At 64.2% G+C, this 61,285-nt stretch overlaps 2 protein-coding genes across 2 annotated transcripts; both read left to right on the top strand.

Annotated features, from left to right (window-relative positions):
* Positions 1 to 2,479: 2,479 nt before the first annotated feature.
* On the top strand, positions 2,480 to 32,020 carry QSOX2 (quiescin sulfhydryl oxidase 2; the record flags this gene model as incomplete). The annotated part of the gene is made up of 12 exons (XM_046023018.1): positions 2,480 to 2,867; positions 15,606 to 15,706; positions 17,463 to 17,511; positions 18,112 to 18,217; positions 18,362 to 18,452; positions 19,699 to 19,844; positions 21,079 to 21,213; positions 21,429 to 21,558; positions 23,413 to 23,535; positions 24,807 to 24,957; positions 27,807 to 27,995; positions 30,114 to 32,020. Coding segments are annotated over 12 exons (2,157 nt in total), but the record flags the coding sequence as incomplete, so codon positions are not given.
* A 4,623-nt stretch (positions 32,021 to 36,643) lies between these two features.
* Positions 36,644 to 41,928, top strand: LHX3 (LIM homeobox 3). Its single transcript, XM_046022186.1, has 6 exons — positions 36,644 to 36,737; positions 38,896 to 39,067; positions 39,629 to 39,831; positions 40,306 to 40,457; positions 40,541 to 40,709; positions 41,510 to 41,928. Exons 1-6 carry the CDS (start codon positions 36,644 to 36,646, stop codon positions 41,926 to 41,928), a joined length of 1,209 nt encoding a protein of 402 aa, XP_045878142.1.
* The last annotated feature ends 19,357 nt before the right edge of the window (positions 41,929 to 61,285 follow it).

The following is a 61,285-nucleotide window of genomic DNA, read 5'->3' on the forward strand; positions in this document are numbered from 1 at the left end:
GAAACCGACGCCGTTCTGCACTCAGAATGTTCTGTAAAAACAAACAAACAAGGCAAATGGTCTGGAGGTTCCTATTTATGTGGGGCTCTCTTCGCCCTCCGGGGCAGCCCTGGCTTGTACAGGACATGTGCGAAGGACCCAGCCTTTCAGGCCGTGGTGCAACGGATCAGAACAAGGTGGGGACAGAGAAAGCAGTCAGGTCTTGACCAAAGCAGACGGGGAGCTGCTCCACCAAAGTACCCTCCTCCCATACAGACAGGAGCCTGAGCGCCCCGTCATTCCTCTCTCCTCCCACTGCAGGAACAAGCGCCGGATGAGGGAGGGGCCCCTCGGCCGGTCTCCCACCCGTTCTCACTCCAGGACTGGAAGCAAACAAAAAAGGCCACAAGAAAAGGTTCGGCTGATCTTGACGACGCTCGAGGTCCCTGTAGAAGCCAGCCGGGCCTTCCATCTTCCCGGGAGAGACAGTATGTTCCTCCTGAACTGGACCCTCTCTGCCTCTGAAAAGGATCACCCGTGTGGGCAGCCAGGACTTATGGAGACAAGCCGTGGACAATGGGAACCCCCGGCCCTCCTTGAAACTTCCGGCCTCCATCTGAGCCCTCCTCAGATGGGGGGGCCCGAGAGCAGAGGCGGCAGGCTCCGCACAAGGAGGAGGAGGAGGAGAGCCTCTAGAGGAGGCTGAAACCCTTCCACGTCCCACTGGGAACCAGGCTGTCCCGATCGGGGCAGGAGACGGAGGACCAGACGTGTCCCCCGATGCGTCGCTGAGCGTCTCGAACACACGTGCGATAGGCCTCTTTTTAGAAAAGTTCTGAGAGGCCCCGAGTAAACTATTAAACTTAACAATCCGGATCCTGATAATTACTAGGGACAGCTTATTCTTAAGGACACACTGTCACCCGTCTACATATATGTATTTTTTATTTACTTGAGAGAGATCGAGAGAGACAGAGAGCACAGAGGGAGAGAAGCAGGCTCTCCGCTGAGCGGAGGAGCCCGACGCGGGGCTCGATACCAGGACCCCAGGATGGTGACCTGAGCCAAAGGCAGACACTTAACCACTGAGCCCCCAGGCTCCCCTTGGTCGGGCTACCTGTGACATTGGGAAAAAGTTACAAAGATCTCCTCACAGGCCCGAGGACAGGCTCCTGAGGACGGCCACCGCCCTCTTCCACACTAGGTGAGGCCCCTGGGGGAGCTCAGCCCGGAGACACAACTTGCACGGCCCGCTCGGCTGCCCACGTCCTGTCACGGGTCAGGAATACTCCCCCCTCCACAGGAGACGAACCTCTAACAGACCTGAAGTTCCTCTTCGGGAAAAATGCAGCCCTTTCCTCGATGCCAGAAAAGTCATGCCTATTAGTCTTTCTCGGTCATTCACAGCATTAGGTGCTCTTGCTTCTCTGCCGCGGGTCACACGCCGCGCCTCCCTGGAGCTCCAGGTCCCTGGAGCGGGGACCTGTCAGAGGCTCCTGCATTTCCTACACAGACTGATTAATTTATCTGGAGCGCGGGCACCAGCGGGGGGAAGCGCCGGGGGAGAGAGAATCTCAAGCAGACTCCGGAACTGCGGAGCCCAGCGTGGGGCTCCATCCCACCACCCTGAGACCGCGACCTGAGCCAGACGGAGTCAGACGCCGGACTGACGGAGCCCCCGCGCCCCCGCTCCTTTCTTCTCATAGCATCAGCCCTGTGGGCCACCTTGGCCTTGGGCCCACGGAACTCATGGGTCGGGCACCCCCAGCACCTGTATTTGGGAGCAGAAGGGCAGCCTTCAGCCCGGCGAGTGTGTGCTGGTGCGCAGCCCGCAGCCGTGGGCACTCAGCTCCGCTGGCCGCGTGTGCGCCGTCCCCACCAGGCCCCTGAAGGCTGACCGGCCCCTCAACCGAGTGGGCCAGGGCGCAGGCCGACCTGTCATTCCACCGGAGGGGCCATGCGCGCCGCTGCGGACTTGAGCGACGCCTCCGGGGAACCCCCGTCCTTGGGTCAACGTGTGGCTCCTGACAGCGCGGGCCCCGGCTGCCTCCAAGCACGCGGCTCCCCGGGACCAAGGCGGAGCCCTCCGGTCACCACGGAAGCACATCGGGGCTCATCGGGGCAGACACTCGGGCCGCGCTTCTCGGGCCGCGGGGACACAGAGCGCCGAGCCGCGGGTCCCGGGAAGCCAGGACCGGGCGCCTCGGCCCTACGCAGGGAGGTCCCCAGGCCCGCGCGGGAATCGGCGGCCGCGGCGTCCCGGGAGCCCCGGCGCGGCCCCCAGCGCGGCCCAGACCGAGATGCCCGGAAGCCGAGCTCAGGGCAGCGGACGCCCAAGTGCAGGCGGGGCCCGTCGGGGGTGAGTGTCCGGCCAGAAGACGGTGCGGTGACGCCCGCACGACGGACGCGGGTCCTCCTCCGTCGCTAAACCCGGCGACCCTGCAGGGGGCGGGGCCGGGCGCACGCTCGGGGGCGGGGCCGGGCGCACGTTCGGGGGCGGGGCCGGGCGCGCGCGGCGCACGTGACGCCGGTTGCCAGGGTGAAAGGTCAGGCGCGCCGCGGCACTCCCAACATGGCGGCGGCGGCGGCCCGCAGCCAGGGAGCCCCGGCCCCGGCGGGGACGGCGGCGGCGGCGGCGACGGCCCGAGCCCGGCGGCTGCCCCCGCTGCTCGTGCTGCTGGCGGCGGCGGCGGCGGGCCCCGGGGCGGGCGGCGCGGCGCGGCTGTACCGCGCGGGCGAGGACGCCGTGTGGGTGCTGGACAGCGGCAGCGTGCGCGGGGCCACGGCCAACAGCTCGGCCGCGTGGCTCGTGCAGTTCTACTCCTCGTGGTGCGGCCACTGCATCGGCTACGCGCCCACCTGGCGGGCCCTGGCCGGGGACGTGCGAGGTGAGGCGCGCCCGCGCGCGACCCCGGCGGCCCGGGCCGCAGCCGCAGCCCCCGGGGGAGCCCGGCGGGGCGGGAGGCGGCGCCCGCAGGGGTAGATGTCCCCGCTGCGTCCCCGAGCCCCTGCCCGTGAACCCTTTCCCGCCGGCGGCGCGTACGGCGGGCGCTCGGAGCGGGCGGGCGGCTTGGCCCTCCGGGTGCGCCGGACGCCTGCGGGGGCCGCCCGCGCCGCCCGCCGGGGACCGGGCCCGGGGCTCCTCGCCGGCCCCGCACGGCTCAGCTGGGGCGCGGTGGGGGGCGTCGGCGGCACCCGCCCCTCCAGCTGAGCTTGGAGTCGGAGCTGCCCCCGCTCGGGGAGGCCGGCCGCGGTCCAGCTGGCGCTCGCTAACCTCTAATTACGCGTTTCCGCGGGCAGGAGCGGAGCAAATTGCTGCACTTTCTTCTGCGCTTTTGTTTCTGGGTCTGACATCTTCCTCTGCTGTGATTTTCTCTCCGTCACGGGACAGACTCATACGCTACTTTACTGACTAAGTAAGATTTTTGTGCAAAATCGTAAATGATTATCTTTATTTTATTTTTAAGATTTTATTTATTTGACAGATGGAGATCACAAGCAGGCAGAGAGGCAGGTAGAGAGAGGAGGAAGCAGGCTCCCCGCGGAGCAGAGAGCCCGATGCGGGGCTCGATCCCGGGACCCTGAGATCATGACCTGAGCCGAAGGCAGAGGCTTAACCCACTGAGCCACCCAGGCGCCCCAACAAATGATTATCTTTAAGATGTGTTCTCCTCTTACTTTAGAGTGTTGGGAGCCTTTTTATTTTTATTTTTTTAACAGATTTTATTCACTCATTTGACAGACAGATCACAAGCACGCAGAGAGGCAGGTGGACGGGTAGGGAGAAGCAGGCTCCCCGCTGAGCAGAGAGCCCGACGCAGGGCTCGATCCCAGGACCCTGAGATCATGACCCAAACCAAAGGCAGGCACCCAACCTCCTGGCTCGGGGCGTCCCTGCCATGTTGGGATTCTTGACTCTGAAGGCTTTGTTCTCCGATCTCGTTTTCTTAAGTTTGGACCCAAGGTCAGAGCCTAGGAGGTGGACAGACTGCCCCTTAAAGGTTCTTTTAAAGCCTTTTCTCTGAGAACAAGCAGGCGTTTTAATAATAGAACTTTTCAGTTGTCATCTGCTTCTCAGCGGCGGACGTGACACGTAAATTCAGACGCAGACGGGGGTGTCTGTGCAAAACATTTGTCATCTGTTTCGTGCGCGTTTTGATTCTCTCGTTGGGCGTCTGAAACAGAAGTGCCGTGAGCCAGATTCGAACATCGCAGACTGTTCTGTGTTGAACCAGCATGTAAGGGGCCTCGAAAATTGTCCCTGGAGCTTGGAAGGAAGGTTCCTTCTAGAAACGAGGGCGGTAAAATCCGTACCTAACGGTGTGATTAACTCAGCTGTTAGCTGAATACGGTTCTCGGAACGGGATTGGACGCTGTCCAAGTCAGGCCTGTGGTGGAAGGGAGATGTGGCTGGAAGTGAAAAGCAGCTGTGGTCTGAGGGAGGACAGCTGCGGGGACACCTGGGCAGAGCCCTCAGCACTGGGGAGTGGCCCACTTGGGATCCCCAAAGAGAGGTCACCTGGGGACTTGCTAGCCCCATCAGTCACTTGTGAATTCGGTGGTCCAGTCCCTGGGGCACACAGACCTTGCCCTGGGCCACCACAGACACCTCTCAGCACCCCTCTTCAAATGGAGAGCACCCAGCCGACTTTTCCCGTCCACCACTCCAACCCCATCTCGAGGCTTCTGGAAAGTGGGATGGGCTTGGCTCCCCGGTGAGATTGCCTGGGGTCAGGGGAGCTCTGTCTCCTGCCGTCCCTTCACCCCTTCACCGTAACTGCCTCAGGGGCCTCTGCCGTTTGCCCCAAGGCGAAGGGACAAAGGGACCGGAAGCAGGAGGGGTAGTCTGCAGGGGTGGGGCTCCTCCCAGCTCTGCAGAACAGCTGAGGGGGCCTTTGTTTTTCTAAAAGACAGGTTGGAGTTTCACACTTCACTGACATTTTCAAGGTTTTGAAGTAAGTGTTCTTCCTGGTAAGAAGGCTTAACTAACAAAAGGTCCGCTGTTGGGTGTCGCCAAATGCTGCTCGGGTGTTTCTGTAGATCTGGCTTAGGCCTGTCAGTTCTAAATCCTTCGCAAAACAGAGCCCTGCTGTGTTCCTGGAAATCATTTAGCCCCGAGCTGTGGCCTTAGCACCGCTTGTGATGCCTTGTGATGCCGCCACCGCATTCGGCCCCTGAGCTGTCTCTGAAGTAGCTCTACGGAAACTTGGTCACCCCAAGACTGTCCCTGTCGGGGTCAGGGTCACCGAGGCCTCAGCCTCTGTTCTTGTGGGTCTCGCATGTGCTCCCGTCTTGCTGGAGCAGGCAGATTCTCTGCAGCAGCCCCGGAGTTCTAGGTGAGGCTCCAAGGGGAGCCGGGACTTGGCGGGCAGTCACTCACGGCGCACGCCTCCTCTCCCTGCTCTGTGCGGCGCTCTTGGTGTCGCCCGTGTCCTGGATGGTGACGCCAAGTCGTTCTCTTAGGGTCACACAGCTGAGTGACAGGCCCTGTGGCCCCCTCTGCGTGGTGGCCATGAGGCAGGGGTGCGTTCCTGCCCCCATGAGGCAGGGGTGCGTTCCTGCCCCCAGTCCACTCTGGCTTGCCCCTTGGGCTCCTCACCACGCAGTCTGGTCTTCCCAGCCACGCCGGCCTCTTGGAGATGAGCTGGGACTGCTTGGTGTCCCAAGCAGTGGTGGTCCCATGGACCCACATTCAAGCAGAGAGGGTGGAGAGCAGGGGTGGCGGCTGATGGGGGAGGGGTGACGACACCAGCAAGAGCGACTGGTCAGTGCACCTGCAGGGGTGTGCAAGGTGGGGAGCCGCAGGAGGCTTCCGGGAGTCTGCCTGCCGGGAGAGCGTGGACAGAAGGTGGCAGGCAGGCAGGGGTGACGTATGCCTGTTATGGCCCCAGGAAAGCCTGTTGTGCCCCCAGCCCTGGCCCAGGTAGCTGTGGTTAGCCCTGAGTGAGTCACGCCCGTGAGACCCAGACTCTGTGACGACTGTGGCCAGAGGAGCACCACTGCGGCACTGCCAAGCTCAGTGATGCCAGGTGTGAGAACCAGGTCATCGGGGCACCGGGAAGACGAGTGGGGGGACTGGGGGCTTTTCCTCTCTCTGGCCGGCATTGTGAGGCTTCAGCTGTTTGCCAGGGGAGAGGCTCGCGGCCGGGATGGCAGTGTCCCATCGGGCTCTGGAACAGCCGCCCAGGACTGTGTGTGGAGCTCGCTTAACCCCTGCGCTGGGGTGGGAGCGCCGCAGAGACCCCCCTCCACTCCCGGAGGACGCCGAGCAGAGTGTGCCCGGACTCCGTCCACCTCCGGTAACTTCTGGATGGCTCAGCTGGACTCTGCTGCTCACTGCGTGGGCTCCATTTCTACCCAGGCTTACACGTGTTTGTTTCTTTTTGTTTAATGTAAGCTCCTTGCCCAGCGTGCAGCCCAGCACAGGGTCTGAACCCGAGACCGTGACCTGAGCTGAGATCACGAGTCAGACACTCAACTAAGCCAGCCGGGCGCCCCTACCCAGGCCTGTGTACCTTAAACTTGCTCTTGACCTTGGAGCCTGTCCAAGAAGACCTTGTTGAAGCAGGAAATGGCCTGCACAGGGGAAAAAGCGTTGTCCGGTGGCTGGAACGGGCAGACCCCACCACCCTGGCTTCCCCTGGAGGGAGAACCCCCCAGTGCAGCTCTGCCTTCCAGACAGCCCTCCTCTTGCTCCCTCTTCCACCCCAGAGGGGAATGACTCGGTGCTGTGATCGTTTTCTGGGACAGATTGATGCTTGCCTGAAGTCAGACTCACAGAGACCTTTGATTAGAACTTGGCAAGTAGCGGTACGAGGTTCAATCCTGTAGGTTAAGAACAGAGTTACTGGAAGGGTAAACTTGAAATAAATTCCAGTTTGCTGTCACACAGAAGCTGCGTCTTTGACAGGTGTGTTTTCAGGCTGTGGTATGGAAAGTGGGCAGGCCTGGGAGCGGAGCGGAGCGTGGCTTACAGACTCCTGTGGGTGCCCCTGGAGGCCGCAGGGCCTCCCAGCTGGTGCCCTCCCCCCGTCTGGTTGGGGTGGCCTGACATTTTGTCAACCAAGCGGTTTGCATTCAGTGTAGAGTGTTTCTGTCCTTTGTGTGGTGGGGTCTAGACAGGTGCGAGAGGCAGGAGGTAGGGAGGGTACGAGTTGAATGAGGCGAGTACCCCGAAGCTAGACCTTTGAAATAGTTTGCATTTTACTTGGTAAAATAGACTGTCTCTTTTGTGTTTGTATGAATGCCTCCATCTGCCAGCGCGTAAACCGAAATTCTCCCTCTGCTGCTTTCCTCGGGAGCCTTCCCGCCCAACACGGACGGGCTTCTTTTCCCGGACAGACAAAGGCCTGGTGAGGTGTCAGCCCACCCCTCCGCTCAGCGGCCCAGTTCGGGCGGGCGGGCGGGCCGGCTGAGCTCTGCAGAGTGCTTGAGGCCTGGTATCCAGACGGCCTCTGTGTGCTGGCCCGTGGCACTGTCCTCTTCCCGTCCGTGCTCCCGCGTGCCCCCTACGGAAGTAGAACCTGATGTCAGTCCTGTGTGTTGGAATTTGTCCTGAGTATGTTCTGTGTGGCCCTGGTAGGTGCGAGAAACCGTGAACAGGACAGGGAAGATCCGAGTGGAGCCTTGTGTCTCAGAGGAAAGGACAGTGAACGGAAACACAAAATGAGGCGAATGGAAGGTCACGAGTCCCAGGAGAGTAAACCGAGCGATTGCATGGGCACCAGGTGGCGGGGAAGGCGTCGGGTGGCATGTGACACTCAGAACATGAGGGACACTCCACAGCCAGTGTGCCACGGCCCCGAGACGGGCAGGACCACGGGCATCCGAGGACTGCCAGGGGCCACCATGGCTGTCCGGTGGGAGGGGCAGCCGGCGGGAGGACTGCAGGAAGGAGGAGCAGCTTTAAGGAGGCGGTTAGATGGTTTGGTTTCTCGGTTTAAAATGCGGCTGGCCCTGGAGAACCGAGGGCCAGGAGTGACTGGGGCGGGGTGAGCCTGCCCTCCCAGCACCCGCCGCCTCCAGGGGGCACTGACGGACCAGGGGCGGCAGATTGGGGGTGGGGGGAAGGAACCGCGGGGTGGGGACACTTGTCTTGCTGCTGCAGGCAGGGTCTTGGAGTTGACCCTTCGTAGTTTGTGGACAGGAGGAAGGACTGCGTTCTAGGCAGTGTTGTGTTTTCGGATCCATGAGTTTTGGTCAAAGCTCACCCAGTGGGACGTCATCCCTCTGGGGAGCCCAGCGGGCGCGGCCATTTCCGGCGTGTATTTCAAGGGCACAGCCCATGTCCCTGCCCTGAGCCACTTTCCACGCTGGGCTAGTTTTTTTCTACATCCTGCCATTACGAAACATTATTTGAAACCTGAAACTATGAAAAAAGAGGGCTGGCGTGTCCTTTCCATGTCATCGGGCCTCGTGTCACGGGCTCCCCCTGGGGCTAGTTTTCCGAGGGACGTCCCGGTGTTGGACCCGGCGTGCTCACTCTTGGCTAAAGGCTCTGACTCACCCACCTCATCTGATGGAGGAACAGAGTCCTGTCCGGAGGAAAAGGGAACCCAGCAGTTGGGGGCTTCCTGCCCTGCTGGGCATTCGTCTGCTGTGTCTCGCAGCCGGCAGTTCCTGGGGGGCCGGGTGCTCCATCCACGTGCCCCTGACCCACTCCTTCAGCGCTCAGTCTGGGAGCACCTTGGGTGCCCATTTGTCCTGCGTGTGTACGAGTCATGCCTTTTTTTTTTTTTGGAAATTGGTCCCTGACACTCGCCGCGAGTGGATGCAGGGTCTGGAGCCCTCCCGTTGGCGAAGTTACCAAGTGTCTGGTTTCCCAGAGGCAGCAAAGGGGGGCCTCCTGGGCGCGGAGTTTCCTCGGAGCCCCCGTGGGCGGTTCGGCAGCAGTCGGCATCCCCAGCGCCCACACTCTGGGGGTAACGCTGCCCCTCTGGCCCTTTCACCGCGCCATAAGGACAAGCAGTGGTTAAAATCCAGGGAAACCAAGGTTTTCTTTTATCTTCTGCACCTCTAAGCCGTCGGCAGTTATGTCCTGTTTCAGAAGGCAGGTCCACCACCGCCTGGCTGCCTGGGAAGGTTGGAGGACTTTGGCGGCTAGAAAGCAAGAGTTGGTGACTGCGGTCGGGGCCGCCTCGGTTTCCCCGTGGCCGCGTCTGCAGCCCAGACCCCGTGCGTCCCCGAGCCCGGCGGCCCCGACTCCTCACCTGGGAAGGCAGCCGGCGCCCCTGAGAGGAGCTGGCTCCCCTCTTCCAGGGGGCAGGGCAGGGCAGGACCAAGGGACCTCCTTTCTTTGTCATCCGGGAGGTTGTGGCTGGGACAGCCTAGTGGGGACAGCAAGTAGGGAGGGGATGTGCACGTCTGGGCCGGGTAGGGCGTGCGGGGAGGGCTCGGGCCCCACATCCAATGGGTCAGCTGCCTTGTGCCTAGTTCCCCCAGAGTCCGTGGGGCCCGACGGGTGGCCACATGTGAACGTTGGACCTGCCCAGGGGTACAGGGTGGGTCAGGACACTGTCTACCCAGAATCCCGGTGCTGGGCTGGGCGCTGACCTGAAGAGAGACTGTCTCGTCCTCGCTCACCATAGCTGCTGGAGCCCGCGGACGGCCGCCTTGTCCCGTATTTCTGGGCACCAGGATGGGAGGTGTTAACCGGTCTGCAGTCTCTGTGCCGCCAGGACCCCGCGCCGCTGGTCAGAGTGATGTCACTCCTCCCCCTGCAGTGTGTGAGTCCCTCCCGGAACCCGCACCCTCACAGGACTGGCCCAGCCCCTAACTGGAGCCGCCCGTGTTGGCCACTCCCCGACCCAAGCTGCCTGCTGGCCTCTCCCCTTCCGTCCCTGCCTCTGGGACCCTGGTCAGTCACCAGCGTCTGCGAGGACGGCAGTTCCCAGGGTCACTGGGAGTTTGCCATTGGCCTGCGCGAGTGCGTGTCTCCTGCTGCCCCGCTGGCTGTGGGGAGTGTTCAGGACACGTTCCGGCAGCAGACACCACGCAGCCGTGCCGTGCGCCGGGCTGTCACCCACCTGTCCTCACACCCCCTTGGAGGGAGGTGTTATCTGGCCTCTGTGTTGTGCCCGCGAGGCAGCGCAGGCACAAAGACCGCGAAGTTGCGCAGCTTCTCCAGACCCGGTAAGAGACAGAGCAGGATGTGGGCTGCGCGGTCCGCCTGATGGGTGTCCTCGTGCCATCTGGCACCGCCTGCCCTCTGTCTGCTCCAGACGGGCCTGCTGGTATGGGGATAGGACAGGCCACTCCGGGGACACCTGGAAGCCTGGTGGGAGTGAACTTAGTAAAGGGGGCAGAGGCCAGGACATGTCAGGACGTGACCTCAGAAGAAGGACATGTCGTGTGGCTGTTGGCGGGGTGAGGTGAAACGCAGCCAGACGAGAGGGGGGCCTGTCCTGACTGTGTGGCTGGTTGAGAATGGCCTTGCTCCCAAGACCGTGGGGAGCCATCAGGGTCCTCTCGGGGCCGTACCCGGTCCCAGCTTGCTGCCACCTGCGTGCAGTGCAGCGGGTAGGGACAGCCTCCGCCCCGGGCGGCTCCCAGAGCCCTGCGGGTGCCCGTCGCCAGCACAGCCTTGGCGACGTCTCCTGCTTCTGCACGCAGGCCTCCCCTCTGTCAGGCAGAGAAGAAGCCCCCTCCCGTCCCCCACGTCCCTGGGGTGGCACGTCGTCAGCACGGCGCCGGCAGAGGAGGTGGGCCTGTCGTGTGCGGCTCGCCCTGCGTGGGGATGGGCAGGCACAGCCGTGCTCAGGCGAAAACGGAGTCAGAGTGTCACGGGGAGGAAGGGGCAGAGGAGGTGAGGACCGCCAGCCACCTGGCGCTTTTGTGACGCCAGGCGACAGTTTCCTGGTTACTGTCCTCAAAGTCAGGATGGCCCAGCTCGGGGGCAGAAGGCTCCTCGCGGCTGGGGCAGCCCCGAGGCCCGGGCAAGGGAGGCGGCACTGGGTGACCCTCATTTAGCCCGCGGGGCCAGGCACCGGCTCCCTCGCCTGTAAAGTCACGTCACAGTCGTGGGCACGGAGCTGGGCTGGGCTGCCGTGGGTCAGAGCGTTTTTAGATTGTGGAGTCCTGCACGAGATGGAGGCGGTTACGTGGCCGCCCTTGCAGAGCAACGTGGCTCTTGGGGGTTGGGCCGAGCCCTGGGGGCACCGGGAGTGGGAAGCAACCCCTCTGCCGTGTCGCTGCGTGGGGCCGCTCGGCTGCACCTGCGGCTCGGAGAGGGGCTCCCCGCGTCGTGGACGCAGCTCCTGCCAGTGCATGTAGACCGTGGTCGGGTGGAGGGATGGTGGAAAGTATGCTGGCAATACAAGGAGAAGTGCTTTTTCCCAAGAACTGGTTTTCTGGGTGTTTCACGAGGAGACACGGTGCAGAGACTTGTTGAGGAACTGGTTGACTCGTTCCACACCTGACCATGTGCGGGTCAGAGGAGCACGCGTGTCGCGTGGTGGGGGCGGGCTGGATTTGAAGGAGGGAGGGTCTTCGTCGGAGCTGGTAGGATGAAGGGAGAGCAGAGCCTTGCGCCTGTGCCGGTCAGCACACTCGTGTTGCCTGTGACGGCAGGTGACAGTTCCCACCAAGCGGACTGTGAACCCGGGGCAGATTCTTTTTTTTTTTTTTTTTAAGATTTTATTTATTTATTTGTCAGAGAGAGAGAGAGAGCGAGCGATCACAGGCAGACAGAGTGGCAGGCAGAGGCAGAGGAGAAGCAGGCTCCCCTCCGAGCAAGGAACCCAACATGGGACTCGATCCCAGGACGCTGGGATCATGACCTGAGCCAAAGGCAGCTGCTTAACCAACTGAGCCACCCAGGCGTCCCCGGGGCAGATTCTTTAATCCGTCTGACTCTCAGCTCCCGCATCTGTAACGTCCCGCCTGTTTCACCCGGCAACTTCCGTAGGTGGTGACTTGGTAAGAAAGCTTGAAAAGTACGGTGTAGTTGACTTCCTTTTTGGATGCAAGGCTGGTGGGGAGCTTTTCTTGCCATTTTAACTGTGCCTGGGCAGAAAGTCAGGGCAGGCCTTTCTGTGCAGGTGACATTTGTGTTGAAATCGATGAATAAGGCAGCAAGTATAAGCTGGAGGAAAGCGTGTTCCCCCAAGAAAGAGCAGCTGCGAAGGTCCTGGGGCAGGAGGGTGCTTGGACCTGTCTGTGGTTTGAGGGGAGCAGTGAATGAGGAAGAGACGAGGGTACAAGTCAGCTGATGAAATGGCAGAAATGCGCAGAATCTGGAAGGTTCTGAGGACACGTAGGAAGTGGTCTTGCCTGCAGACATGCATGCCTTGCTGCGGGCAACCCTCCGGGGTCCTTTCCAACCGAGGTTAGGATTTGAAGAATCATACAGTTCAGTCTCGATCAGAATGTTTCTTCTTATCACGGAAGCGCAGGAGCTGGGAGCAGCTGGCGGATGCTGGGGCCCGGGGGAAGTCCGCCGGGAAGAAGAGCAGCCCAGTCAGTGCGGCCGGTTTGCAGGAGGTGTGGGAGCCTGGCTGCTGGCCGCCGCCCGGGGACACAGACTTTATCCTGCATGTGCTCAGAGCTGGGCACCCGATGGCGCTGCTGAGTCACGGTCGGGGGCGGCTGCAGAGGGGCACAGGGACCAGCGGCTGCTTTCCAGCCCTTCCTCTCATCTGGGGCTGCGGGCTGAGCCTGAGGCCGGACAGCCTCTAGTTCTCGGGGGCACAGCAGCACGCCACCCTGCCTTCGGGGTTACCAGGCCGTTCACAGGGGCTGACAGCCGTTCTTACCTCCGCGTGGGAAGCCGGCACGTTCCCGCTGTCCCCTTGCCCTGTTAGACTCAGGAGGGTAATTGCAGTGCGGCTGGTGCCGCCGTGGCCTTGGGTCGGGTTCGATTCAGCATCCTCACATGCAGCGTCACGACCTGGGGCTGTCCCGTGGGGCGCTGTCGGAGCCTCTCGACCCCGGGGGCTCCGGCAGTGGGAACTGAGCACAGCACGAGTAGCCACGGGGCTCAGTGTCCGCCGGCCCCCGCACCCTGGGGCTGCGGTGTGATTCTTGTGTGTGACGTGCTTAGTAAGAAGACTCGAGAACAAGGAAGTCAGACCAAGTCCCACCGCGAAAACCAGGCCGTCGCGAGCATCGAGGAGTGCGCGCCTTCGGCTGCTTTCCCGCTCCGCTGGCTTGATGATTTGTCGCGATTCTCCCAACGCTCAGGGTTAGCCCGTGGGGCAGGTCTTCATTTTCTCACGCGCTCGTTCTGGGCAGTGGGTGCTTTTATTTTTTTAAGCATGAAATGACAGCGTGTCATGGAAATTCCCAGTAAACAGCGAAACCCTGCGCTTGTGAGGCAGGGACGAGGAGGCAAACAGGAGGCGTTTTGGCAAGATGAATGGGAAGAGAAGCGAGGACGACAGGCTGGGGGAGGCCCCCCCCAACAGGGCCGTGGGGGTGCGCGTGGCAGGGGGGCCGCTGCCGTGCGGGAGGAGCACGCAGGATGGAGGCTGCCGACGAGAGCGCCGTGTGGCAGGTGGAGGCCACCGCCCTGGAGGGCCCCGCGTGCAGGTGGGGGCCGCCGCGGCGGAGGGGGCGGCTGTGGGGGGGCTGCCGCTGCGGCGGAGGGCAATGCTGGCACGGCGCTGAGCTCCCGCTCTGGGCCATCTGCTGCCCTAATTGGATGCGAGTATTAACTGTCCTTCCTTGGTTCCGTGTAATCCGAGACTCCAGAGAGATGTGACCTGTGGTTCCCGAAGTTTCTGTGATTCTTGCTTGGAGCCCTCTGAAGTGGCCTCGGGGCGGGACTTGGTTTCGGGGAAGCAACATGAGCGGAACGGTGTTTGGTCCTCGGTGGTGAAAGCCAGCGGTGGGTCTTCCCACGGCGTTGACGCTGGTCGCTGGCTTCGTGAGGACGGAGGATGGAGGACGGAGCAGGGAGGAGGGAGGAAGGAGGACGGAGGATGGAGGGAGGAGGAGGACAGAGCAGGGAGGAGGGTGGAGGGAGGCGAGTAGTTCTAGCGCAAATGGTGCCTCAGTTGGGCAACCGGGAAGCTACGGACTTGGCCGCGTCCAGGAGTGCTCGTGTGGTACGGGATCCGGTCACGTCTGGTGGCTCTCTCCTCCCAGGCCCGTGTTCAGTGTGTAGCCTCTGAAGTTCAGGATCGCAGCCAGGACCCGGCAAACCTGTGTGACGTGACTTTTGACCGGATGACGGCATTAGCCCGGCGGTGCCCTGTCAGCACGCCCGGCAGCACGGGGCCTCCTCGGGGTCTGTGTGGGACCCTCGTGAGCCCCCACGCGGCACTCCCTTAGCTGCAGGGGACCAGGAGTGGACCCGCCCACCGCCCCTGGTGGCCCCGTGGCCAGTGTCTGTGGAGGGTCTGCGTCCTGCTGCGGTGTCTGCAGACCGCCGCGCCCCGTGTCCTGCTTCCTCGGGCTGCCCCTAAGGAGCCGGGAGGTGTCTGGCGGCGTTAACCGGGACGTCCTCGGGGGAGGGATCAAATCTTTTAAAGAGAGAACCTCACTTTTTGGAGGATCCCGGGGAAGCCGTGCCTTTGAGACTGGCAGCCACGGGGCCGAGCCATGCACATGTCTGCCTGTGCGCACCGCGCCTCGGGGCTGCATGAGCCAGGCCCCTCTGTGCACAGGCGTCCCGCCCGTCCGTGACGGGGTGAGAGGACATGCCGCCACGTTCGGGGAGGGGGGAGGGCGGTCTGTCAGTAGGAAGGGAGGAAGGGAGGGAGCCAGAGGTCACCCACCCACAGGGCCAGCTGGGAAGCCATCTCCCCAGAGGCTCAGACGTGAGTCTCGGCGCAGGTGCACGCAGGCCCGGGGAGGTAAGCAGAGACGTGCGGTCGGCCCAGCCCTGGTGTTGGGGGGACCCGGGGTCTTCGACAGGAAGTGCGTGGGGCAGAGGGCTGTAGATGGAAAGACACACGGTCAGTCACAGCCTCCTGACCAGTGAAACTTAAGGAGAGGTGAATCCTGAGGGGGGGGGGGAGAGAGAGAGAGAGTGAGAGAGACTCGGTGTGACCGCGGCCACTGCTGGCCGTGACCAGGCGGTGGGACTGTTGAGTGGAAGCGTGTTTGGAGGGAGGGGGCTGCCCGGCCGGAGACCTTGTGGTAGTCCCATGTGGCGACATTCCCATGAGAAAATCTTTAAAGATAAGCAAAATCTGTGTGTAAAACCGCACCTGTTCTACTCTTAGGACCGGCGCCAGCCAGCATTAGGGGCTCTGGGGGAGGCGTCCACGGAGAGTAGAAGCTGCTTCCCAGAAAGAATGCGGCTCAGACGCCGTGGCCACAGGTTCTCATTTGCACGAGAGCCCGGGAGTGCCGTCGCTAAGCACGCGCGGCCGGGCCTCTCCGTCTGCGGGCGCTCTCGGCGGCCCCTGGGGCGGGCCAGCGCCCGCCAGCTTCCTTCCGGCAGAGCCGTGCTTGGTGGGAGCGGGGCGGCTTGCACACTGGGCAGTCCGTTGGCCATGTTGTCCGCGATGGGCGCATCCTGAAGCCTGGGGAGGCTGTTCTCCCCTCCAGCCTGACACACGAGTGCTCTCGGCACGTGCGGGCTGGATCCAGGACCTGAGGGGCGGCGTGGGCCGGTGGGCCGGTGGCCCGTGTGGATGCGGGCCCACGCCCGCGCGGAAGGTCACACTCCTGTGTTTCAGACTGGTCTGCTGCCATCCGCGTCGCCGCTCTGGACTGCGGGGAGGAGGAGAACTACGAGGTGTGCCGAGCCTACGACATCCACTTCTACCCCACCTTCCGGGTGAGTGCCCTGCCCTGCCTCGCGCCGGCTCTTCCCCTCTTCCCGCCCCGCCGGAGGGGCACCTGCCCGCGGGATCTACCGCGTGTGTTGCTCCTGCACCCGGGCACGTGGGGGTGGCACTTGGGACTTGGCAGGAACTCGTTTGCACAGGGTCACCCCTGGTGTTCCGCCCTCTTGGGTTGTGTGTGTCGTGGGGGCTGTACGTGCGCATCGGGGCCCTCCGGCGCATCCTGTATCTGGTGGGTCAGGTTGTCAGAGCGACACCTGGCAGGTGGCCTTTGGATGGCCCTACAGGCAGGTTTTACTGTGTTTTGTTTTGTTTTTTAAGATTTTATTTATTTGACAGAGAGAGACAGCGAGAGAGGGAACCCAAACGGGGAGTAGGAGAGGGAGAAGCAGGCTTCCCGCAGAGCAGGGAGCCCGATGCAGGGCTCGATCCCAGGACCCTGGGATATGACCTGAGGCAGAGGCTTAACGACTGAGCCACCCAGGTGCCCCAATTTTACCCTTTTCTTCCACGGGGGCCGAGAGTGAGCGGATCTGTTGAGAAGGTTCCAAAGGTGCACGTGCAGGGACTGCGTGCACCCGTGTGTGTGCATGTGTGCACGTGTGCGCGCGCTGCGGTCCCGCAGGGGACATGTCCCAGAAAACATGTGGCCTCTGGGGAAGCTTGGGGGCCCCCAGTCTTCCAGCCCCAAAACCCTGGGCTCCGTGCGGCCCAGTCCCGGTGCTGTCCTGCTGCTCCCGTGGCCGGGCTCGGTGGCAGCCGCACCTCCACCCCCAGGGACGCTCCTCCAGAGCTTCACAGCCTCACCCTCGACTTCCCCGTCTGAGTTTTATCGTGTTTTAGCCGACTCGCAGGGTGCTGTGCCGGCTGTGAGCCCCAGGCCTTCGGTCTTGCACTAAGCAGGTTTGCCGAGAGCTCCCGCATCCTCCGCGGTGGCTCCGGAGCTCTGAGGACGGCTGCCTGTGTGACCGCGGCCACGTCTTCTGTTCAAGCGCGCTGTGTCCCGCAGCTGCTCCTTCCGCGTGCCGCAAGGCGCTCGGGGCCTTGCAGCTTTCGTGACTGATGGGCAGGAGTCCCGGGCCCGTTCTCGACGCTGACCTTTCTTTCCGCTGCGAGAACGGAGAGGCTCTTCCCCCGGTTCGCGCTTCTCACCCCCTTCAGCATCTCTCCTAGCGAAGAAGGTTTTTAACTTGAAGAGTTTCTTCTCCTGCCCCGAGATGTCCCATGGCATCTGTCACCCGCACCGTAGGTCGGAGCCGGCCACTAGGATGCACGTTGGTGTCGGGAGTCAGGGAAAGCGCCGGCTGCGTGGCCTGGCTTCTGGCCCTCCTGGGTCAGAGAGCGTAGATCACGGAACCCCGGGCGTCAGCCCGAAACGTGGATGGCTGCAGACGCGCGTGGAAATGTGCGGCTCCTTCTCAGTTAACGGGAACTTGCTGGAGCAGATTAACTCAAGCTCTCTTAAAACGACGGTCATTGTCTTGCTTCAAGATTAAACATTTGCGCACGGGGCGCCTCGGGCGCTCAGCAGGTTAAGCGTCTGCCTTCGGCTCAGGTCATGATCTCAGGGTCCTGGGATCAAGCCCCGCATCGGGCTCTGTGCTCCGCGGGGAGCCTGCTTCCTCCCTTTCTTCGCCTGCCTCTCTGCCTGCTTGTGATCTGTCTGTCAAATAGAAAAACAAGAGATTAAACATGTGCACAGACACCAGGTCTGGCTGTTTATTACTTGTTCTGTGTTTTTCCTCTTAGTATTTCAAGGCGTTTACAAAGGACTTTACAACTGGAGAAAATTTTAAAGGTAAGGACAAGTTTTATATTTTGTTGTCAGGGTCGCCTCAGAAACCCGTTTAGGCGAAGGTGATTTCAGGAGAGCAGGGAGCCGTGGGACGGGTCCGTGGGCTCCACGCCTGCGTCAGCGACTGCGTCGGCCCTTCTGACCGCCGGTCCTCGGCCGGCTCAGCATGTCGTTTCGGCGGCGATTTTTATTCCGGGTTTTGCCTTCCTTGTGAAATTTGACAGTGAAGTCTTTTTTTTTTTTTAAGTAAACTCCTCACTCAAAAATATTCGGAGAAGTTCATGCACCCCGTGCTTGCCTCGTGAATTGTGTGAGGGCCCCTCCCCCTGCCCCGGGGAGCCAGTGCCCAGGTCAGGCTCCCGGGGACGGCGGGTCTCCAGCAGGGTCGCCGGGCGTGTGCTGCGCCCTCCGTCTCCACGCCGTGTGTGTGAGACTGGCCCCTGGTGCCCATTCGTTCCCACACCAGTCGCCGCGTGCTCTGTCCTGTGCACCCACCGTGGTCTGTTGACGACCGTCGGTGCGTCCTGCCCGTGTCCGTGCGGTGCCGTCCGGGGCCCTGGGGCCGTGGCACTCCACGCGGTGACGGTGGCTGCCTCCCTGCAGGGCCTGACCGAGAGCTGCAGACGGTGAGGCGGACAATGATCGACTTCCTGCAGAACCACACAGACGCAGACAGGCCGCCCGCATGCCCACCGTTGGACCCCATTCCGTGCGTAGTTGCGTGAAGAGGGGAGCGTTGGGGCTGGAGCCGAATTTCCTAAACACGGATTTGTGTTAAGTGGCGTGGGTGCTGCATGGGAGGGCCAGCCCGCTCTCTTGGAAGCACTGAACGCCTCTTTGTTTCTCTCAAAAGGCCCAGCGACGTCCTTTCCCTTGTGGACACTCGCGGTGGCCGTTACGTGGCCGTCCTGTTTGAGAGCCACGGCTCCTATGTCGGCCGTGAGGTACCGTATCCGTGTCTGTCCCCCTCTCTCCATGAGTGTGCCGCGATTCGGTTTCCCCACGGTAGTGACCTCATCCTCCGGCCTGTGGCCTTCCCGCGTCTCGCTCCCGTTAATTCTTGGGACGTTGTGGTGTGGCTCAGCGGATCAGCTGGTTCACAGAAAACACCGTGAGAAGGGGCCTTGACGGCGAAGCGGGGACCCGAGTGGGGCCCCTAGACCCAGCTTTCAGGGCGCCCTGCCTCTTCCCTCGAGGCTCTTTATTTCTTACTCGTCGACGTCGCCATCAGGATTTTTTCTCGGCTGTGTTGGAAACACTCAACTTTTCCGCCAGGTCCAAGATTATATAAAACATCGTTTCTACGGTGGAACTTTCTTCTGTTCTCTTTTCGTACGTGGGGTCTGAAGCCTCTGCTCCTGGTGCCAGACTCCGGCGTGGAGGACAGGAGGTCCCTCAGGGCGCAGGGAGCGGCTGGCTGCTGGAGCTCTCCTGCTTGTGCCTGGCACCTTCCGCCGCCTCCCGCTCACCTGCTGCCTGCCTCCTGGCCGCGTCGCCGCCTCCGGGAGCTCTGGGCGGGAAGGCGGGACACCGTGTGCTCCTGGCAGGTGCTCTCGTCGGTGCACGCTCAGGCGGAGGCTACGAGTATCAGCAGTCAGAACGCCGCACCGGGCCTATGCCTCCGAGTTCCGGCGACATCGTGCCGCCGTCTCTGTGGCTGACCGGAACTCCCCGGGTGGCAGGGAGCATAGGAGGAGCCAGCAGCAGCCGGACCCAGCGTCCTCACCTGGCACCCCCGGCGCTGTCCCAAGGCCGCCTCTCCCTGCTGTGCACTTGCGTCCTCGGCGTCCCTCTCTTCCCGCACGCAGGCAGGACGGGCGGGTGGCTGCGGCCATTCCCCGGAGGGCAGTCCTCCGTGGGGCCGGGGTGGAGAGCCTGGCGCGCGCTTCTGGCAACGCCCCGCTTGGGACGCGCGTCCTCTGTGGCTGAACGAAGCTGACCGATGCGGGTTCCACACCCCGTCGCGTTGGTGGTGCGCCAGCCTCGGGGGTCGCTCTCACGCCACCCCAGCTCCTACGGTGCTGCTGCTGTGACCCTTCTGCTCCGTCCCTGTGCCTGTGCCTTCAGCCCAAGCAGGGAAGGCCGGGCTTCGTCCAGATGACACCGTTCGCGGTTTTCATGCTCACGCTGCTTTGTGCTCCTGAGACGCGGCCCCCACAGCGAAGGTGATGTTGCTTTCTCCGTCCACAGGTGATCTTAGACCTGCTTCCGTACGAGAACATCGTGGTGAAGAGAGTGCTGGACGCAGAGAAGGGCTTCCTGGAGAAACTCGGTGTCTCTTCCCTTCCCTCCTGTTACTTGGTTTACCCAAATGGGACGCGTGGATTAATTAACGTGTAAGTGCCGTTTGACTTCAGGAGTGTTGCGACCCCTGGCAGGATCTGGGGACCCCTCCAAGTGTGGGAGCCTCCTCTGGGCTAGATGCCACGCGCCTCGTCACAGTTAGGAGCACAGAACCCGCCTGGACGCCATCTGCGTGCCCCGAGTGCCACTAGAAAGTGAACAGCCCTCAGCAGGGTGGGGAAGGGCCCCAGGTGGGAAGGTGAGACGGGGTCCTGGTGCCTGTGGTGTCTGCCCTAGCCCCAGGAGGCCTGCCTGCCCTGGGGGTTGCCCGCCCAGACCCTGGCTGGGAGGTGCCCACATAGCCGGCAATGACTCGGCCACTCTTGGCGCGTCTCAGTGTGCTGGGACACGCCCAGCCAGGACGTGCTCCCTGGGCTCCTGGCTCGTCTGGGAAGCGGCCTCCCCAGAGCCTGGGAAGCGCCCCGGTCCTTGGGTAGGTTTCCCTTCTGAAGAAGCGGAAGTCAGGGTGGGCGTGGCCGCCTCCGTGGATTGGGTGGCTCATGCGGTCCTCTGCCAGCGGGCTCGTCCTGGCCCCGCCCCCTGGGGCTGGCCCCGCAGCAGAGGGTACCAGCGCCGCGTCTGCAGCAGACACTGCCCCAACGGAGCGTCCCTGAGCGGAATGCCATTTTGAAGAGAAATGCTTGTTCCACGCTCCAAGCCCCGTTGGTAGCACTTGTGCACGGGAAGTGACGCGGATGTCGGAGTCGGAGGAGCCGTGGATGTCGTTGATGAGCCTGAGCTCCTTTGGAGGGGCTCGGGAGTCGAGTGCGCGCTCCTCCCCAGCCGGGCCAGGGCCCTCCGGCCCTCGGATACCCCTGCAGCCCTGACTGCCCGACCCCCCGCTTGCAGCTGGCAGGGCACCGGCAGAGGCCCTGGGCATGCTGGAAGCCGCAGCCAAGGAAACCTGTTACTGGTCCTCACTGTGGCTACAGCTCGGTGATTTGTGGCTCCATCTTAACCTCCAGGTCGGGGGGGGGGGGGGCACGCCCCCCCGACGCCCATGCTACCAGCACCCTGCCCTGCTGCCCGCGCACCTGCAACCAAGGCCCAGAGCATGGGTGGGCTGGGGGGTCCGGACAGGCTCCGTCCCTTGCGGAGGGAGGGCTCTTCTCGCTCGGGGGACCCGGGGGCCTGGGGGACCGGCGCGTGTTCCGACACCTGCGGAGGGGGGACCAGGCCCCTGGAGGCGCCCTGGCCTGCGCCCACACCTGGCCCCCTTTCTCGCAGCGGGAAGCCCCTCCGATCGTTTTTTTCCTCTTATTTGAAGTCCTTACCGGATGTCAGGAAAAAATTGCTTTCGTTGCCTGAAAAACCCAACAAGGAAGAGAATCCCGAAGTCGTCGTTTGGAGAGAATTTGACAGGCAGGTACCCTCCGGCCTTAGCTGGCCCGGGCGAGGCTGCGTGCGCGGGCGTCGTGCAGCCCTGAGCGATGGGCTTTGCTCAGACACACCCCTGCCGGCTGTGGGGGAATTGCCGCTGTCGTCCTGTGGGGAGCGGGGGTCCCTCGGGGTGGGCGCAGGGACGGCGTATTCAGGCGACGAAGGTGCTCACCAGGCCTCGCGGTGTTTGCTCTCAGGTCGAAGCTCCACACGGCGGACCTGGAGTCGGGGCTGCACCATCTCCTGAGGGTGGAGCTGGCTGCCCACAAGTCCCTCGCGGGGGCTGAGCTGCGGACACTCAAGGACTTCGTCACCGTCCTCGCCAGGGTGCGCCGCATCTCACCCGGGCCGCAGGGGGGGCTCAGGAGGGCACCTGGGGGCGTGGCGGGCAGCGCAGCCGACCTCAGTCGGAGGACTGCTCTGTCTCCAGCAGCTCGGGCCTGCGCTGGCTCTGTCCCTGCTCAGCACGCGCCAGTTCTGAGCCCCGGCCATGTGGCGGAGGCCAGGTCGCTGCTTGCCGGGTGACCAGACGAGGTGTCGGGGCGGGGCTGGGGACGTGCGGGCAGGGAAGCTGCGGCAGGCAGAGGGCACGAGGAGGCCGCCCAGCAGCCCTCCCTGCGCAGGTGTGTCCAGTGGGCCGGGTGCAGGGGTGGCAGCACCTTCGCGGGCGGGCGGAGCGGTGAGGGTGCGCGGGCGGAGCGGTGAGGGTGCGCGGGCGGGCGGTGAGGGTGCGCGGGCGGAGCGATGAGGGTGCGCGGGCGGGTTGGCGTCAGTCGGGAGCTGTGGCTGTCGGGTCACCTTTCTACCAGGAGCCCTTAGCTGCCGGGCCAAGAACCCAAGGCCTGCTGTTTCCTTGGGCCAGAGCAGCAGGAAGCGGGAGGTCATCCCTCTTCCCCAGGGAGTACCTGGGGCCCCTCTGCGCTCTCACGGCGGGGAAGGCCTCGGTCACAGTGGCCTGAGGACAGAGCGCTTTGCCCGCGTCTGGCATCGCAGTCATGCCTGTTGTCTCGAAGAGAGGGAAGCTTTGCTCGGAAGGACTTCTCTCGGGGCACCCGGCTGGCTTTGTCGATGGCTCTGCGGCTCTTGATTTCGGGGTTGGGGGTTCAGGCCCCACACTGGGATAGCGATGACTTAAAAATAGGTAAGTGGCTTCTCTTGCGGCAGGTGAGGGGCTTGGTACAGTAATTCCTGTCCAACGCTTCTACGGTGTGTCGGACACTTGTGTCCCATGACTTTGGAAAGAGAAGGAAGGAGGCCAGACTCACAGCCCCAGGAGAGTGAGTCACGTGACGTGTTCCCGGGGAAGACAGGTTGTGTAGGCAGGTGTGTGGCCGGCGGTCCCGGCCCAGAGCCCCGCGGTCCTCCCTCCTCCGCCTCCTCGTCCTCTGCCTCAGGCGTGCAGCTCTGTGGTCAGGGAGACGGTCCGTTGTTCTTTCTGAAGCTTCGCTGGACCTGGAAGCTAGAGGCTGGCGTGTCGCTAGCGGCACGTTGTGACGCACGCGGCAAACGGGGTCCTGCAGCCGTGAGCTGTGCTGGCCCCGGGGCAGTGGGGCTCCACCGGCCCTGAGCTCTGGGCGGCGTCAAGTCTGGCATGTGGGGAAGGGCCGCGCCCTCGGTCGCCAAGCCGGTGCTGCTCTGAGCGCGAGGGGACGCAGCTGTGTGGCCGGCACAGACGCTTCGTTAACAGGCACAATGCACCCTCCGGGATGAAAGCCCCTGTGGGATGCGCCCCTTGCTTGGTTCCGCAGTCAGACAGCAGAGGGGGAGGCGGAGGGAGCACGGAGTGCGGCAGGTGGGCCTGCGTGCGTTAGCTCGAGCGGGATCAGTCAGTCGCGGCGCTTCCAGAAAGGGCCGCAGGGCCCTCCACCCCGGGATGCAAAAGGCAGGTGGTGGCCGTGTCGTCTGTCACCGTGAAGCAGTTGCCGGCAGGGGCTCCGAGCTGGTGGGCGAGGTGCAGGCGGCCGTGCGAGCGGGAGGCCCGCCTGCGGCTCCTCCGTCCCCCTGCTCTGTGCTCCGGACAGACCCCCACCCCAGCCCTAGGGGAGAGCCCTGGGACCTCACCCAGCAGACCGGGTGGGTCCGTGTCAGGCAGACCCCTCCTGGCCTAGGTCCCCAGGGACGGCTGTGCCGTGGGCGGCGTCTCCCCCGAACCGTCTCTGAGTGCGGTGCTTCCTCGCACAGCTGTTCCCCGGCCGGGCGCCGGTCAGGAAGCTGCTGGAGACGCTGCAGGAGTGGCTGGCCAGCCTTCCCCTGGACAGGATCCCCTACAACGCCGTGCTTGACCTGGTCAACAACAAGATGCGGGTGAGCCCCCCGCATCCTCCTGCTCTCCCTCCCTGCCCAGGAGCCCGGCCACGTCCCGCCCCACCGTGGCCCGCAGGTCCCACCGTCCCTGTTCCTGGGACGCACTCCGCATGTCGCCTCTGCCTGTGGCGAGGTCGGCTGAGGCCACGGGAGGCGTGCTGTGACACGGCGGACAGTGGGTGCTCGGCCTCTTGTGTTACTTGTGTTTGTGGTAAATGCCTCAGTCTTACAGTCAAAAGGCTGATAAAACCATGTGCTCAGGGGCGCCTGGGTGGCTCAGTGGTTTAAGCCACTGCCTTCGGCTCAGGTCATGATCTCAGGGTCCTGGGATCGAGTCCTGCACCAGGCTCTCTGCTCTGCAGGGAGCCTGCTTCCCTCTCACTCTCTCTGCCTGCCTCTCTGCCTACTTGTGATCTCTCTGTCAAATAAATAAATAAAATCTTTAAAAAAAAAAACAAAAAAAAAACCATGTGCTCGGTGAGACGCGGGGAGGCCCCGCCAGCGTCCCCGGGTGAGGTCTCCTCCCTCCTGCCCCAGCTCTCGGAAGCTCCAGTCAGGACGTGAGCCACACGTCGGGTGCTCACTGGCGCCTTGCTGTCCGGCAGCACAGAGACGTGCTGGGTGCTGGCCTTGACCTCCTCCTGGCCTCCCCCCAGCCTGGAGGCCCCCACAGGCTCCTTGGCTACAGGGTCTGTCCGCATGCACGTCCCTGTGGGAACCACGTGCTTCAGGCCCCGTGGACAAGCCCTGTGCCAGCCGGCCTGCCGGGAGACGCAGGCCATGGCTATGGACTTGGCGTTGGAAGCCCCTGCTCGGCTGCGTGCACGTGGACCCTGGGCTGTTAGGGCCTCGGCACTCCACGGATGCCGCCGTGAGCCACACCTGCTCCGGCTGAGAACCGCTGGGCCTCTGGGTGGTTTCTCTTACCCTGCCCCAGTGGGTGGCAGCGCCGGTTAAGTGACTCTAACGCTCGAGGCGGGGAGCCCGGACGCTTTCCTGAAGCTGCATTGATCCGATACCACGAACCATCCCGTCCCTGCCGGGGCAAGGAAAGGCACAGGCTCCGTCCCCCTAGTCTGAGAGCTCCTTTGGTGGAATAGAGGCTTTGTTTTCGCTGGTTCGGTGTGGAATTTAAATACACGCGTAAGGAGACATGGGGTTGACAAAATTCTGACGCGTGAACACTGGGTGTAACCAGCGCCCGCTCAAGCCGGAGGACGCTCGCCAGCTCCTTTAACACTGAAGTCATCCCATTCTCTCCGTGCTGACAGATCTCTGGAATATTCCTTACTGATCACGTAACGTGGGTTGGATGTCAAGGAAGCCGTCCGGAGCTCAGGGGCTACACGTGCTCTCTCTGGCAGCTGTTCCACACTCTGACTGTCGAAGCCGGGGCCCGCCCAGAGGCGCTGGATGGTACAGGTACGCGCTGTCCCCACGCGGGCCCAGGGCACGCCGAGCCCACCTGCCACGTTCGCTGTGCTGGGGCCTGTCAGTGTCCTGAGCAGCGGTGCTTGAGGGGACACGTCCCCGGGGCTGCCAGGGGGGTGCCGGGCTAAGGAACGTGGAGGGGAGCGTCTTGCCTGCGCAGGCGCCGGGTCCTCCGGAGCTCACCAGCCTGTGCGCGGCTGACATGTGGGGACAGTGTCAGAACGAGGGCACACGGCCAGGACCTCCTTTCTCGCAAAAGCATGAGCCGAGTGAAGCGCGTTCAGACACGTCTGCTTGGTACGTGTGGTCGTGAAACACGCCGACAGCTTAGCTTTCTGCGGGAGCGTCTGTGGGCCAGGGACTCCGACGGCGCTGGGCCCGGGGTCCCGGTGCTGGTGTCTGGCGAGCCTGCGGGCCCGGTGCCGCCTGGCACGGGGGTGTCATCAGGCATCTGCCCTGCGTGGAGCCCCTCCCCTGCTTGCTTGTGGGGCGGCGGCAGGACTCGGGGCCTTGCTGGCGGTCGGCCGGCGGCGCTCCCAGTTCCTCGCCACGTGGCAGCCGGCTCTGCAGGCCAGTGGGCGTGTCCTCGGTGCGCGGCCGGTCACTTCTGCTGTGGGCCCGGTTAGCGGTGCGCGGCCAGCCTGGCCTGCCCGGGGAGGGCCGAGCCCGCCGAGCGTGTGGGAGCGGCAGCCCCGGGCCGTCGGAGAGGCCACCTACACGGAGAGCTTAAAAGCCACAAGAGGTCAGGTTGGTGTTAATAATGTTTGTCTTCGGGCGGTCACTGAAGCGGAGCAGTCGCGGTTGTGGCCCCACAGCAGGGACGATGTGCAGGGGCTTCTCCACTCCGGGCTCCGCCGTGCACTTCCCCTGTGAGGCTGGCCTCTGGCCGCTGCGGGCGGGTCGTGTTTCGTTTACCGTTTATTCTCTTAAAGATTTTACATACTTACTTGACCCGGGGTGGGGAGCACACGCAAGCCAGGGAGAGGGAGAAGCAGGCTCCCCGCTGAGCAGGGAGTCCAGCCATGGCCGTGGGGCTCGATCCCGGGACCCTGGGGTCATGACCTGAGCCGAAGGCAGACGCTTCGCCGACGGAGCCCCCAGGTCCCCGACCACCTGCCCTCTAGTCCGCGCTTGGACCAGGCAGCTGCAGACGCTGCTCTGCTGAGTGAAGGTGGGGCTCCCTCCCTCCCCGGTTTCGGTCCGGAAAGACTGGAACGTGCATACGTCCTGCTCCAGAACACAGCGAACCAAACGCTGGGGCTTGAGAGAACCGTGGCTTTATGTGCTTGGGATTCAGTGTAGGTCACCCCAGCTCCCCACGGCCCCGGGCTTAGGAAGGACCTTGGGGCTGGGCCAGATGGCACAGGACGTCTTGTGGCACGGTCCGTCGGTCAAACGGGCCTTGCCAGACCTGGGTCCGTGGTGGGGTAGAGCGGCTTCCGGTGCTGGGGGAGTCAGTGTAGTCGCCGCAGGGGGACGGGCTGTGTGTGGGAGTGAGCCTCGGGGTGATGCGGACGGCCACGTCTCGGGGACCTGGCGGGGGACGCGCTCCGCTCTGCGGGAGCTCACAGCGTCGGGCCGGACGGCGGCCGAGCAGCAGGGCACGCCGTCGGCAAGGAGCCACACCGAGGAGCACAGCTCGTGCCCGGAGAACTGGGTCAGATGGACGCAGCCGGATTAGGTCTTGGGAGGTTTTTCCTCTCCTTAGTGCGTGTGTAAACCCCATCGACTAAACCGCCGCATCCTCTAATCCCCCGCAGGTAGGGCTTTATGGCTCTTGTCCTCTCTGAAGATTAGGGCGGTCGGGCTGCAGTGGTTTGCGAGGGCGACAAGAGGAGGATTACCCGGGACGCGTGGCAGCTGGCGGCCGGGAGAGAAGGGCTGGGAGCTGAGCCTTGGGAGGGCCGGCCGGCAACGTGTCCTCATCGCGTGCGCACCGGCCCCCGCCGCCCTCGGAGACACGCCGCGCGGAGGAGATGGTGGCTGTCCGCTCGGCCAGGGCTTCTGCTGCCCCTGGGGAGGTCTGCCGGTCCACGAGGGGTGTGGGCGCGGGCCCCCCGCGAGCGGAACCACACGGGGAAGGAGGAGATCACAGGAGGGCCTGCTCTCCATTGACACAGATTCTGTCTCAAGCATGACTTTTTTTCCCCCCAATTACTTCGCTACGTGTCTTCTAATGCTCACATTTAATCTGCTTTAATCTCACAGCGTCTCGCTCCCTGGCTCAGTCCCCCCCCATTAGCTGTCTGAAGGGAGTCGCCGGCGCCAGCCCCGTGACCGCCCCCCGCCCCCGTTTGCTGTTCTCAGGGGTCCTCATTTTACTGAGACGGTGGCTGCTTCCCCTGCTGTTGGGGGCCGCGTCTTCGGACAGTCATGTTCCGCGTTCACGGTGTCTTTACGCAGCGCGTCCTGGCGGCGCCTGCACCCACACCCGGGACACACAGTCCATGTGGCATTGCCTCTCGTGGACAGGGTCAGCATCTCAAGAGGGGGCAGGTCCTCGCCTGCTGCTGCCCTGTCGTGCCCTGGAGGGAGCCCTGGTGCATCGCGGCCTCGGGCTGGTTTTCCCGGCTGTTGTGCACACCCTGGAGCGCGTGCTGCGCTGGACACGGGCTGTGGATCTGCTCTCCAGGGGACACGAGCCACCCCTTCTGGACGCGGCAGGCGTCCAGGAGATGCTGCTTTCTCCCTATGTCCTTCCCGCACAGACAAGCAGGGCCGTCCCGCGGGCCCCGGGGTAGGCACTGGGCCCGTTCCCGGCTCCTGACGCCAGCCCGAGCCCTGGGGCCTGTGGACACGCTCCTGTAGTGCGGACGCGCTCTGCCCCCGCCCCCCCGTAGGTCTGGAGGACGACCCCCAGGCCGTGCTGCAGACCATCCGGAGGTACATGCGCACCTTCTTCGGCTGCAAGGCGTGCAGCGAGCACTTCGAGGCGGCGGCTAAAGCGTCCATGGGCGCAGTGAAAACCTCGGACCGAGCGGTTCTCTGGCTGTGGGAGACTCACAACCTAGTCAACAGCCGCCTGGCAGGTGAGCAGAAGCCACCCTGGGGCGGCCAAGCCCGGGGCCGGAGGGGCCGCCGCAGCGGGGGTGAGGCCGTGTACGCAGACGTCCGTCAGAGCGAGGCTGTGTAGACGGGTGGCTGCCCGGAGGACAGCCGAGGACGCAGCCACCCCAGGCCGCCGGCGTCCCTGCCTCTCCCCACTCCTCCCCCTCGGGGAGCCTGCCGGGCCCCGCGGACAGTGGGTGGCAGAGGACTGGGGTCGAACCGGTGTCCGGAAAGCCGTTGGCGGCGCCGCGGTCTGTCAGCGACGCCCACCGCCGGGCGGCTTTGTGTGTCTCCTCCCGGCTAACTCAGCCTCTGCCCCAAATCACCGGCAGATTGAAATTAGGCTTAGCCATAATTCTGCTGACGGATAAGTCTTAATAGAGATGAGTAGAAAAAACCACTAAACTATTGGTTTTTATTTAATCCACCGTGTCAGGAAACGCTACGACCGAAGCACTAAAGAGAATTGGTTTTTCTTTGCCCTCAGAGCTGCTGCGGCTCAGCTCGCAAGGCCACAAAACCTCCGCTTGCCGCGGGGGGTCCGTCCACGGCTGTCGCTTCCACCGCGGCTCTAGTTCTGGGACCTTCCACCCCCGGGTGTGTGACCGCCCTGCCCCCACCATACCCCAGACCCGGGGGGTTGTCCCGGGCAGCCCCGCCCAGGAGTCCCACGTGCCCCCCATGTGCTTGCGCAGCAGCAGAAAGGGGCTTCCCACAGCCGAGTCGTTGTGTCCCTGCTTCAGTTCTGCGTCTCCCCATGGCCCCCCAGGCCCACTTCTGGCCTCTGCACGGAGGCCCAGACTCCTTAGAGACCTCAGAGACCGGCCCTGGGCCTCGCTGTGCGTGTGGCGTGTGACACCAGGCCCCAGCAGCTCCCCCTTGGAGTCCTCGTGGGCACCTCTGCCTCACGCCCGGCACAGACCCCGGTGGGTGGTGCCTGGGCCTCGGGCGCCAGCCCCTGCCTCCCGGCCGTGTGCTCACGGGCAGGAGGGGAGTGTCTCCATTGGGTCACACCCAGTAGACGTGATTTTGTCCACGTCTACTCACGGAAGCACTTTGGGGGTGGCAGGGCACCCCACGTCAGGTCAGGGGACTCTGGGAGCCGAGGAGCCCGGTGTGGCGCACCTGGTCGTCCTCATATCTGCGTGACAGGGGCCAGAGCTGCGGGGTCGGGCGGGGTAGGGCGGGGTCGGGCGGGGTGTCGCCCACCCCGAGGGAAGAGAAGGAAGGGGGAAGGGAAGTGAGCGGGTCAGGCTGCTCTCCGTGGGCTTCGTCACCCAGAGGAGCGAACGCACTGACCCGGGGACAGGAGGAGTCTCAGCCGTGGCCTCCAGGGATGGCTGGCGGGCCGTGACTGAACCGCCTCGTGAGCGGATGTTAAGCAGGAAGTAGCGTGACCTTCAACCTGGGGGCGCTCTGCATTGGAGTTGGTGTGCGCCCCGCTGTCGGAGCGCTGGGGAGTCACAGTTCCTGCGAGGAGTGGTCCTGCCGGCCGAGTTGACCCGCGCAGTGTGGTCAGCGGGTGCAGGACCGGGCTGCCTCGCTGTGCCGCCGCTGGGAGCGGGCCAGGCGGCCGGCTTTGCGTGGGTTCCCACGGCAGGTCTCGCTCCCAGGTTGGGTTTAGAGGTCCTGATGGGATTTGGGGGTCTGGGAGGGCCCACACGTGCCCGAAGTGCTGTGGAATTGTCTGGGCAGCCTGTGTCCAGGGGCAGGGACTCCGGGGGTTTGTGTGGCCGTCACCTCAGATGCACCTGAAGAGGGGAGAGGACAGGCAGGGACAGGGCACGAGCAGGGGCCTCGGGATCCCAGGGAGGCAGAGTAGCCGCAGCGGGAGCGGGGTCTGGCTGGGTGGGTGGCGCCATCCGAGCGAGGACCCTTCCCTTGCTGTGGCCGCGGCGCCCTGCCAGAGGTTCCGGGGAAGAAACGACATTTGGGGGGGGGGGCTTGGGGGACGGGTATCTGTGCAGGAGTGATGGGTGTGAGGCCAGGAGCACTGGGAGGTCACGGTGCAGGCGGGTGGACAGGGGAGGCATGTGCGGGACATGGGGCAGTTGGGTCACCAGAGATCCCTTCACCGTTGCTCTCCCTCCCCGTCCCAGGCCATCTAAGTGAGGACCCCAAGTTTCCGAAGGTTCCGTGGCCCACCCCGGACCTCTGCCCAGCCTGCCACGAGGAGATCAAGGGCGTGCACAGCTGGGACGAGGGCCAGGTGCTTCTGTTCTTGAAGCAGCACTACGGCAGCGACAATCTCGTGGACACGTATGCGGCAGAGCTGGGGGACACCAGCGAAGGAGACGGCCCACCCCAGGGCGGGGAGCAGGGGAAAGGCCTCGCCTCCCCAGGGAAGCCTCAGAGAGACCAGCGCGCCGAGAGTCTCCGGCCACCCAGCGTGCTGCCTCCCAGACCCCGCCTGTCGGATGGCTCGCAGCTGGGCCTGGACGGGAGGCTGCGGAGCGCGAGCGGAGCTGAGGGCCGCAGGGAGGCGGAGATGGCCGTGCCCTTCCTCGGGATGGGCTTCTCTGGCCTGGACATGAGCCTCTGCGTCGTGCTCTACGTGGCCTCTTCCTTGTTCCTGATGGTGATGTACTTCTTCTTCCGAGTGCGGTCCAAGCGGTGGAAAGTCAGACATCACCGGCCGTCCGTGTAGAACCGAGCGGGACCACAGAAGCGCCTTTGGGGGAACAGCCCCACCGGGCCACCTGCAGCTTTCATAGAAGAACAAGGATTTTATGAACCGCGAGACCCGGTTTTACTTCCAGTGGCGGGCAGGCCGGTGTTCGCCTTGGGCCCATATGCCCTCCTGGCGTGCTCCCTGAGCGCCTGTACAGGGCCGACGGCAAAAATGTGTCTGTATCTTCGCTCTCCTTGGTCTAAGGAAAGGGGGAGTCCAGGTTTTTTCCCGGCAGACAGATTTTCCCGGCTGCCTTCGTCCCGAGTTTCTTGATGCACGTCACCTTCCGCAAGCCTGGCTGGGGATTCCGAGAGCAGCCAAGCCCTTGTGCGCCGGGAGGCCGGCGGGCGATTGCATGTGGCCAGCCTGGGCCCCGCGGAGCTGCAGCACGGCCCCCCGCAGCGGGTCCCCAGTGCACCGCACCCTCAGCCGCACCTCCAGGCCAGTCTGGTCCTCAGAGACCTGTTTGCGTCCGGGCTTTCCGGCAGTTTGGTGGTTTCTGCTGAAGCAGGAGAGCACCCCATGGCGTCGGAGCGGCTCAGAAGCAGAGGGACAGCAACTCCTCCCCTCCGTGCTCTGCAGGCTGCCGTCCCTCCAGGGGGAAGGGAGGGGGAGGGTTTGTGACTTGACTGCCTTGCAAGGAAGCCCGCTGCGGGGGAGGTGGCGCCTTCATGAATCTGGCGGCAGGAGAGCGCTCAGTGAGCACAGGCCGTCCCCAACTGCCTGTGCCCCACACGGAGGGCAGAGCCCCGCACAGGAGGGGTGTGGGGTGGCCGAGGCCCTGGGGAACCTTTCAGGGAGCCCTTCATCTGTGCCCCATGGTCCAGCCGCTGCAGGGCCTGCTGCCAAACGAAGCAGATGCTAGGACCCGAGGGCCGCGTCACACGGTGGTGCCCGGTGGCCCTCTGGGGGTGACGTGTGTGGGGGCGACGTGTGTACGGTCGTCAGAACCTTTAAGGCTGAGCCCCAAATCTCATTTCCCAGAAGCTGTTTTACAAAAGGTCCTGGCCCAGGACCCCGGTCCCCCAGGCTTCAGTGATTGATTTTTTTACCGTTTAATGATTTTTCACACACTGTGCGTCAAACCCAAATCACTTAGAGGTGAATTTGCTCCTGGAGAGGTAAACAGACAAAACGAGCAGGCGCTGCCTTTTTCGTGGAGATGCTTTGTGACGTCAGTTTGTCCACAAGCCGCTCCTGTCCTAGGACCATCCGACCATCTTCTCCACTTCGCCCAGCGCCTGCTGTGATCACGAACGAACGCCTGCTGACCTGGGGCGTGTCTGGGGGGGGGAGCAGGCGAGCTGTCAGGAGCTTGAGCTCCTGCAGGGGGACGGGAGATGGGACGGGGGGGGGGGGGGGGGGACGGAATCGGGTGGGCATGGGATGGGGGCAGGACAGGATGGAGGACAGAGAATGGGGGACTAGAGCACAGGGAATGAGGGATGGGGTGAGGACGGGGAGGGGGGGACGGACAAGGGAACCAGACAGGGATGTGGTAGGGAAAGGGGATGCGGGCAGGTGACTGGGGGCGGGGTGGGGGATGGGGCTCCGTCCGCAGCTTCCCAGCTGCTTGGCTTGTGTGGCTTCTCCAGAGGTTTCCTTCCCGTTGGGCTGTGCCCCGTTACTGAAGACCCGAAAGCTGGGCACCGGCCGGATGCACCCACAGAATCCAGAGGGGCTGCTCAGCGCCACGAATGAAACTGCCTTCTGGTTCGCGTCCAGTGTGTTCCCTCCCCAAAATACGTCTCCGCACGCGGCGTGGGCTGGGATGAAGGCACAGGCCGCCGAGGCCATGACCACCACAAAACCCAGGGACAGCCTCTCGGGGTTCGTGGTAACGTTGCAGTTGGAGGTCGCCGTTACTCGAGGGACAGGTTCCCCCAGACCGTGAGCAGTCCGGGACAGGTGGCGTGCCCAGGCAGCCACAGGACGTGTCCATTGTGTGGGTGTGAATGTGGCCACATGCCTCACGTGGCCTGCTAGGAATGGGACGTTAACTTTGGGCAAGGTTTAAGGTCTATTTTCTAAAGTTGTAAGCGTTCAGATTAATGAATAAAATAGTTCGGTAATTTAAATGTGTATTTATTTTTAATGGAAGGATTTTGATTAAAAAGAAGCTAATTGACGTGGCAACGTCAGAAATTTCTTACCTGTAAGAAAGCATTTTGTATTTAAGTGAACCATAATGTGCACATTTTAAAATAAATAAACCTGACATTTGGAAGGACTGTAATTCTTTTGAAAACGGGGGCTCGCTCTGGCGGGGATAGGTCGGGGCGCAGAACGGACCCCTCCTTCCCTCCCGGAGTTCGCGGGCCGGGCGTCTGAAACCCTGGGGTTCCATGTGTTGAGCCTCCGGTTTCGGAAGACGGCCCAGGATCGGGTGGAAAGGGAAAGATGGAAGATCAATTATAGATCATCTTCTCGGGCTCATGTAGGTCGGGACCGACCGCAGGACCTCAGCCTTCACGCACGTCACACGGTAGAGCGATGCGACGCGGCAGGGATGGATACGCGGGAGTCCCGTGACTTCATGAGGCAGCAGGGGCGCCCTGGTGGCTGGAGCCCCAGCCCAGCCAGCGCTGGACAGGGCTCTCCTCGGCCGCCCCCTGCCGCCCCATCTGCACATCCCAGCCCCGCCTCTAGCCAGGGCTTTGCCCCCAACACCTGTTTGCTGCCTCGGGTTCTGAACTATTGATTCCTCTGCTTCTGCCTTTTGTTTTGTTTTGTTTTGCTGGGGGCGGGGCGGGGGGGGGCGGGCACTCTGGCCGCGGAGGCTTCTGAGGGACCCGCTGGAGGTGGGCCCCGTGGATTCACCTTCCCAGCCAGGCTGTGTGCTAGCTATAGGTAACCCCCTTCCTCAGAGAGGGAGCCCCTGTGTGCCCGCCGGGCAGGGCACGGACCACTCTGCCATTCCGGGTCTGTGTGGTGCTGGTGTTCGCAAGGGTCCGCCATCTGGTAACCCCTTCCAGCCCTTGAGTCCTGAGCGATTCCTGCTGGGGGCGCCCCTGTGCCCTTCTCAGCTGCCCTGCGGGCGTAGGGGTGTGCTGCTGCCGACCTGGGGGAGGCTGTGTGGGCAACAGTTCCCTCAGGACAGCAGCAACCTTGCGTGCTGGGCCACACCTAGAGCCAGAGAGGCATGGGGGCCGGGGCTGGAGGCCGATGAGGCTGGAGCGGCAGAGTTCCGGACACTACCCTGTAGGGCAGGGCCAGGCCCCCCCCCACCATGCTTCCCCAGCCCGGACCAAGGCTCTGGGCAGAGCTGGCGGAAACTGCCTGCCCCTGGCGACGGGAGGAAAGGTGGAGTGAGGCTGGCTGAGGGACTAGAGGTGGGAGGGTGCGGAAAAGGGCCCGAGGAGGGGACATGGGTGGGGGGATCCGGCGGGTGCTTGGTGGAGGGACTGGAAACCAAGGGAGGTGGGGAAGTGAGGAGGGAGCTGGGAGGAAGGCGGGCAGTGGTGGGTTTGCTGGGGGAGGCAGGTGGGGGATTGCAGACCTAGGAAGGTAGGGTGGTGGGGAAGCGGGATGGGGGAACAGGGGCTGGCAGGGTTTGGGGGAGGCGGAGAGGGGGTGGGGGACAAGGGGCCTTGGGAGATGGGGAGGTGGGCTGGGCAGGGGGAGGCAGGCACAGCGATGGCTGACCTAGGGAGGTGGTGGGACGGTGGGGAGGGGGGCTAGGGGAACAGAGTGGTGGGCGTGGTCAGCGAAGGTGGAGAGGGGTGGGGGACAGGGGCCCTGGGGAGACGGGCGGCTGTCCGCTCATTCAGCACCGCGGACAGCGCCCAGGCCCGAGGCTCCCGCGGCCGAAGCTCTGCACACCTCGTCTCTGTCCCGGGCCTTGGGGAGTTCTGAGCCCTCTCGGGGTCGCAGAGGAGGAAGGCGAAGGGCAGCCTGGACCACTTGGACTCCCATCTCTGGCCTGGCAGTCGTCATGCTGCTGGAAACCGAGCTCAGTGGAGACCGAGATCTGCAACAGGCCTCCATGGCCACTGCCGGCTGCAGCCTCGGTCGGACTCGGGGTAAGGGCCCCCGCGAACCCCTCGGCCTCCAGCCCAGGCAAGATGACCCAATGGGAGAAACGACTAGGACAGCAGAGTCAGGCAGAGGGATGGTGGGGAGAGAGGGACCCAGACACAGCAGAGGAAGAAATTCTGGAGAAATCACGGTGGGTGGGGGGGAGGCAGCACCCATGAGAGATGGGAACAGAGGTGAGGGGATGCGAGTCTGGCAGATCCTGTGGGCAGAGGGCCTGGAGTTCGCTGCGGTGGCCCCAGAGGGCTGTTGTGGAGCACCCCGAGCACAGACGGGGCCTTGCAGGCACTGCTGGGAGGAAGGGATAGGGCAGAGCGGAGACATCAGTTTCCTCCAGAGACCCCACACCCCTCAGCTCTCCCACACTGCCCAACAGTGCAGCCCAACCCCTGGGCTGGGTCTCCCACCTAAATCGCCCTCCCAAGGACCACTCGATCGCCATGGACGTTGGAAAATAACGGAGGCATTGTTGGCAGGCCGGCCAGATGCTGAGCATGTGGGGCGGCCGCCTCCTGGACCCACTGCCGCCTGCCCCTTCCCCCTCAAACCACACATGGCCCCTCTAGGCAGGGCTCTGCAGCAGCTGACACTCGGCGGCCAACATCCCTGTGCGCCCAGCACCCGGCTCCCCGGCTGGTGCACCCTGGCCCTGTCCTCTGGTAACAGTGTCTTGCACAGGGAAGCGTGCAGTGCTGGTGGTATGACCTTTGCTCAGATCCGTGGGGCTGGCTCTGCCGGGATCTGGGAGGGCACCGTGCTTTTCCTGCCCACAGCCTTCCAGGCTTGCCTCTTTGGTAAAACGCACAGACGAGCTGACCGGAGGCCAGGATACGGAGCAGGGTGAAGACTGTCCTATCCCATGGGACTCTCCCAGGTGGAGGGATGGGGAGGCTGGCAGAAATCTGCTCACCCCCATCACTGCCTGAGGCCCCTGCCCTCACCATGCCCCATGCTGCAATGGCCCCACACTGCTGTTTCCTAATTATTGGGGAAGGGGTGTCCTCTGGGCAGGAGCAGCTGCCCTGGGTGGGGGGCGCCTCTCTCTGTATGCAAGCATGGGTGGGTTCCCACAGGCTTACCCTTTGGACTGGGGACAAAATGCTGGGAGATCAGGTGTGGGATTGCCTTCTGTGCAAGCTGGTGAGTGGAGGGAAGTGAGGACGGACCTCCAACTCCCCCAGCTCTGTCCTTCCTGACCCGAGTCCTGGCCGATGACTGGGCGGAGGACACCGGGTGTACCTGCCGAGAATCGCCCCTCTCTGTGCCCATTCTGGTGACAGTTCCCAGAAGCTGGTCACAGCTGGGAGGTCTAAGGTCGTGTCTGGCTCCTGGTGGCTCTGCTATGAGCCTTTGGGCGCCACACTCACCCTCTCTTGGTCCCGGGTCGCGTCCTTGCGGACCAGACGTTGTCACCAAGCCTCCCAGACCCGGCTCTCAAGCGGCGGTGGGACGCGGCTCCCTCCCGGACCGTCCTCCCGGGACCCCCAGCCTTCCCGCACGGGAGCACGCCTGGAGCCCAGGCCTCAGCCCGCGGCCCGCAGCGCGGGGCAGGAAGCTGCGGGGCCGGGTCAGCTCCCGCGGGCAGCCCTGGCCCGGCTCCTCCCCTGACTGTCCCCGCCCTCCTCGGCCGGCTACTCGGGTGGCGTCTGGGCACCCCGAGTCCCCTCGCAAAGGCGCGCGTAGCCAGCGGACGCCCGCGGCGCTTCTCCGCGACCCCGGCCCCGCCCCGCGCCGCGGCCCCGCCTCCCGCCGCTCCGCCCTCCGCGCGGCCTGAGGCTCCGGGCCCCAGGGCGGCCCGCGGGCGCAGCGCCCAGCAGCGCGGGGAATAGCTCGGACACCGGCCTGGGGCCCCGGAAGCCGTGGCCTCCCCGGGCCCCGGGAAAGTTCGGGGCCGGAGAGCCGCGGCGCCAGGCGACGGGACCCATGGAGGCGCGCGGGGAGCTGGGCCCGGGCCGCGAGTCGGCGGGCGGCGACCTGCTGCTGGCGCTTCTGGCGCGGAGGGAGGACCTGCGCCGAGGTGGGTGCCCGGGCGAGCGGCTGCACGGGGAGACCCGGAGGTCCTCGCTCCTTTCCGGGCTTGGCCACGCAGGGGGTGGGAGACGGGGGCCGCGGGCGGGCGTGGGGACAAGGGCCCCAGCACGTCCCCACCCGGGCGCCTCAGAAGCGAGTTAGCGTCGGGGCCCCTGGAGCCGTGCTTTGGGTTGCGCGGTCGCAGCGCCCAAGAGCCCAGGCCAGAGAGTACTTGGGGTCCCAGGACCGATTTAGGAAAGCCTCTCCCTCAACCGGAGAGCATGCAGAGGGCAACCGTGCGTCCCGGTGACCGCCGGACGGACGAGAAGATGCCGGACAGGGCTGACGGCACCCAGACAGTCCGCACTTGCCGGGAAAAGACAGTCAGAGGCAGGGCAGCGTGTGTCGCTGGAGCCCGCTGGCAGATGTCCCTAGCTGAGGGCTCCTTGTCTGCCCCACACGTACCTGCTCATCGGTGGCTCCCAGGCTGGTCCTCAGGACCCTTGCGGAGGAAAGACCCCAGCTCCTGCCGCACCAGTCCCACCCCCAGGCTCTCTCCCACGCTTGGGCTCAGAGAAGGGCCGTCGCCACTGCTTCTCCCAGGCTTCGCCGCCCGCGGGACCACTGGATGGAGACGGAGGCGGGCCTGGTCGCGTGGGGAGTGTCAGGGACCCAGCAGGTGGGAAAGAGGTTACATCCAGGCTGTGGGGTCTCTTTCGTCCCCTACTTATTTATTTATTTTTCCAAAGGTTCCTGGGAGGGGTTGGCCGCAGGGGCTGGGAGGAAAGGGTGGGAGGCGGAGGGAGAGGGAGAGAGGGGAGGCGCACTCCCATCGCGATCGCTCAGGAGAGCTGGCCCTGAGCGGGCGGGCGGGCGCGAGGCTCCACTGCACCCCACCAGCGCTGAGGGTAGGAGACCCCGCCGAGGCCGGAGTCGCCATGCAGCGTAAGGCCCGGGTCGCAGGGCGCGTCGGGGAGCAACAGGGGCCCAGTGGGAGCAGCGTTTGCTGGACGCGGGGCAGAGGGCAGCTCGGCCGGGCGCTGTCCCGGCCACGGTGCTGAATCCGCGCTCGCGGGCCTGTCTAGCCACCAAATCTAGGCCGGCTGCGCTCGCTCTTCTGCCGGCGCCGCTAGCGAGGGGGGCTCCCCACGCTCCGCTGCACTGGGGCCGCGGTTTGGTCTGACGCGGGACCGCATCCTCGGGGAGTTTCCTGCTGCTGGGCGAGGGAAGCAGTCGATCAGGGTGCTTTCAGCCGGGGACGCAGGGAGGCCCTTCTCTGGTCCTCCCACCCACTGCGAGCTGGCTTGGAGCCGGAGGGGTCTCTGGCCGGGGAGGGAGCATGGCCAGGTGGGTGCAACGTTTGCCCAGGCTCCCGCTCCTGCTGCTGGTTCTTTCCTCTCCAGAAGACTTTTCTAAACCAACAAGGAGATTCACGCTGCGAGCACCCTGCAAAGCCCCACGTGGGCCAGTGGCTCCCGCAGACCACCCCAGTTTCCCCAGCCTCGTTCCCCCAGAGGCCTGCAGTCACACGGTGGCAGAGCCGAGTGTCGGAGTCACTCATGTCAGGCACCAACACTTGAGTATGGTGACAGTGATCCAGTCGTCCAGTCCGCGCACAAGGACCTGCGAGGGCTCCCAGAGATGGGGAGGACACCAGTTTTTACCTTGGTGGCTGAGCCGGGTTGGGTGGCCAGGCTTCAACAACGGACCTCCAGCTGCAAGGATGCTTAATTGCGCAAAATAGCGACGGGGATCGGGCGGTCCGCGCCCCGGGACCACGAGGGTCTCACCTCCGGGTCCTGCTAGACAGCTCCTGCGGTGGGGTTTTCATTTGAGCTCAAGGTGCACACTTTGTGCTCTCTGGGAACATTTTGCAGTTGACGGTATCTGGCCGAACGGAATGGCCGGGGCCCCTTCCTGCCCCGGGCACACTTCTAAACTATTTCAGTTTTCCCAAATTTTAGCCGTGGGCCAGGCCGCAGACTTCGGTGTCATGCGCTCCCTACGCCCGGGAACCAAGGAACCACGCACGCCGGCCGGGAAGGGGGTGTGTGGGGAAGGGGGTCTCCCGCGGCAGCCCCGGCCCGCGGGCTGGAGCAGGAAGGGGACTCCAGTGCTCCCACTCTGTGCGGTGCCTCTGACCTCGGTGGCTCCTTGGCCTGCAGAGATCCCGCTGTGCGCAGGCTGCGACCAGCACATCCTGGACCGCTTCATCCTCAAGGCACTGGACCGCCACTGGCACAGCAAGTGTCTGAAGTGCGCGGACTGCCACGCGCCCCTGGCCGAGCGCTGCTTCAGCCGCGGGGAGAACGTCTACTGCAAAGACGACTTCTTCAAGTGAGCGTGGCCGCGGGCTTGAGCGGGAGGGCAGGGCTGCGGTCTGCTCCTGCAAGGCGGGCCCCTCCTCTTACCCAGGCCGGGGTGTGGGTGGGGAGTCTCCACCGGCGCCAGGCCTGGCTGGCAGGGCAGCTCAGTTCTGTCCAAGTAATGAATTTTGTAAATCATGGAAACACGGTCGTTCAAAAAGACAACCCCAAGTTTACAGAACTTGATTGGATTTACTCCGTCTTAATTTCGGTCTTGTTTTTGTCTTCAATGCTGGGGAGAGGGTGCTTTTCGAGCACAGGCCTCTGGGGTCTAAGGGAAGTGCCCTATGGATCCCGCTTCCCCACTGGGACACCGAGTTCAGGGCCGCGAGGCTCTTCCCCGAGGCCTCTGGTTCCCTTCTCCGTATTCTGTGCAGCTCTGTGGGGGCTGCCGGCCGGCGACTAGGGGCAGGGCCCGGGTGAGCCTCCCTCCTGAACCGCCCTGCGCAGCTTCCCGCTCCTCGCTCTCCAACCCGCTCCCGGCGAAGGAGCCCCGGACGCTGCGCTGAGCCGCGCCCTGTGCGTCCCGCAGGCGATTCGGAACCAAGTGCGCCGCGTGCCAGCTGGGCATCCCGCCCACGCAGGTGGTGCGCCGCGCCCAGGACTTCGTGTACCACCTGCACTGTTTCGCCTGCGTCGTGTGCAAGCGGCAGCTGGCCACGGGGGACGAGTTCTACCTCATGGAAGACAGCCGGCTCGTGTGCAAGGCGGATTACGAGACGGCCAAGCAGCGCGGTGAGTGGGAGGGTCCAGCCACCTCCTTTCCCCGTCTGCGAAATGGGGCTGGGGTCCGTCTGTTAGGGGCGCGGAGGGATCCCCACGGCCAGCGCGGGCCTCAGAGCGCTCCCTCAGGGGCGCAAACTTACGCGCCTCCCCCCCCTCCCGCCCCCGCCAGGAGGGGTCGGGGCCGCCCGGGTAGGGACGATCCACCGGCTCCGGGGAGGCCTGGCTCGGGGCCTTAGCGGCCTCCTTCCACCCTCGGGGACGCAGGGAGGTTGGTCTGAAATGTGTGGATTATCGCCCCAAACCCTTGACCGTGAAGATCCGTCCCTACCCACAGCTTTGGAACAAAGGGGAACCCGGGCGGAGGCGGGAGGGGAAGGGGGCAGCAGCCCCTCCGCCTTTACTGCGGTGTCCCCGCGCCCCGGCGGGGTGGGAGGCCGTCGGGCGGCGGAGCGGCCCAGCCTCACGGCACCTTTCGCGGCGCAGAGGCCGAGGCCACGGCCAAGCGGCCGCGCACGACCATCACGGCCAAGCAGCTGGAGACGCTGAAGAGCGCCTACAACACGTCGCCCAAGCCGGCGCGCCACGTGCGCGAGCAGCTCTCGTCGGAGACCGGCCTGGACATGCGCGTCGTGCAGGTCAGCGCGCGCCCCGGCCCCGCGCCCCGCGCCCCGCGCCCCGCGCCCGGCTCACCCGCCCTCCGCCGCTCGCCCCGCCGCAGGTGTGGTTCCAGAACCGCCGCGCCAAGGAGAAGCGGCTCAAGAAGGACGCGGGCCGGCAGCGCTGGGGCCAGTACTTCCGCAGCATGAAGCGCGCCCGCGGCCCCAAGTCGGACAAGGACAGCGTGCAGGAGGAGGGGCAGGACAGCGACGCCGACGTCTCGTTCTCGGGTACGGCGGCCGCCTCGCCCTGGGGGCGCCACTCGGGAGGCCCGCAGCTCGCGCGCCCTGCGGTCCCCAGCAGCCTGCAAATGGGAATTTCCCAGTCAGGGGCTGCCCTGGCCTTCCTTTAAAAGCGTTCACAGACTCCGGTCCCCTCTCCCCAAGCCCTGCGGTTTGGCCCCTGGTGGGGGACAGCCCCGAAGACCCACGTGGCCCTCACCAGGCTTCTCTGGGGAAGGGGTCCGACCATTTCTGTGGCTCCTGATGCTTGCAGTGATTTTCAGGAAAGTGGGCAGTGGTTTCGGGGTGAGTGACAAAAAACTCTCTGCTGTTTGGAGTTGGGGGTGGTCCACCCGTCTCTGTGCGATCTAACCATCTCATCCTGTCCGTGAGCGACCCCATACTTACCCGTTAATGCCCATCTGCAGACAGTTTGTGCGAGAGACCCTGTCTGGCTGCATCGTGAGTGACCTCAGGCCCCTGGCTCTGCGCTCAGAGCCTCAGTTAAGTTGTCTGCAAAATGGCCGTGCGGCCACCCTTCCCCGGGCAGCCTTGCAGATTATCCCGCGACCCTGGGCCCTGGCCGGCCTGTTCCTCGCCCGGATCCCGCGAGGGGATCCCCCCAAGACACCAGGTGGGACTGAGCTGAACAAAGGCGACAAGCACGGAGGCAGAGGGCAGCCTCAGTTCTGAGAGCGCAGAGGCTTGGGCTGGCGGGTGCAGGCTGGCCGCGAGTCCCCCAGAGGAGGGGCGCTGGGGCCGAAGGGGGAGGGGCGGGCGCTGAGCAGCGTCGTCTGTTTCCATTGCAGATGAGCCCGCCGTGGCCGAAATGGGCCCTGCCAATGGCCTCTACGGCAGCCTGGGGGAGCCCACCCCGGCCTTGGGCAGGCCCGCGGGAGCCCCAGGCAGCTTCCCGCTGGAGCACGGAGGCCTGGCCGGCCCGGAGCAGTACCGCGAGCTGCGCCCCGGCAGCCCGTATGGTGTCCCCCCATCGCCAGCTGCGCTGCAGAGCCTCCCTGGCCCCCAGCCCCTCCTCTCTGGCTTAGTATACCCGGATGCCAGCTTGGGCCTGGTGCCCGGGGGGACCCCAGGTGGGCCCCCGCCCATGAGGGTGCTGGCGGGAAACGGACCCAGCTCCGACCTGTCCACAGGGAGCAGCGGGGGCTACCCCGACTTCCCTGCCAGCCCCGCCTCCTGGCTGGACGAGGTGGACCACGGCCAGTTCTGACCGAGGCTCCCGGCTCCACCGAGCTCCGGACGCAAGGGGTGTGGGAAGCAGCGCTGGCCCTGGCTGGGGGGCCCGAAGCGGCACTCCCCTCCTCTCCCAGAGCGCACGACCTCGGCGGGAAAGCAGGTGCCACGGGCGGCCGCAGGGGACAGGATGAGACCTCAAAGGAGGGCTCCTTTCTACGGAGTGCCTAACCCCGCGCCCCTCCCTCCGGGGCAGAGGGACTCCAGCGGCTCCTGACCGTGCCGGCTCCTTCTCGAACAAGGGCCGCCGGCCTGGTGGCTGCCAGCGAGCCGTGTTTTGTAAGCAGATTTCTCCCTTGATCGACCAATTAACTGGACACTTGCTGTTTTTAGACACAAAGCATCCCCCCACCCAGGCCGGGCTTTCCCCCCTGCCACGCTCCAGCCCAGGGCCACGCCGTCTTGGGGCTGGAGGAGGCTTGACTGTCTGAAATGAAAACACAGAGCACGAACCATGCCTCTCTCTCCGGGCTCCATCTCCCTGATGGAGGCCCACTTTAGGTCAGAGATGGGCCGAGCAGGGACCACGCCCGTGTCCCTCTGGTCCCAACCCCCACCTCCCCCAGGAGCCTCCTCTCTCGTCTTCCCTGGGGAGCTGGCTCTAGAGCTTTCTGTTCTGGACTTCAGCACCTGTCGGGAGGAGACGCCCCTGCCCGGCCGCCCTTCTCCAGGAGCAACGCGTTAAGGTTAAGGCCGTGGGGACCTCCCTCCCCGCCTACACCAAATTTCCATCCCCTCCCCCGTCACAGCTGCCCCCAAGCCCTCGGAGTCCAGGCCACGCCCAGCCCGCCGACTTCCGTTGCCAAACAGCCCGCGGCCCTCCCTCTCGGACTGGGCTCTAGCTGCCCGAGGACTGGGCGGCCTCCTGCCCCAGACCCCGAGGCCGGCGGCGGGTGAGACCGGCCGCAAACCTGCATCCCACGCTACCTGTCCGTTCTGTGGACATCCCGAGTTTTTTATTTACTCTCTGACTATCAGCTCTTTCCGAGACTTCAATAAACTTGTCAGTGACGGTCGACAAGGTCTGGGTCCGGGTCTCTAGTGCGGCGGGGGGCGCGCGGGCGCGGGGGGGGGGGGTGGGCTGGTGCCCCGGTACCCGGGCCCTGGGAGAGGGGGGGCTGGGGTGACGGGACGGTGCTCCCAGCGGGGAGCGGCAGCAACGGGGTGGGGGCAGGGCGGCCAGACCCGGCCCATCCGGAGATTCCCAGCGCTGGTCCCGGGTGTCTCTCGCTGACTTGGATTCCAATCCGAGCCATCTGCGAACTCGCTGTGTGGCTCTGGACGAGTGAGCTGCCCTCTCTGAGCCCTGTCGCCCTGCGAAGTGGAGACACAGCTCGCAGCTCCTCCGAGGGGAGGCGTAAGGAGAGAGTCAGTGCTCGCCAAGCCGGTGAGTGCTCCCTGGAGGGCAGGACGGGGGCCTCCCGCCAGACAGCAGGGCGTGGAGGCGCGTGGAAGCATGAGCCCCCGGGGCAGGGGAGGAGCGGTGGGTGGTGGGAGGGAGGAGGGGTGCTCCATGGGAGCGGTCCCTCGCTGTCACAACCTCGAAGAGGCACTCACGGGAGCCCCGGGACCCGGGAATTGGGAGGCGCCAGGAGAGGAGTCTTGCGAACAGAGGGTGCATCTGGGCGTGTCCAGACCGCACTGGGGCAGGAGGACGAGACAGTGGCCCATGAGAGAGCGCCTGCCGTGAGCAGAGTTGCGGCGCGGGGAAGTGTGACCGGCCTGGGTTGGCCTGGCAGGTGGTGCTCAGAGGTCAGGCCTGGGGGGGTGGGGAGGGGAAGGCCCCGGGGCTGGCGGGGCGGGGTCCTGCAGCGGTCGACCTCGCACTTCCTGCCGGGGGCTGGGGAGCCCCTGCAGAGGAAAGCAGCCCGGGCTGAGTTGTGATCCCGGCGGGACGGCATGGGGGTGGGCGCTTTCTGATCCCGCCGCCGTGGGGGGCGGGGGTATGCGTGTGTAAATCCTCAAGTCAACACCCCTCCTCCTGCCTCAAGCCGGTCCCCCAAGCCACCCGGGACCTTTTAGGCGCTGACAGGTTAATAAAGTGCTAAGTGTCCCCACGGGGCCCTCCGCCTGTTGGCAGTTGCCCACCGAGCTCGCTCCAGCTGGCGGCGCGTCAATAATCCCGGAGCCGAGTCGGGGCGGTGGCCCCAGGGTTGGCAGCCTCCGAGACCCCTGAGGGCTGGGCCCAGCCCGCGTGTGGGAAGCACGAGACCCCGGCTGGTGTGCTGGAGGGACGGGCGCGATGGCCCAGGCACCCGGCGGAGGCGTTTGGCCATCAGACCCGCAGCCAGCCTGCGGTGCTCACTCGCGCCCCGTCTCTGGCCTTGGCGTCCCCATCTGAGTGGGGCACCCCCTGGGTGGAAACACAGTTCCATATCCGGGGGCCACCACGAAGCTGGGTGCCCGGGGCCCTCGCCGGGACTGGCATGGCAGCGGGCCGCGGTGCGGAGGGCCCCGGCACTGCCCGGACCCTGACCGGCGTTGCCAGCCGACATCAGGTGCCCCAGGCTGGGGGCCACCTGGGTGGGGACACCACTTGAGCTTGCTAACCTCTTCGGCTGGGGCGGGGGGTAAGGCTTATTAACCTTTCAACCCATTGATGTCTGACATTATCAAATGTAAATGCGTGAATGATATAAATAACAATATCGACCAATACTTAAAGGGTCTTCTCTCCTTTTAAATACAAAATTCACACGGGAGGCCAAAGTTGGAAGGACACTCCCCAACCCAGGACCCGCCACTCCCTGAGAGGAGGGGATGCGACTGCTCCCAGGCCTGCCCGTCTCCCTCCTCACTCCCCCCACCTGCTGGCTTGTCTAGAGGGACTGGTCCCCCCAGATGTGGACAGGAGGGGATCCAAGCCCTGGGGACTCTCCTGGTTGGGCACCAAGACTATCAATCAATGGGTTTTCGCAGGAACCAGTCTGGAGCGCTCAATTCCAGGGGCTGTAATGATCAATTCTTTAAGCCCATAATTGTTCAAATTACTCTGAGCAACATAAAACATTAATTTTAAGAAATTTAATAGCAAAAAGCTCTTTAAATCCACAATGAGATAAATGACACCCAGCGTTGCGACCTTTTTCCATACCTTGGTGACATTGAATAATCTGAAAGTTATTTACATTTTCATTCTTCGTGGAAAATGTTGACAAGCTTTTGGCCACGGGCGAGGTGCGCGGGCGGCGTGAGGGCCCCCTCCCCCTAATTAATGGGGGAGCCGCGGCTCCATAAAGCAGGGTTTCCATCCGTCTGCCCGGCGACCTGCGCTGGCGGCTCCCACCCCTCCTGGAGCCAAAGCCACAGGCTCATTTTTTACCATGAAAAGATTCCCTCCTGACCAGCAGGGCCCCCTCCTGGCACGCCCACCCGATGCGGGACTCAGGAGCGGCTGTCGTGGGGGGTGGCGCGGGGAGGGGTCCACGGCCGGACCTGGGGGAAGCGACAGCTGCCGCGGACCCGAGTCAGTTGCGCGCCCTACGGCTTCACGTCGGCAGGAGTGCGTGCGGGTGTGGGCGTGGAGGTCATGCCCGAGTCCGGGGGGAGGGGGGCAGGTGGGCTAAGCCCTCCAAGCCCTGACCTCCACGTGTTCCCAGAGACCATCCGGGTGGCCGTCTCGGCCAGGCTGCGGGATGTGCCGTGTGGGATGGCCTGGCGCCGGGCTGACGTCTGCGGGAGGGAAGCTGGGCGACCCGGGGAGGGGCTGACCTTTCCAAGCCTCGGCACTGGGCAGCATCCTGGCCTCCCTCCCGGGGTCGCCCTGAGGGGACAGGCTCCAATGAAGGGTTGGGCAGCGCTGGGGACAGCAACAGAAGAACCCCTCCGAGAGGCTGAGGGCAAATCCCACGGACACAGAGGAAACAGCCCCTGACCTCCGCCACCCCCAGACGCTCCGCGCGCCCCCGTGCCTTCTCCCCGAACTCGGGGGCCTCAGTCGCCGTGAGGGAAGAGGGCCTTGTGTGCATGGGCCCTGGAGGCTCTGGCGCCCTCCCTGCGTCTGAACAGAGTGCCCAGGTCTGGGTGTCCTCTGAGCCAGCTGGAGGACCCAGACGGGGCGGCGACAGGGTCTCACGCCCACACGCCCTCTCCAGCCAGCGTGCGCCCCTCGGGTGGGCGGCAGGAGGCGCTGCGGGGACCTGCTGGGGGAGGGCCTTGCTCAAGGTGATTAGTCTGGGAAGACCCCAGCCCGGAGCGGTCCCCGTCCCAGAGGGTCCCCTGGCCCTGACAGCGCTTCCGTCATTGAGTTTCCCCTATCACAGAAGGGCCCCCACCCCTGAGGGATCTCCCATCCCAAAAGGTCCCCCCAACCCTTAAGGGTGCCCTGTCCAGAGGAGTGCCCCATCCTTGGGGGTGTCCCCCAAACCTGTGGGCAGCCACCATTCTGTCCTCCACGTCCGTGGCCATCAGCTGTGGGCCAAGAGATGACTCTGTGTCTCTCTGCCAGCCGTCCCACTCATCTGCGAGGGGGTGGTCATCCAACCCAGGAAGAGATACCCCCCCCCGGGCTCTGGGGAAATCGAGTCAGAATGATAACACGAGGCAAACCAGATACTAACAAGCGCTGGCGCGGCTGCTGGGGCTCTAAGAAGCCGCCGCCGTGGGCACCGTGGTGCCGCGCGCCCCAGCAACTTCCCTCGGGGGTGTGCACCCAAGAGACGCAACGCAGGGACCCAACCGGACACCCCGGATACGCATGTTCCCAGTGGCACGGAACAGCCAGGTGGCCGCTGGCTGGGAGCTCTCGGCCCTCTCCCGGGGAACGGGCTCCCGTCCAGAGAGGCTTGACTTGAGGGCTGAGCAGAGAAAGGCATATCCCGCCCCCACCCAGGCCTGTGGTCGTCTACAAAGTGGCTCTGTCCTGTTCCCCAGCCTAAAGCTCCACAAGAGACCCCTGACCATTGTCCCCGGGCCAGCCCGCCCAGACCTCCAGCTCTGCGGGCGCTCCAGAAAGGGCAGAGGTCGAGACCTGAGATGTCTCAGGGCAACAGGCCCCCCCGCCCTCATTTTCTCTCAGTGCCGGGAGAACAATGCTCGCTGCCCACGGGGCGGGCGCGTCTGCACTCTGGAGAGGCTCCTTGGCCTCCCTGGAGGACAGGAGGCGGGCCGGTCAGCTGCCACCGGCCCTGAGCTGCGCGGGGAGGGGAGCACCTCCAGGGACGGTGGGCAGGGCAGAAAGGGACAGGGACCCCGAGCCCCGTGGGGCGCCGGCATCTCACGTGGCCTGACTCTCTGGGACAGGGCAGACACCTGCTCCAGGGCCCTGGCACCCAGCGCAGGGCTTGGCGAGGACGCCCCTGACCGGTTCCCTCCTAGCCAGGCCCGTCCTGGGGGCTGCCTTGGGGCCTGGGGCTGCGCGCGCGTCTCCCGGTCTTCCAGAAGACCCCCCTTCAGCGCCCTCGGCCAGAAACCCCTCTGCAGTGTACAGCTGAGACCCCCCCGCAGGCCTTTCCCCGGGGAGGGGGCGGCCGTCCTTTCTCCCTGACGAATGTTTCCGTCAGAGCTCCCGCTAATCTTCAGAATGACAAGGTTTAAAATTTAATTAGCAAGTTCCTCTTATGCAAATTCTCCTCATTAAACTAAGTGTCCTATTAGTTAAAATGAAGCCCGGCGGGGGCTGGGGTCGGGTCTCCGGCTGACGCCGCACACAGCTTCCTCCTCCGCGGGCTCCTGCCGCAGGGGCGGCCGCTCTCCCCCTCGTCCTTCAGGGGACACCGGCGGCAGCACCAGAGGGGGGGCCGCGGGGCGGGGGGGTGTGGCCAGGGCCCCGCCTGCCGCCCGGAGTGGTGCCGGGGAGGCCTCTACAGCCCCATCCCTGCGGCCCGCTGGGACCGCGGCTCGCAGGCCTGGGGTGGCCCGGCTGAGCTCCCGGGAGGGGCGGCCGCGCTCCGCGTGGAGAACGCATGGTGCGCGGCTTCTCAGTGGCTCCGGGTAGAAAACGTAGAGAACGTGTAGGACCCGCCCCTGCTGTTCCTTCCAACCAAGAAGCCGCCGGCTGCTGCCCCTCACACCTGCACACTCCGGGGCCATCTCCTGGGCCCCCGAATGTCCCTCGAGATGCGTTCTGCTGGTGGCCTTACTTACCTGAGGTCTGACTGGCTATTGGCCCCTCGCATGGTTTCTGCTCAGTTCCTGGGGACGTCAGCTCCGGCCCCCTGGGGACCCCGTCCAGCCTGGGCAGGAGGGCCGCGCGCCTACCCCTTCCCCCATGCCCGGAGTCTGGAGCTGTCGGACTGGACCCACCTGGTCCTGGGAAAGGGTCAGCATCTTTCCTCTCCAGGGGCATCCCCTCGACCAAAGGGAACAAGCCCCATGTTGCCTTCCTCTTCTTTTCTAGAACGTTCTATGCCAAGGCCACTCCCCATACCCTATCCGTAACAACCCCTCCCCATCTGAGGGGGCCCTAGCACAGTCTGGGGCGTCTGTGGTCACTTCGTGGCTCTCCGCCCCCCCCCCCAGCTCTCTTCCCCTCCCCCTAGGGCTCCTGGCTGGAGAACGGGAAGTTTCTCAAACTGTACCTAAGGGTCGACTGCTCTCAGAGGCTCCCGGGGGCTCCCCACAAGTCTTTAAAAGTGTGAGTTCATGGCAGCCAACCTGGGGGTGGGGGAGGCACTCGTCCCATCAGGGAGGTCTGCCTCAGGGTCAGAGGCTGACCTCTCTGGGGCGTGGGCTCGGACCAGCCCAGCAGACCCTGGGGGGCTGCTGGCTGAGGGGTGGAAACCAAGAGGCACTTCCCAGCCCCCAAGGAAGCTGGACCACCAGTCAGAGCCCGTGTTTCCTCTGCCCTAGCCTCGTGCCCCCTTGGGGGCCTCTCACGCTGCACCCTGTCCCTGTCCCCGGACACACAGGCCTATCCCAGCCCCTCGGGCCCATGAGCTGGAGGGCACCCGATGGGCCTGGAGGCCGACTCCGAGGGTGGCCCTGGGAAGAGGCCCAGCCAAGCTCTCACGCATCCTCGTGGCTCACCTCACCCAGCCCCTACATCTGGCCTCCCTTCTCGTCCATCTGGCCTGCGTGCATGGGCCCGGGCGGGTGGGGGGCGCTGCACAAGGGTCCAGGAGGGCTGCGGCCCACCTCCCCCAGGGGCCTGGCCACCTGCCTCCTGCCACCGTCCTTTAGCAAACCCTCCGAGGAATTTCTCAGTGGAGCTCTCTCCCGACTGCTCCTGGCTGAGAGGGCTTAGGGGGCCCGGGCGGAGGGGCCCGCAGTGGGGATGGGGAGCCGAGCGGGGGAGGGGGGACCCGGCTGCCCCAGCACCCCCGCAGGTCGGCCCAAGTCCAGGCCGCCCCTCAGTGACAGAGCTCCGCGTTTTCAAAGCCCCTCCTGCCCCCGGTATCTTGCAAAAGGAGCCCCGAACAGCTGGCGTGGTTAGGAGTGGGCACGAGCTAACTCAGGGGACAGAAATCCTCGTGTGGGACTTAGGGGGGCTGCGCGTTTGCGGCTCCCTGTTTTCCTCTGGGTTGAAATAATTCGGCCCATTAGTTTGTGATTCCCACTAAAATGTTTAATTAAATAACCGGTTTCAGCTTTTAGGCCGATCTCTTATTAACTCTGAGCTCTCGGAAACACGAGAAGCTGGTCTCCAGGTCTCGGTGCGGCTGCCCTCCCTTTGTGTCCGCGGCTAAAGTGGGGGCGGGCTTGAAGGCTGGAGGCCGCGTTACAGGTTTAAGGTCATTTAATTGAGTCGTGGCTGGTCCCGGACATCCTTCTTAAGGTTTTTGCTAATCGCGGTGAATCGTATTTGCAAACAAAACTTTGGAACTTAGGAAACAACGCAAGTCTCGAGTTAATTGAGTTTCTGAAAAAACCAAAGTAATTATACCGAATGCCCTTTTTTTATGCTAAAAAAAATAGGAACATTCAAGAACACAGAATATGGCTTTTGAACAAATTAAATCTTTGCTGCCCAGCCTCAGGCCGGCTGTTGTGTCCTCTGGGTGGTCAGAGCCCCGTCCTCGCCCACCTCTGCTCTCCTGCGTCCCCCGAAGAGAGGTGTTAGCCCCCGGGAGGCAGGCATGGAACGTGCTGCGGGAAAGTGTCTTTACAGGTGTAACTGAGTAGAGATACTAGGTTGGGGTAGGTCCTAACCCAGTGACCGGTGTCCTGCGAGGGCCGGGGCAGGGATGGAGGGCGCTGGGACAGGCCGTGGGGCAGGGCGCCCGCAAGGGTCCGGGTCCTCCGGGGGTCTGCCCCTCCCTTCCCCAGCCCATGCACACCAGCCCGGCCTGTCCTTCCCTCCTGCGCTGCGCCCCGGGAGCCACACGCCTGTGGGTTTCTGCAGGTTCAGTCCGAGTCTTCCAAGGCCTTGTGTAAGCCTAAGCCGAGGGGGTGGGGAGCAAGCACGTCGGCTGACCCTTCCCCCGACAAAGGTCCCCGCGACCCTGCCTGGCCCTCCCCAAGCCGCCAATATTAGAAAGGATTTGTGTCCCCGATAAATAATGCGAAGTTAAATTACATCCGCTCCGGCTTAAATTTTCATATCCCTGTTTCTCATCTCCATAAAGAAATTCTGCTTGCGGGCCTCCCAGGGTGGCCTCTGCCGGCTGCCGGGAAGGTCCTAATGAAATGACTCCTCTGGGGGGCGGCCGGCGGGGAAGGGGGTAGGAGGGGCCCGCCTGCCTGGGGGGAAAAGGTAAAAAGGCCAGAGTTCAAATTATTTATCTCCCTAATAACGTGCCGGGTCGCAGGCATCGAGCGGCCCGAGCCAGGCCGGTGGTGATGCATGAGGAGGCGGGCCCGGCGGCGTGGGAGCTTCCCGGAGTGACCCCACCACAAGGGCATGGCAAGGACGTGCCTTAGAGACGGCCGCAGAGCTGGGGATCCCCCCATATCCAGGGAGAGGTGGCGCCGCCAGGGCTCAGGGAGGGAGCCCGAACATGCAGGGCAGATGGGGCACAGAGGTTTGCTTGGGGTTTCTGCCCGGCTGGGCTGCGTAGCCAAAGTCAGGGGCTGGCTTTGGCCCCCTTTCTAGTGTTTTTCCTAGACCTGGGACAAACCAGGTACTCGGACAATGCTGGGTGCCCTCCCGGGGGGTGCAGGTGGGAGGGGAGAAGCTGGGCTCGCCCTGGGGCGACGAGGGGCCGATGGCATGAACCGGAGTCCCAGGCAGGGTGGGGGATGCCCCTGCAGGCTGACGTCCTTGGGAGTGCCGGGCCGGGCGGGCGGCAGCAGATGGCCTTGAAGGCCAGGGGGAGAAGGAGGTCCCCTGTCCTTCCCCCCACCCCGCCCTGGGGCGCAGCCCTGGGAGGAAGGACATGCGGCCAGACTTCGGAACGGAGCAGCCAGGCAGACCACAGCACAGGCCTGGGAGGCCCCTGAACCGAGGCGAGGATCCGCAGTGAGAATTTAAATCCGCAGTTACGGCTGCAAGGAAGGGGGCCACCCTGCGCCTGTCCAGACCGCAGGGTCCTCCAGCGCTGGGGTCCTGTGAGCCCCTCTGCTCCGCGGATGCAGTCCCTGGGCCAGGGCCGGGGTCCGCGGCGATTCCCCCAGATCCCCGCAGCTGTTCCCTGGACTCCCCCTCCAGAAGACTCAGGGGGAGCCCTTCACCCGCTGAGAGCTGCGGCCTCTCCGCCCGCATCGTGGCCCCGCGTCCCACTTTCCCTTCCCCCAGGTCCCCACCCCAGGCTGGAGAGCTCCAGACCCTGGCTGGACGGGGAGCATGGCCCCAGGTTCCTGCCCCTCCCCCCGCCACACCCCCCGCCCCCGTATTTATGGCCACTTAATCTGTGCGAGCGGCCAGCCCTGATAGATCTCTGAGTATCGATCAGCTTTAGGCTGATAGAAGTTCAAGCTCACAAGGCCTCGCTCTTTGACCCCCAAATAGGGCATGAATCTCAATCAAATAGACCGGTGTACGCACACGACTCCTACCCCGGGCGGGGCTGCGCGGAAATCAATGGCGAGTACTAATGACTCACGATTTATAGAACACGCACCATTTTAATATTAGAATAAATGTCATATTGCAAAGGGAGGGGACACAGGGGGTCTCAGGGAAAATATTTCTTAGAGAGCCTTTTCTGCTGGAAAATGATGTGCGTGGAATTTTATGAACTCAAATTTATAGACCTCATTTGGGCTTATAATTTAAAACCGCTTATAAGAAAGACGTTAAGTAGAGTGCCGGGTGGGGGGCAGGGGCTGGACGAGTGGGTGGTCCCAGAGCCTCGGGCTGGGGGAAGCCACAGGGAGGGGTCCGGGGTCCCAGGGCGAGGCTCTGCCAGGGCCTGAGCAGCATCTGGGGGAGGGGCAGCCGGCAGGACCCCAGGGCGTCCTCAGTGCCAGGCGAGGGCGGGTCTCCCTGCGGGTATCGGCACGCACCGCAGGCGAAGCCAGGCACGCGGGTGCATGCGTGCGCCCTTCGCACGTTCTCGGGGCCCGTCTGCCCCGCGCAGCGCACACACCGCCCGGGGCCGTCCACGCCGTGCCGTGCCCTGGTGCACACACACTCCACCTCCGGCTCCAAAACCACTTCTCTGAGCTCCCGGCCAAAGAGTGGTCTTGGTCCCAAGCTCCCCACCCCGACGGGGCTCCAAGTCACCTGTGTCCTGGCCTGGGTGGAGGTCAAAGGGTTACCCTGAACTTTGTCACCCGGATAAACTCTGCTGGGTGACGGGGCGGGTGGGCACCACTGTCTGTAGGAACGGGCTTGGGCCCAGCAGGACTTCGCCCCCAGTCTGATACCAGGGCACCGAGGCCGCCACCCCACCCCCACCCCAGGGGCAGCCTGACCCCAGGCAGAGGCCGGCCCTGTGTGGAGGAGAGCACGGGAGGCCCACCCCAGCCTGCACGACCCCCTCGAGGGTCTGACCCTCAATGACCTTGGTGGAGACCGCGGGGGGCCGCCTGTGGCTCCGCAAATCCTGTCCCTCTGGGCCTCAGTTTTCCCACCTGTGTCTGGAGAGTGTCCTCCCTGGACCGTCAGGGGCCTTCAAGCCCAGTCTCCGGCACCTGATTCTGGAGCCCTGCCTGCGGCTCAGGTCCCCACCCCAGCCTGATCCCGCACAGTCCCTGCTGGGAGCCCGCCCGAGGGCGGGCCTCTGGGAGCCGGCGTTTCCAGAAGGTCCCACGGGGCAGGGATTCACCTTTTCTAGTAGCCTCTCCCCCGGGACTCCCCTCCGGGCACGGGGCTCCTTGCTGAGAGCTGGGAAGACGTCTGTCGGGACGGGAACCTTCCCCCATTCCCTTACAGAATTACAGAATCGCCACTTCCCCTGCCAGGGTCCTGGGCTGTCCCCGAAGTCCCAGAAGCCCAGCAGGGGAGGTCCCCACTGGGCTTTCTCCCGGCACGCGGTGAGGACTCAGCCTCCTCCATCGCCGCGGTGCCTGGTGTGGGCCGGGCATGCTGTACGTTTGCGACTTGATTAGAGGAGAGTGTGGAGCTTGGGAAGGCGGCCTCCTCTCGGTGGTCAATTCCGCTCCTGCAGGCCGTAAATCTCCAGGCCTATGATTTGTGACTCCGCACTCCCGATAAATTAAATCTTTCTTGATGAAAAGGTTGGCGCTCCTGGCTGTGCTTCAGGTCACTGTGCTCGTCCAGAGTGAGCGGTGAGGGGCCCTGGGCGGGGCTCCCCGCTGCCCCCCACCAGCCGCCTGCCCACAGCGGGACATTTGGGACATTTGGGCTCTTGGTGGAAAGTGTCTGCAGATTTCTGAAGCAAGAACAGAGCCGTTCTCAGGGCACGGGGGCGCGGGACAGGGCCTGCGCAAGGAGACCTGGGGCCATTGCCTAGGCCTGGTCCTGCGGGCTAGCCTTGGGCAGTTCCAGAACTGGCTTCTGGGACCTTCCGTGCTGGGGTTGGGGGCAGGAGTCAGACCACTGGGCTCCTGGGGCCAGCTTCTCCTGCCACACCTCCCCGCATCCTCGGAGCCTAGGTCCCTAACCTGGGAGCTAAGCCAGGGCCACCGCAGGGACGTACGTTGGAGGTCTGCGCCAAGGACAGCCTGACCCTGGGCGGAAGGTGGCCGGCGTCCCCTCGGAACAGGCCTCTGGCCCCAGGAGTGTCTGAAAGCGGTTCACAGAACGACCCAGGACTTGAGACCCGCCGGCTCTTGGAATACAGCGGACCTGTCTCAGAAACCAAGAGGAACGAGGTCTGCATTCTGGCCCTGCTCGAGTTGACCCCAGGGCAAGTGCCGGGGAGATTGCTCCGCCACAGGACGGAATCTCCCAGAGCCGCCCAGCAAACTAGGCGGAAGCCCACACAGAACGGACTCGGGTTTCAGGGTGGTTCTCGGCGCCCACATTTCGTCTGGGGCTTAGGCTCTGGCACCAGAGACAAAAGCCCTAACCCCAGGCTTCCTGGGACTCCATTATGCTGATGAAGCAAGTCATTTGGAGGCACTCAGGCCTTTTTGGCTGATTGCTTTTGGGAGAGAGCCGCCCCTCCGGAGCCGCTGGGGAGTCCCCTCTAGGAGGGGTGGGGGCCACCCGGGGTCAGCGGCCCGCTGGTGAGGAGAGGCCCCTCTGAACACCCGTAACTCTCCCGACTACACACAGGGGTGCCTCTGACCCCCTGCGAACTCCGGCAGAGCTCAGGGAGGAAAGGGGGGCAGGAAGGGGCCCGGCAGGGCTCTGGGGACCCTTTGGGTCCGATGTCCTAGGAGCTCAGGGTTTCTTGCCCAGTGGAGGGTCTATGCCTGGGCTTCTGGGCCCCAGGCCCTGGGGATGGCTGCCTCGCTGGACGGACTGTGGGTGAAGCTGAGACGGGCAGCGAGTTGGGACCCCAGCTGCCCAGGCTAGCCCACGACGCTTTGGGCAGAGGCTCCCGGCTACCGGGGGCATGTTCAGAAAGGTGACCCCAGAAAGGCTGCTCCCCCGCTTGCCCCGGCGCCTGTCCACACCTGCCGCATCACTGCCCCGGACCCTCAGGTCTGCCCCTCCCTCGGGGAACTCACCGTCAGGGCGGGCAGCCCAATGCCCAGTCCCTCACAGCCCAACTCACCCATCCCCACCTCGGCCCCCAGTGCCTTGGATCCTTTCTGACTCTCTGGCCTCAGGGCCTTTGTACCTGCTGTGTCCTCTGCCTGGCACACTATTCTGCACTGCCTCCCTGGGCACCTCTTGTGTGCCTGCACCACTTGGGGTCACTGGAGTGGGTCTCGGCCTGCGTGCTGGGTGGATGGGTCGGGCCAGAGCAGGAGAGTCTGGGGCCAACGGGGGGAGGGCGTGGAGGGGGCTGCCGGCGGGTTTGGGGTCCGCTGCTCCAAAATGCCATCCCCGGGATATCGAAGCCTTGACGTTGGCGGAGGTTCTCCCTGAATCCGTCCCGAGACCTCCTGTGAGAGGCAGTCTCCCCACACCCGCGATGGGAGCACCCTTACCTCCAAAGGCGAGGGGACCCTGGGAAGAATCCGAACGAGCAGGCCTTGCTCAGCGGACCCCAGGTCACCACGCTGCCCCACACTCCTTGACCTGTCGTGCTCCTCTGGGCCTGTCTGCCCTCCGTCAGACACGCGAGTCGCCGGCCGCTTTGGGCATCTGCTGCCCCGTGAAGCCTCCCTCGTCGCAGAAAACTCAGACTAATCTGAAGACGCACACGTGTGCTTTTCCTCTGCTCGTCTGTCTTTGTCTGTCGACCTCTCAGACCCAGGGGTGCTAAGAGGGTCGCCGGAACTTCTTGCTCCCGTGAGCGGGTGCTGGTCAGGTGTGGAGCCGGATTCCAGGGCGGCAAGGGCACAGACACTCAGCTTCGGGGCCACACGCCCCTGGGGCTGTGTCACTGACCTGACCCCGTAACAGTGACCACAGCCCGGGGAGCCTCATGCAATGGAAACATACTCTCCCCGGCTCTGGAACCGCAGCCCTAAACCAAGATGTCCGCAGGGCCGCCCTCCCTCCAGACGCTGTAGAGGAGGGGTCCCACTAGCCTGTCCCAGCTCCTGGTGGCCCCTGGAGTCCCTTGTTCTGTGGCCGCATTGCCCCAAGCCTCTGCCTCCTTCTTCATACGGCTTCTGCTCTATGCCTGCCCCCCTCCCCTCTTATAAGGACCCCAGTCTTTGGGTATAGGGCCCGCCCTAACCCAGGAGGGTCTTATCTCTGAGATCCTTAACGGATTACACCTGCAAAGACCCTGCATCTGCCCCCGACTGGCTGACCGTGAGCCCCCGCCAGCCTCCGTGCCCCCATGCGCCCTTCTGTAAGGTGGACACGACCCCCCTCGCTCAGAGAATCCACACCGTCTAAGAGGCTCCCTCATCCCCTGCTTGAACTCTGGACTGAGAGCAACGCCCCTGACAGCCGGGTGGGCCCAGGGTTCGAAGGCCTTGGGGCCAAGCTGACAGCGTCCCCCCCTGCTCCCCCGAGCAAAGCCCCTGGGCCTCAGAGAGGCGTCTCCAAACGAAGGCAGCAGACCCCGTGCCTGGCTGGGGGGAGCCGCCGGTTCAGCTGTGTTTCTAGCAATTTCTGCACTGTCAAGGCGTCGGTCCGCGGGGAATGGGTGGTTCTGGGTCAGCAATAATAAGCCCAGCGGGGTGTGCTGGTCACCTCTCTGGGTCACTACCGGAGCCCCAGGCAGCCTCTGTCCACTGTAGCCCGTGAGTCTGCGGTCCGGGGCCCCAGCTCTGCCCGCCCGCCCTGCTCCCACATGGCGGGCTTGGACAGAGGACCGAAGGCTTGCTCGGACCCCGCTGCCCACCAACCACCTCTTCCGACAGTGTGGGCGGCGGGGGCGCCCCATCCCCCGCCCCGCACCCCCTCACACCTGCACGCGGGGGCCTCCCACTAGCAGCAGCAGTCACAGCCGCGAGCTGCGTGATGGGACTCTGCCAGGCCCCACGGGAAGCCTGCGACCCCGGACGTCGTCGCAGATCCTCGTGGCAGTTTATGCCGTGGGGCCCCAAGCCCACTTACAGACGAGTAAACCGAGCCTCCCAGAATGACGTCGCCCACTCGAACTCACAGCAGCTTCAGGGGCTAGGGGCAGGGGAGCCCGGTCCAAGGCCGCTTCCAGCGGATGTCAAAGGCTTGCTGCCCCCTTCCCGTCTCCCACATCCACAGCGGAACGGGAGCCCCCAGAGTGGCCAGCACCTCCCCAGAGGCTCCCAGCGGCCTCCCCAGAACAGCCTCGGAGGCAGGGGTGGAGGGGGACAGGCTCCGGGGACCCACGAGCACGGTGTGGGAAAGGAGGGGCCCACCGCAGCCCGGAGCTCGCCACGTGCCCCAGTTCCCCCCAGGCACCTTGCCCCGTCCTTGTCCGCACAGCCCCTGGAGGGCAGGTGTGCATTCTGGGCCGGGGGACAGGGCAGGTGTGGGGGCAGGCAGGGGCCGAAGGGCCGGTTTCAGCCGCTGGGCAGCTCTGCCAAGGACCTTGGGTGCCAGCGTCAGGCCTGGGCTGTCTTGCTGGGGGAGGGGAGGACCGTCCTCTGACTCTGGGTGGCATCGGTTTCGCAGGAGGGAAATCAGACCCTGGACGACCTACATCTGAGAAGGGGACATTCTTCGCTTGCTCCTGGGGGTCAGTTCCAGCCTCCTGGTCCCCCGCAATCCTGTTGACTTAATTGGGCTTTTGTCTGGGTGGCCCCGGGGGGATTACCCGGGGTTCCTGTTACAATCCCTTCTGGGGCCCACGGAGGAGGTGAGCCTGAGGCCTGTTTTCCTGTTGTCCTGGGAACAACCTGAGTGCTCTGGGCTCCGTGGTCAGCATCAGCCCAGCGAGGCCTGCCCTGGGGTGCAGGGAGGGCGGATGGGCCCCTGTGTGCAGGCCAGGGGTTGGGGGGCGTTCCAGCCGGAGGGCACCCACCGCAGAGGTCCTGAGGTGGGAGGACCGAGGCATGTCCCAGGACCTGGAAGGAGGCTGAGGCAGGGAGAGGGAGGGTGCCCCACGGCTGGGTGGCGGGAAGGACCGACGCAGCGGTGATAAGACAACACTGTGGGGGGATGGGCAGGCTGGAGTGGGCTCTACTTGACGGAAGAGAAGCTGAGGGTCAGAGTGGTCCGGAGGCAGCACCCTGGTGATGCAGCTAATGGGCTGAGCTGGGAGCAAATCCCAGCCTGGGGATTTCAGTCCTGCTCCGTGGTCAGCGCAGCCCACAACCCCTCTTCTGGGGGCTCCCGACCAGAGTAAAGACACCGTCCGACTGGGCAAGAGACCTTGAACACACAGTCCCGACCGTGAGTCCCCAGGCAGGGCAAGGGCTGCTGGGGGGCCGTGGGGGGCAGGGGTGGGGTGAGCCCTGGCAGGGTCACCCCCTCCCCATGGCTGGCCGGCCTCTGCTGCCCCCTGGCGGCCACCCCAGCCCAGAGAGCCTCGACCCACCGTCTGCTGCCTTGAGGCTCCCAACCTGGGATTCTGCAAACAGGTTCACCAAATTGTCAATTAAGTGAAAATCAATCCGGAGCCATTCATCACAGGCCGCCATCGATCGGGGCCCCCGGGGAGCGATTGAGGCCAAGTGCAGCCCCACATCTGCTACATCAGGGCAGCCTCTGTGATCCATCATCGGGAACGGCCACTGCGCCCGTGGGGCTTGGGGCCGGCCCAGCAGGCGGGGGGCGGTGGGCACAGGGCCCTCTGCCCACGGAGGCTCCTCTGCTCCCCCAGCCCCCACACGCCAGCCCCTTCCCTGCCCGAGCCCACCCTCACCTTCCTGAAGGACGAGGACCCTCCGTGCCTCTCCTTGCTGGCTCCCACGGCCTGCTGGCTCCCTCGCACGGTGCCCATGAGGACCCTGGGGTCCATAGCCAGGGGCCTCAGGAAGTCTGTGGGAGGAGACGGACCCCCCTCCCATCCGCAGCCTCCCCTCTCTGTCTGGCCTCCCCGCAGCGGGTGCCCTGACCCCTGCTCCCTATCGACCCCGCCCCTGGCATGAGTATAACCCATGTGGAACCTTAAAGCATGAGCTGAGTTCCAGACGCCCCCTCCAGGGAGGACCCCATCCAGGGACTGGTCTTGGGACCGCAGGCCAGGGATGAGTCCCTAGGAGATCAGAGCCCCCAGGACACCCCCAGGACTTGCCGCACACCCCTGGGGAGTCCGCAAGCCCCCGAGACACTCACTTTTCTCTTAGAATTCCTTTGCAATACAGCACTCGGGTCACTATTTCTATGTCAGGAGGGAACAGACCGTGGCCACCCTGCCTGCAGTCAGCCTGTTTCCAGGCCCCTCGAGGGAGCCGCCCCAGCCCAGACCTCCGGAGCCTCCCAGCAGGCCATGGGGGGACCCCGTGCATGTGGTCAGTGCTTGAGAGCTGGACACCCTGCTCTATAAGCCAGTGGTGTTTTGGGGGGAGGGGCCTCTCTGGCCACCCTCGTTGTCTCCACGGGACAGATGAGAGCATGATAGGGAGACCCCCAGCCCTTCCTCCTGGGCTTTAAGGTGGGAACCACCACCCTGCCCGAGTTCAGGATTTGGGCTGAACACGGGGATTGTTCCGCGAGCTGTGGGAGGAGCCAGGTGCTCGAGTCCCTCCCACGTGCTGACACTGTGCCTCTGCGGCTTGCACTTCCGGGGGCAGCTCCTAGCTGGCCAGCCCTGCCCACCTCCCGTGGGCCATGCACAGGGACACGGAGGAGGCGTCTGACGTTGGGAGACAGGCGACTCCGGACAGGGATTCAGGGAGATGGGGAGCAGACGAGGTGCCGCCGGGGCTGGCATGGGCCGAGGAACACAAAGAGCGCCAGCCATCTTCTGAGAGAAGGCTGAGCGGGCAGAGGGGGCTCCCGGGAGCCACGGGGCATCACCTGGAGTCTCCTGCCTGCCCAGCCGGGCATGTGCAGCGGGGGCCCAGGCCGGAGAACCACGGGAGAGCAAGAGGAATCCTCGGAACTTACACGGGGCCAGGAGTGCAGCGGTGTCTGTGGCCTGGGTGAGAGGCCTCATAATTCCCAGGACATCAGCTGAAATGCTCAGCTCTGGGGCCAGATTAACCCCAAGCTAGCGATGTGCTAACAGACCATCAGAGCTCAGCAGCTAGGGTCCGAAGGGGCAAACTGTTCCCAGTAATTGAACTACATCCCAGAACAAAGCTCAGGAGGATCTCTGGGGACACAAAATGTCCTTCACCTGACTAGTGGGAATCTAACTGTCTAGCACTCAAGCAGAAATTACCAGGTAGGCAAAGAAGCAGGACAAAATGTCCCAAGACACTGCATAACCAACGAAATGGGTCAGAAAGGACAGAGGTGAGAGGACGAGCCGAGAAGGCTGTCGGGACAGGTACTGGTGCCGTGTTCCCTACGCCCCAGGAGGAGGAAGGAAGGCTCGGCATACAAAGGAGGGCTTGAAGGACACAAAGACCGGAGTCACATCTCTGGAGAGGAAAATCCGCTGCCTGGGATAGACGAACACTACAGAAAGGAAGATGCACATGAACTCGGAGACACGCAACAGAAACACGGAGAGGAAAGGCCACAAAAGCCACATGCTCCTGCCGCTGGAGTCCTTGAGGCTGAAGACAGAGAAGGGGACGTACGTGAAGAATTAACAGCCAAAACCTTCCCCGAATTGATGGAACCTGTAAACCCACAGGTCCAAGAAGCTCTACAAACCCCAAACGCAAGGAATAGGAAGAAAACGACGCTGAAGCTCATTTTGTTTCTTGAAACCAGTGACGAAGAAAGAGCGTGCCAGGCAAGCAGCCAGCGGGGAAGGACACATCCGTGCAGAGGCGCGAAGGACAGCCAGCTCCTCCACGGAAGCAGGGCAGGCATCTCGGAGGCTCGGCAGACGTCTCCGTCACAAACGACGTGAGAGAAGCGCTTTTCAGGCAAGCGAGAGCTGGGAGAATTCTTCACCAGCAAACCCGCAGCGCAGGACGCGTCAAAGGAAATCCTTCAGACAGAGAGCGAGTTACCCTGCAGGAAGATCCATCCACACAAAGAAATGGAGAGCACAGGGAACGGAAACCCTACGGGTGATGGAAAGTCCTTTCTTCCTAATAAGAAATTGTTACGTAATTGACTGTTTTAGGCAAACGTTGTGATAATGTGTATGGCGTACGTCGGAGTGTGGGACGACAGCACCCGGGCCGGGGCGGGCACAGAGGTCCATGGGACGAGGTGCTTGGGCGGACGGAAGCGATAGGAGTGCTTGAAGGTAGACCGCGGTGAGTTAAGGGCGTTCGATCCCTCAAACGGCCACTAAAAACACGAAATAGAACGTCGTCACTAGTAAGTCGAGGGAGGAGATACGGTGGAACAGGAAACGCATCCCGTCAAGCGAAGGAGGCAGAAGGCGTGGGGAGAGGGCGCAGAGCCGAAGGAGGGAGGGACGGCAGACGGCAGGGGACACCCGGCACGGTAAGCGACCGGTCTGAGCGCCCCACTAAAACCCGGCGCTGTGTTCTGCCACTCGTGCTGAGGCTGCGCTAGCCTGAGGACACCCGGCCCGGGA

This window comes from Meles meles, chromosome 11 (assembly GCF_922984935.1).
Source record: "Meles meles chromosome 11, mMelMel3.1 paternal haplotype, whole genome shotgun sequence".
Lineage (NCBI taxonomy): Eukaryota > Metazoa > Chordata > Mammalia > Carnivora > Mustelidae > Meles > Meles meles.

Coding starts and splice junctions, on each gene's coding strand:
- LHX3 (XM_046022186.1), top strand. CDS start 36,644: ATGGAGGCGCGCGGGGAGCTGGGCCCGGGCCGCGAGTCGGCGGGCGGC. Junction 36,738..38,895: donor GAGGGAGGACCTGCGCCGAG/GTGGGTGCCCGG, acceptor CTTGGCCTGCAG/AGATCCCGCTGTGCGCAGGC. Junction 40,710..41,509: donor CGCCGACGTCTCGTTCTCGG/GTACGGCGGCCG, acceptor TTTCCATTGCAG/ATGAGCCCGCCGTGGCCGAA.